The 50,720-nt window shown below is 44.3% G+C and overlaps 1 protein-coding gene across 1 annotated transcript; it reads left to right on the plus strand.

The window, feature by feature from the left end:
- Window positions 1–3,217: 3,217 nt before the first annotated feature.
- Window positions 3,218–35,729, plus strand: LOC120037773 (gamma-aminobutyric acid receptor subunit alpha-5-like; the record flags this gene model as incomplete). Its single annotated transcript, XM_038983737.1, has 4 exons — window positions 3,218–3,354; window positions 4,762–4,829; window positions 5,350–5,570; window positions 35,647–35,729. Coding segments are annotated over 4 exons (509 nt in total), but the record flags the coding sequence as incomplete, so codon positions are not given.
- Between the last annotated feature and the right edge of the window lie 14,991 nt (window positions 35,730–50,720).

Genomic DNA, 50,720 nt, shown 5'->3' on the forward strand with positions numbered 1-50,720 from the left:
CTGTTCCCCCTGCAGCCTGGTACCCAGTCAACTAGTCTGTAACTATACTGTCCTGTTCCCCCCTGCAGCACTGGTACCCAGTCAACTAGTCTGTAACTATACTGTCCTGTTCCCCCTGCAGCCTGGTACCCAGTCAACTAGTCTGTAACTACTGTCCTGTTCCCCCTGCAGCCTGTACCCAGTCACTAGTCTGTACTATACTGTCCTGTTCCCCTGCAGCCTGGTACCCAGTCAACTATCTGTAACCATACTGTCCTGTTCCCCCTGCAGCCTGGTACCCAGTCAACTAGTCTGTAACCATACTGTCCTGTTCCCCCTGCAGCCTGGTACCCAGTCAACTAGTCTGTAACCATACTGTCCTGTTCCCCCTGCAGCCTGGTACCCAGTCAACTAGTCTGTAACCATACTGTCCTGTTCCCCCTGCAGCCTGGTACCCAGTCAACTAGTCTGTAACCATACTGTCCTGTTCCCCCCTGCAGCCTGGTACCCAGTCAACTAGTATGTAACTATACGTCCTGTTCCCCCTGCAGCCTGGTACCCAGTCAACTAGTCTGTAACCATACTGTCCTGTTCCCCCCTGCAGCCTGGTACCCAGTCAACTGTCTGTAACCATACTGTCCTGTTCCCCCGCAGCCTGGTACCCAGTCAACTAGTCTGTAACCATACTGTCCTGTTCCCCCTGCAGCCTGGTACCGGCAGTCAACTAGTCTGTAACCATACTGTCCTGTTCCCCCTGCAGCCTGGTACCCAGTCAACTAGTCTGTAACTATACTGTCCTGTTCCCCCTGCAGCCTGGTACCCAGTCAACTAGTCTGTAACTATACTGTCCTGTTCCCCCTGCAGCCTGGTACCCAGTCACTAGTCTGTAACCATACTGTCCTGTTCCCCCTGCAGCCTGGTACCCAGTCAACTAGTTGTAACCATACTGTCCTGTCCCCCTGCAGCCTGGTACCCAGTCAACTAGTCTGTAACCATACTGTCCTGTTCCCCTGCAGCCTGGTACCCAGTCAACTAGTTCTTACCATACTGTCCTGTCCCCCTGCAGCCTGGTACCCAGTCAACTAGTCTGTAACCATACTGTCCTGTGCCCCCTGCAGCCTGGTACCCAGTCAACTAGTCTGTAACCCATACTGTCCTGTGCCCCTGCACAGCCTGGTACCAGTCAGACTAGTCTGTAACCTATACTGTCCTGTTCCCCCTGCAAGCCTGGTACCCAGTCAAACTAGTCTGTACCTATACTGTCCCGGTTCCCCCTGCAGCCTGGTACCCCGAGTCAAGCTAGTCTGTAACCTATACTGTTCCAGGTTCCCCCTGCAGGCCTGGTACCCAGATCCAACTAGTTCTGTAACTATTACTGTCCCTGTCCCCCCTGCAGCCTGGTACCCAGTCAACTAGTCTGTAACCATACTGTCCTGTTCCCCCCTGCAGCCTTGGTACCCAGGTCAACTAGGTCTGTAACTATACTGTCCTGTTTACCCCTGCAGCATGGTACCCAGTCAAGCTAGTCTGTAACCATACGTCCCTGTTACCCTGCAGCCTGGTACCAGTCAACTAGTGCTGTAACGTGATACTGTCCTGTTCCCCCTGCAGCCTGTTACCAGCAACTAGTCCTGTATAAACATACTGTCCTGTTCCCCCTGCAGGCCTGGTACCCAGTCAACTAGTCTGTAACCATCTGTCCTGTTCCCCCTGCAGCCTGGTACCCAGTCAACTAGTCTGTAACCATAACTGTCCTGTTCCCCCTGCAGCCTGGTACCCAGTCAACTAGTCTGTAACTATACTGTCCTGTTCCCCCTGCAGCCTGGTACCCAGTCAACTAGTCTGTAACCATACTGTCCTGTTCCCCCTGCAGCCTGGTACCCAGTCAACTAGTCTGTAACCATACTGTCCTGTTCCCCCTGCAGCCTGGTACCCAGTCAACTAGTCTGTAACCATACTGTCCTGTTCCCCCTGCAGCCTGGTACCTCAACTAGTCTGTAACATACTGTCCTGTTCCCCCTGCAGCCTGTACCCAGTCAACTAGTCTGTAACCATACTGTCCTGTTCCCCCTGCAGCCTGGTACCCAGTCAACTAGTCTGTAACTATACTGTCCTGTTCCCCCTGCAGCCTGGTACCCCAGTCAACTAGTCTGTAACTATACTGTCCTGTTCCCCCTGCAGCCTGGTACCCAGTCAACTAGTCTGTAACATACTGTCCTGTTCCCCCCTGCAGCCTGGTACCCAGTCCAACTAGTCTGTAACCATACTGTCCTGTTTCCCCTGCAGCCTGGTACCAGTCAACTAGTCTGTAACTATACTGTCCTGTTCCCCCCTGCAGCCTGGTACCCAGTCAACTAGTCTGTAACATATACTGTCCTGTTCCCCTGCAGCCTGGTACCCAGTCAACTAGTCTGTAACTCATACTGTCCTGTTCCCCCTGCAGCCTGGTACCCAGTCACCTAGTCTGTAACCATACTGTCCTGTTCCCCTGCAGGCCTGGTACCCAGTCAACTAGTCTGTAACCATACTGTCCTGTTCCCCCTGCAGCCTGGTACCCAGTCAACTAGTCTGTAACTATACTGTCCTGTTCCCCCTGCAGCCTGGTACCCAGTCAACTAGTCTGTAACATACTGTCCTGTTCCCCCTGCAGCCTGGTACCCAGTCAACTAGTCTGTAACCATACTGTCCTGTTCCCCCTGCAGCCTGGTACCCAGTCAACTAGTCTGTAACTATACTGTCCTGTTCCCCCTGCAGCCTCGGTACCCAGTCAACTAGTCTGTAACCATACTGTCCTGTTCCCCCCCTGCAGCCTGGTTACCCAAGTCAACTAGTCTGTAAACCATACTGTCCTGTTCCCCCCTGCAGCCTGGTAGCCCAGTCAAACTAGTCTGTAAACCAATACTGTCCTGTGCCCCCTGGCAGCCTGGTACCCAGTCAACTAGTCTGAACCATACTGTCCTGTTCCCCCCCTGCAGCCTGGTACCCAGTCAACTAGTCTGTAACCATACTGTCCTGTGCCCCTCTGCAGCCTGGTACCCAGTCAACTAGTCCTGTAACCATACTGTCCTGTTCCCCCCTGCAGCCTGGTACCCAGTCAACTAGTCTGTAACCATACTGTCCTGTGCCCCCTGCAGCCTGGTACCCAGTCAACTAGTCTGTAACCATACTGTCCTGTTCCCCCTGCAGCCTGGTACCCAGTCAACTAGTCTGTAACCATACTGTCCTGTGCCCCCTGCAGCCTTTCCCAGACCCCAGCAGGAACCCCTTCAGAACCCCTAAAAGAGGCGGAGCTAAATGACAACATCACCATCTTTACCCGAATACTGGACAGACTGCTGGACGGCTATGACAACAGGCTACGTCCTGGACTCGGAGGTAGGGACCCATCCAGACCCTCAATGTCTCCCAAACGGCACCCTATTCAAGCCATAAACGGGCCGTATCTGGTCTATAGTAGTGCACTATATAGGGAATCGGGCTCTGGTCTATAGTAGTGCACTATATAGGGAATAGGGGCCATTTAGGACACACACTTAAAACCTTTATCATGTTGCATACAATACATACAGTATGGATATGTAAACTGATTGCATACATACAGTATGGACATGCAAACTGATTGCATACATACCACATGTAAACTGACTCTTTAGAATCATAATTGTTTTATGATATAATGAAGTAGACAGATCTTCCCTCCAGTACATCCTCTGTATCTATTAGTAAGAGACCACAGATCTTCCCTCCAGTACATCCTCTGTATCTATTAGTAAGAGACCATAGATCTTCCCTCCAGTACATCCTCTGTATCTATTAGTAAGAGACCATAGATCTTCCCTCCAGTACATCCTCTGTATCTATTAGTAAGAGACCACAGATCTTCCCTCCAGTACATCCTCTGTATCTATTAGTAAGAGACCATAGATCTTCCCTCCAGTACATCCTCTGTATCTATTAGTAAGAGACCACAGATCTTCCCTCCAGTACATCCTCTGTATCTATTAGTAAGAGACCATAGATCTTCCCTCCAGAAGATCCTCTGTATCTATTAGTAAGAGACCATAGATCTTCCCTCCAGTACATCCTCTGTATCTATTAGTAAGAGACCATAGATCTTCCCTCCAGTACATCCTCTGTATCTATTAGTAAGAGACCATAGATCTTCCCTCCAGTACATCCTCTGTATCTATTAGTAAGAGACCATAGATCTTCCCTCCAGTACATCCTCTGTATCTATTAGTAAGAGACCATAGATCTTCCCTCCAGTACATCCTCTGTATCTATTAGTAAGAGACCATAGATCTTCCCTCCAGAAGATCCTCTGTATCTATTAGTAAGAGACCATAGAGGGGTGATAATGTCTTTGTCAGTCTGCTAGTCCTCTATTATAGAGGGGAATGGGTTTATATTCATAGACTCTGGTAAACACAGGTCTCTGACGAAGAGACTAGTGGGTGACCGACCTAGAGAGAGCGAGAGAGAGAGAGAGAGAGCGAGAGCGAGAGAGAAAGCAATCACTCCTTTCATAAATACCAGGGTCTTTGTTCTCAAAGGACCAAGGCCAACTTTTCAGATCCTCTTACGGAAAATAAATTTAATTATTGAAGGTTCAATGCAGAATTATGTGTCAATCCATGTTGTTTGAATAGAAAAAGAGAAAGGTCAGCGAAATAATCCATGTTGTTTGAATAGAAAAAGAGAAAGGTCAGTGAAATAAGGAACATGTACTCGTGCCTCTCTGAGCAACTCACACCCTCTCTGGATGGGATTTATTTTCTACAGAGAAGGTGACCGAGATCAAGACCAACATATTTGTGACCAGCTTCGGTCCCGTTTCTGATACTGAAATGGTAAGGACTTCTTCTTGATTAATTATCATCCTAATAGAAACAGCAACATCTTCCATATTCCCGTGCTACTTATGTATAATTGTATTATTGAATGAAAGTATTTTTTTTGTAAAAAAAAAAAAAAAGTTAATAAAAATGAAGCAAAACATTTACTTATTTAATCTATTTTTTAAATTACGATTCGTTTTTTAGTTTTTAAAATTACAATTAGTCGATGTTAATGTCTTTGGGCCGGTTTCCCAGCAACAGATTAAGTCTAGGCCAGGACTAAGAAGCAAACTCAAATGGAGAATCTCCAATGAACATGCATTTTAGGATTAGCCTTAATAATCTGTGTCTGAGAAACTGCCCCTTACTGTCATGCTGTACATCCAATGATGCCCTCGTAGCGTTCATATACCAACGGAACCCCTGTCTCCTCTTTGACCTCTGACATATACCAACGGAACCCCTGTCTCCTCTTTGACCTCTGACATATACCAACGGAACCCCTGTCTCCTCTTTGACCTCTGACCTCCAGGAGTACACCATTGATGTGTTCTTCAGACAGAGCTGGAAGGACGAACGTCTGCGTTTCCAAGGCCCCATGAAGATGTTACCGTTAAACAACCTCCTGGCGTCTAACATCTGGACCCCAGACACCTTCTTCCTCAACGGGAAGAAATCTATCGCCCACAACATGACCACGCCCAACAAACTTCTCCGACTGAAAGACGACGGGACACTGCTCTACACGATGAGGTCAGTGAGAGCCTCAACAACAGTGTGTTGTGAGCAAAAACATTGTTGACTTGTTTTTTTTTTTTTTTTTTTTTATCTCCCACTGTTGGTTTCAGGTCAATGCTCTTAAAGACAAACAAAGAGTCTAATGACTGGTACAAACAAACAGTCTAAAGACTGGTACAAACAAACAGTCTACAGACTAAAGACTGGGACAAACAAACAAACAGTCTAAAGACTGGGACAAACAAACAAACAGTCTACAGACTAAAGACTGGTACAGACAAACAAACAGTCTACAGACTAAAGACTGGTACAAACAAACAGTCTACAGACTAAAGACTGGTGCAAACAAACAAACAGTCTACAGACTAAAGACTGGTACAAACAAACAGTCTACAGACTAAAGACTGGTACAAACAAACAAACAGTCTACAGACTAAAGACTGGTACAAACAAACAGTCTACAGACTAAAGACTGGTACAAACAAACAGTCTACAGACTAAAGACTGGTACAAACAAACAAACAAACAGTCTACAGACTAAAGACTGGTACAAACAAACAGTCTACAGACTAAAGACTGGGACAAACAAACAGTCTACAGACTAATGACTGGGACAAACAAACAGTCTACAGACTGGTACAAACAAACAGTCTACAGACTAAAGACTGGTACAAACAAACAAACAGTCTACAGACTAAAGACTGGTACAAACAAACAGTCTACAGACTAAAGACTGGTACAAACAAACAAACAGTCTACAGACTAAAGACTGGTACAAACAAACAGTCTACAGACTAAAGACTGGTACAAACAAACAGTCTACAGACTAAAGAATGGTACAAACAAACAAACAAACAGTCTACAGACTAAAGACTGGTACAAACAAACAGTCTACAGACTAAAGACTGGTACAAACAAACAGTCTACAGACTAAAGACTGGTACAAACAAACAAACAGTCTACAGACTGGTACAAACAAACAAACAAACAGTCTACATACTGGTACAAACAAACAAACAAACAGTCTAAAGACTAAAGACTGGTACAAACAAACAGTCTACAGACTAAAGACTGGGACAAACAAACAGTCTACAGACTAAAGACTGGTACAAACAAACAGTCTACAGACTAAAGACTGGGACAAACAAACAGTCTACAGACTAAAGACTGATACAAACAAACAGTCTACAGACTGGTACAAACAAACAGTCTACAGACTAAAGACTGGTACAAACAAACAAACAGTCTACAGACTAAAGACTGGTACAAACAAACAGTCTACAGACTAAAGACTGGTGCAAACAAACAAACAGTCTACAGACTAAAGACTGGTACAAACAAACAGTCTACAGACTAAAGACTGGTACAAACAAACAAACAGTCTACAGACTAAAGACTGGTACAAACAAACAGTCTACAGACTAAAGACTGGTACAAACAAACAGTCTACAGACTAAAGACTGGTACAAACAAACAAACAAACAGTCTACAGACTAAAGACTGGTACAAACAAACAGTCTACAGACTAAAGACTGGTACAAACAAACAAACAGTCTACAGACTAAAGACTGGTACAAACAAACAAACAGTCTACAGACTAAAGACTGGTACAAACAAACAAACAGTCTACAGACTAAAGACTGGTACAAACAAACAAACAGTCTACAGACTAAAGACTGGTACAAACAAACAAACAGTCTACAGACTAAAGACTGGTACAAACAAACAGTCTACAGACTAAAGACTGGTACAAACAAACAAACAAACAGTCTACAGACTAAAGACTGGTACAAACAAACAAACAAACAGTCTACAGACTAAAGACTGGTACAAACAAACAGTCTACAGACTAAAGACTGGTACAAACAAACAAACAGACTAAAGACTAAAGACTGGTACAAACAAACAGTCTACAGACTAAAGACTGGTACAAACAAACAAACAAACAGTCTACAGACTAAAGACTGGTACAAACAAACAAACAGTCTACAGACTAAAGACTGGTACAAACAAACAGTCTACAGACTAAAGACTGGGACAAACAAACAGTCTACAGACTAATGACTGGGACAAACAAACAGTCTACAGACTAAAGACTGGTACAAACAAACAGTCTACAGACTAAAGACTGGTACAAACAAACAGTCTACAGACGAAAGAATGGTACAAACAAACAAACAGTCTACAGACTAAAGACTGGTACAAACAAACAGTCTACAGACTAAAGACTGGTACAAACAAACAGTCTACAGACTAAAGACTGGTACAAACAAACAAACAGTCTACAGACTGGTACAAACAAACAAACAAACAGTCTACAGACTGGTACAAACAAACAAACAAACAGTATAAAGACTAAAGACTGGTACAAACAAACAGTCTACAGACTAAAGACTGGTACAAACAAACAAACAGTCTACAGACTAAAGACTGGTACAAACAAACAGTCTACAGACTAAAGACTGGTACAAACAAACAGTCTACAGACTAAAGACTGGGACAAACAAACAGTCTACAGACTAAAGACTGATACAAACAAACAGTCTACAGACTGGTACAAACAAACAGTCTACAGACTAAAGACTGGTACAAACAAACAAACAGTCTACAGACTAAAGACTGGTACAAACAAACAGTCTACAGACTAAAGACTGGTACAAACAAACAGTCTACAGACTAAAGACTGGTACAAACAAACAAACAGTCTACAGACTGGTACAAACAAACAAACAAACAGTCTACAGACTGGTACAAACAAACAAACAAACAGTATAAAGGACTAAAGACTGGTACAAACAAACAGTCTACAGACTAAAGACTGGTACAAACAAACAAACAGTCTACAGACTAAAGACTGGTACAAACAAACAGTCTACAGACTAAAGACTGGTACAAACAAACAGTCTACAGACTAAAGACTGGGACAAACAAACAGTCTACAGACTAAAGACTGATACAAACAAACAGTCTACAGACTGGTACAAACAAACAGTCTACAGACTAAAGACTGGTACAAACAAACAAACAGTCTACAGACTAAAGACTGGTACAAACAAACAGTCTACAGACTAAAGACTGGTGCAAACAAACAAACAGTCTACAGACTAAAGACTGGTACAAACAAACAGTCTACAGACTAAAGACTGGTACAAACAAACAAACAGTCTACAGACTAAAGACTGGTACAAACAAACAGTCTACAGACTAAAGACTGGTACAAACAAACAGTCTACAGACTAAAGACTGGTACAAACAAACAAACAAACAGTCTACAGACTAAAGACTGGTACAAACAAACAGTCTACAGACTAAAGACTGGTACAAACAAACAAACAGTCTACAGACTAAAGACTGGTACAAACAAACAAACAGTCTACAGACTGGTACAAACAAACAGTCTACAGACTAAAGACTGGTACAAACAAACAAACAGTCTACAGACTAAAGACTGGTACAAACAAACAGTCTACAGACTAAAGACTGGTACAAACAAACAGTCTACAGACTAAAGACTGGTACAAACAAACAAACAGTCTACAGACTGGTACAAACAAACAAACAAACAGTCTACAGACTGGTACAAACAAACAAACAAACAGTATAAAGACTAAAGACTGGTACAAACAAACAGTCTACAGACTAAAGACTGGTACAAACAAACAAACAGTCTACAGACTAAAGACTGGTACAAACAAACAGTCTACAGACTAAAGACTGGTACAAACAAACAGTCTACAGACTAAAGACTGGGACAAACAAACAGTCTACAGACTAAAGACTGATACAAACAAACAGTCTACAGACTGGTACAAACAAACAGTCTACAGACTAAAGACTGGTACAAACAAACAAACAGTCTACAGACTAAAGACTGGTACAAACAAACAGTCTACAGACTAAAGACTGGTGCAAACAAACAAACAGTCTACAGACTAAAGACTGGTACAAACAAACAGTCTACAGACTAAAGACTGGTACAAACAAACAAACAGTCTACAGACTAAAGACTGGTACAAACAAACAGTCTACAGACTAAAGACTGGTACAAACAAACAGTCTACAGACTAAAGACTGGTACAAACAAACAAACAAACAGTCTACAGACTAAAGACTGGTACAAACAAACAGTCTACAGACTAAAGACTGGTACAAACAAACAAACAAACAGTCTACAGACTAAAGACTGGTACAAACAAACAAACAAACAGTCTACAGACTAAAGACTGGTACAAACAAACAGTCTACAGACTAAAGACTGGTACAAACAAACAAACAGTCTACAGACTAAAGACTGGTACAAACAAACAGTCTACAGACTAAAGACTGGTACAAACAAACAGTCTACAGACTAAAGACTGGTACAAACAAACAAACAGTCTACAGACTAAAGACTGGTACAAACAAACAGTCTACAGACTAAAGACTGGTTACGGGTGCACAGGGTTGTTTCCATGTTTAATTAGAAAACGTGATTCAACAATCATAAAATAACTTCTCATTACAACTCTCATGAACATAGATGTGTGCTCATTCAATGCTAGATCTATATCTGAGTCATGGTGTATGTTTGAGACCCCGCTCACTATGAGATGATCCCTGTATCAACAATAAACAAAACAAACAATACAAATACAAATAATCAACAATAAACATGAGATTTCTGGTCAGTCGACGCTAGGAGGTCAGCACATGCATCTTTGTGCTCCTTCTACTGTAGAACTAAATGTCGTAACGTAGCACTCCGTATCATCGGCATATTCAGCAGCGTTGAAGAAATATATTACCTTCAACAGTGTTATCTTGTGATCAAGCCATCAATGTTATGTGATTATTGGTGTCGTCTAAATGTTAGCTAACGGCTTAGCAATTAGTATGTTTGACATTTCAGTGGAAATACTATCAGCTTTTTGATAAGCGGTTTAGCAAAAACAATGCGTCCCGTATTTTTGGCATACGGTTCCCAGTTATTGGCCACCTTACTATTTTTGTTAAATTACAAGATATATCCGTTTAATTTTGTTTAAAAAAAATGAGACGCCAACCTCGTATCCAAAGTGTTTACTAGATAGATGGCTAGCCTTCCGGTAAAAAAATTGGACTTGCCTGTCAACTTTTCGTTGCGTAGCCCGGTGCACCCTCCTGTGGACTCTTAATAAAGGGTTCTTCACCAACATATTTAGTGTTAATGTCTCCTAATTTGTTTTAAAGATTCATTTTATGTTTTGAGAAGGTAAATAACAGTTTAATATTAAAATAAAAATGAGTATGAATAATTTACATAAAATAAAACTTTGATGTGCATTGACATAAACAATGAAAACACAGAGTTGGCCGGTGGCGCTTTTCTCTTCCTTTTCTGTGCTGCAGTTGAGAGAAAAAAGTTGTGTTAGACAGAGCATGTTTCATGAAAACCATTTTCAGTTTTTTGACATCAATACCTCTGGAGGAATCTGCAGGGAGGTGTGTATATCTTTGGAGGAGGTGGACATGCCCTGAAGGCTGGTGCTCTGGACTGTAGAGAGAAAAAAAAGTTTTAACATTGCAGTTTTATAAAACACAAAACAAACAGTATTTTTTTTGTAATTTAACATGTGTTTACCTGTGGAGGTGGCTGTATTCGAATTGCAGGGGGCAGGGACACCAGACGAGGCTGCTTTGGTGGTGTGACCAGGGGAGACGGAGGAGGCAGTTGGTGCAGAGGAGGCCGCGTTGGTGGTGACAGACAGGGGTGTGGTGTGCATCGTGGTGGTGGTGGACGAAACTAGCCAACGATGGTTTGGAGTAGATGGTGTTTGTAATGGTGGGGTTGACGGGCTGACGATGGTGTGGCCGGCAGAGTAGGCACCTGGCCTTCTTCTGCAGTTGGGGACTCCGACGGTTTCTCCCTCAACCCACTCTCCTCCAAGTGCTTCTCATAAGAAGTGAAGTAGGTGTCCATCGTTGGACGTGTGACACACTCAGCTCTCCCCCTGTCCAGGGTGTCCGGCCTCCTCCTGATCATTTCCCACCACCTCTTCCCCAGTGCTGGGACTGTTTCCCCTGGGTGCCCGAAATCTACAATAGAACCGGAATATAAAATTGTCCATCCTGGATGAACATTTTGTTTTGGCATCACCATACACATCCACGTTTACGTAGCACACATTGAGAACAGTCAGTCCTGCATTCTACATTCATAAACACATATACCTGCGTATTTTGTCGGCGTATTTCATCAGCCTCTCTCTGGTGAAGGGGAACTCATGGCTGGCGCAGTAGATACAGTACTACACCAGAGAATTTGTCAGCGTATTTCATCAGCCTCTCTCTGGTGAAGGGGAACCCATGGCTGACGCAGTACTACACCAGAGAATTTGCATCCTGTGGTGCAAGCAACATGGGTGGTCGACTGCGATAGCCATGGGTCATCCAGCCGCTCAGCCAGTCCTCCAGGGTCTGCCGAAGGACACCATGCACCTTGGTAGAGAAGAAAATAAAACTGTTACTAGCAGATACAATTTACATACACGTGATAATCTCCTAAAAACAAAAGATGCCTGGCGGATAGCCATCCCTGCCCCGCAGTCCTCCGTGGCATGGAACATGTCCACCTGACTAACCTTGGCAGCCTGGTAGATGGCCATCCCTGCCCCGCAGTCCTCCATGGCATGGAACATGTCCACCTGAATAACCTGACTAACCTTGGCAGCCTGGCAGATAGCCATCCCTGCCCCGCAGTCCTCCGTGGCATGGAACATGTCCACCTGAATAACCTGACTAACCTTGGCAGCCTGGAAGATAGCCATCCCTGCCCCGCAGTCCTCCGTGGCATGGAACATGTCCACCTGAATAACCTGACTAACCTTGGCAGCCTGGCAGATAGCCATCCCTGCCCCGCAGTCCTCCATGGCATGGAACATGTCCACCTGACTAACCTTGGCAGCCTGGCAGATAGCCATCCCTGCCCCGCAGTCCTCCGTGGCATGGAACATGTCCACCTGAATAACCTGACTAACCTTGGCAGCCTGGCAGATAGCCATCCCTGCCCCGCAGTCCTCCGTGGCATGGAACATGTCCACCTGAATAACCTGACTAACCTTGGCAGCCTGGCAGATAGCCATCCCTGCCCCGCAGTCCTCCATGGCATGGAACATGTCCACCTGAATAACCTGACTAACCTTGGCAGCCTGGCAGATAGCCATCCCTGCCCCACAGTCCTCCGTGGCATGGAACATGTCCACCTGAATAACCTGACTAACCTTGGCAGCCTGGCAGATAGCCATCCCTGCCCCGCAGTCCTCCATGGCATGGAACATGTCCACCTGAATAACCTGACTAACCTTGGCAGCCTGGCAGATAGCCATCCCTGCCCCGCAGTCCTCCATGGCATGGAACATGTCCACCTGAATAACCTGACTAACCTTGGCAGCCTGGCAGATAGCCATCCCTGCCCCGCAGTCCTCCGTGGCATGGAACATGTCCACCTGAATAACCTGACTAACCTTGGCAGCCTGGCAGATAGCCATCCCTGCCCCGCAGTCCTCCATGGCATGGAACATGTCCACCTGAATAACCTGACTAACCTTGGCAGCCTGGCAGATAGCCATCCCTGCCCCGCAGTCCTCCGTGGCATGGAACATGTTGTCCTCATCAACACTCACACCTGTGTTAACGAGAGAATCACTGACATAATGTCAGCTGGTCCTTTTGTGGCAGGGCTGAAATGCAGTGGAAATGTTTTTTGGGGATTCAGTTCATTTGCCTGGCAAAGAGCGACTTTGCAATTAATTGCAATTCATCTGATCACTCTTCATAACATTTTGGAGTATATGCAAATTGCCATCATACAATCTGAGGCAGCAGACTGTGAAAATTAATATTTGTGTCATTCTCTAAACTTTTGGCCACGACTATATATTTCAGAGGAAAAAAGTTGGATATTAAATTGTGTGGTCTGTATATCTTACGATATACAGCGTGTCCCACAACGTGTGTATACATCTAACTTTTTTGAAAACTCTCAACTTAACTTACATAAACTGCAATAAAACTCAGCTGTCAGCTAGATAGAAGGGTGTCTAGTCGCAAAACTTACCGTTATTTTACGGTCCGTTTAAATGTTGAACTCGAGGTGATTTAGTCCTCCAACCGCTTAAAAGTGTCCGATGTCGGGGGAAAAATAGCTCGGAGTTCTGCTGTCTATTGAATTTTCATGCTCATTCTACTATAGAACTAAATGTCATAGGAGTTCTAATGTCTATTGAATCGTCATGCTCATTCTACTATAGAACTAAATGTCATAGGAGTTCTAATGTCTATTGAATCGTCATGCTCATTCTACTATAGAACTAAATGTCATAGGAGTTCTAATGTCTATTGAATCGTCATGCTCATTCTACTATAGAACTAAATGTCATAGGAGTTCTAATGTCTATTGAATCGTCATGCTCATTCTACTATAGAACTAAATGTCATAGGAGTTCTAATGTCTATTGAATCGTCATGCTCATTCTACTATAGAACTAAATGTCATAGGAGTTCTAATGTCTATTGAATCGTCATGCTCATTCTACTATAGAACTAAATGTCATAGGAGTTCTAATGTCTATTGAATCGTCATGCTCATTCTACTATAGAACTAAATGTCATAGGAGTTCTAATGTCTATTGAATCGTCATGCTCATTCTACTATAGAACTAAATGTCATAGGAGTTCTAATGTCTATTGAATCGTCATGCTCATTCTACTATAGAACTAAATGTCATAGGAGTTCTAATGTCTATTGAATCGTCATGCTCATTCTACTATAGAACTAAATGTCATAGGAGTTCTAATGTCTATTGAATCGTCATGCTCATTCTACTATAGAACTAAATGTCATAGGAGTTCTAATGTCTATTGAATCGTCATGCTCATTCTACTATAGAACTAAATGTTATAGGAGTTCTAATGTCTATTGAATCGTCATGCTCATTCTACTATAGAACTAAATGTCATAGGAGTTCTAATGTCTATTGAATCGTCATGCTCATTCTACTATAGAACTAAATGTCATAGGAGTTCTAATGTCTATTGAATCGTCATGCTCATTCTACTATAGAACTAAATGTTATAGGAGTTCTAATGTCTATTGAATCGTCATGCTCATTCTACTATAGAACTAAATGTCATAGGAGTTCTAATGTCTATTGAATCGTCATGCTCATTCTACTATAGAACTAAATGTTATAGGAGTTCTAATGTCTATTGAATCGTCATGCTCATTCTACTATAGAACTAAATGTTATAGGAGTTCTAATGTCTATTGAATCGTCATGCTCATTCTACTATAGAACTAAATGTCATAGGAGTTCTAATGTCTATTGAATCGTCATGCTCATTCTACTATAGAACTAAATGTCATAGGAGTTCTAATGTCTATTGAATCGTCATGCTCATTCTACTATAGAACTAAATGTCATAGGAGTTCTAATGTCTATTGAATCGTCATGCTCATTCTACTATAGAACTAAATGTCATAGGAGTTCTAATGTCTATTGAATCGTCATGCTCATTCTACTATAGAACTAAATGTTATAGGAGTTCTAATGTCTATTGAATCGTCATGCTCATTCTACTATAGAACTAAATGTCTATAGGAGTTCTAATGTCTATTGAATCGTCATGCTCATTCTACTATAGAACTAAATGTCATAGGAGTTCTAATGTCTATTGAATCGTCATGCTCATTCTACTATAGAACTAAATGTCATAGGAGTTCTAATGTCTATTGAATCGTCATGCTCATTCTACTATAGAACTAAATGTCATAGGAGTTCTAATGTCTATTGAATCGTCATGCTCATTCTACTATAGAACTAAATGTCATAGGAGTTCTAATGTCTATTGAATCGTCATGCTCATTCTACTATAGAACTAAATGTTATAGGAGTTCTAATGTCTATTGAATCGTCATGCTCATTCTACTATAGAACTAAATGTCATAGGAGTTCTAATGTCTATTGAATCGTCATGCTCATTCTACTATAGAACTAAATGTCATAGGAGTTCTAATGTCTATTGAATCGTCATGCTCATTCTACTATAGAACTAAATGTCATAGGAGTTCTAATGTCTATTGAATCGTCATGCTCATTCTACTATAGAACTAAATGTCATAGGAGTTCTAATGTCTATTGAATCGTCATGCTCATTCTAGTATAGAACTAAATGTTATAGGAGTTCTAATGTCTATTGAATCGTCATGCTCATTCTACTATAGAACTAAATGTTATAGGAGTTCTAATGTCTATTGAATCGTCATGCTCATTCTACTATAGAACTAAATGTTATAGGAGTTCTAATGTCTATTGAATCGTCATGCTCATTCTACTATAGAACTAAATGTCATAGGAGTTCTAATGTCTATTGAATCGTCATGCTCATTCTACTATAGAACTAAATGTCATAGGAGTTCTAATGTCTATTGAATCGTCATGCTCATTCTACTATAGAACTAAATGTCATAGGAGTTCTAATGTCTATTGAATCGTCATGCTCATTCTACTATAGAACTAAATGTCATAGGAGTTCTAATGTCTATTGAATCGTCATGCTCATTCTACTATAGAACTAAATGTCATAGGAGTTCTAATGTCTATTGAATCGTCATGCTCATTCTACTATAGAACTAAATGTCATAGGAGTTCTAATGTCTATTGAATCGTCATGCTCATTCTACTATAGAACTAAATGTCATAGGAGTTCTAATGTCTATTGAATCGTCATGCTCATTCTACTATAGAACTAAATGTCATAGTAGTTCTGCTGTCTATTGAATCGTCATGCTCATTCTACTATAGAACTAAATGTCATAGGAGTTCTAATGTCTATTGAATCGTCATGCTCATTCTACTATAGAACTAAATGTCATAGGAGTTCTAATGTCTATTGAATCGTCATGCTCATTCTACTATAGAACTAAATGTCATAGGAGTTCTAATGTCTATTGAATCGTCATGCTCATTCTACTATAGAACTAAATGTTATAGGAGTTCTAATGTCTATTGAATCGTCATGCTCATTCTACTATAGAACTAAATGTCATAGGAGTTCTAATGTCTATTGAATCGTCATGCTCATTCTACTATAGAACTAAATGTTATAGGAGTTCTAATGTCTATTGAATCGTCATGCTCATTCTACTATAGAACTAAATGTCATAGGAGTTCTAATGTCTATTGAATCGTCATGCTCATTCTACTATAGAACTAAATGTTATAGGAGTTCTAATGTCTATTGAATCGTCATGCTCATTCTACTATAGAACTAAATGTCATAGGAGTTCTAATGTCTATTGAATCGTCATGCTCATTCTACTATAGAACTAAATGTTATAGGAGCTCTAATGTCTATTGAATCGTCATGCTCATTCTACTATAGAACTAAATGTCATAGGAGCTCTAATGTCTATTGAATCGTCATGCTCATTCTACTATAGAACTAAATGTTATAGGAGTTCTAATGTCTATTGAATCGTCATGCTCATTCTACTATAGAACTAAATGTCATAGGAGTTCTAATGTCTATTGAATCGTCATGCTCATTCTACTATAGAACTAAATGTCATAGGAGTTCTAATGTCTATTGAGTCGTCATGCTCATTCTACTATAGAACTAAATGTCATAGGAGTTCTAATGTCTATTGAATCGTCATGCTCATTCTACTATAGAACTAAATGTTATAGGAGTTCTAATGTCTATTGAATCGTCATGCTCATTGTACTATAGAACTAAATGTTATAGGAGTTCTAATGTCTATTGTCTTACTGTTTTGTTATATAGGGTTTGTTAACTTGTTATGTAGGCAGTTCCAGTAAATATACGGTACTCTATCTCTACACCATTATTTAGTCATAATACATAGGTGATATTGTCATGTTTGAGACTCAAACATCAAACAGTACATATAGCAGCCCCTGGAGATTTAACTGTGAGACCCTTGCTGTAGCAATACATCCTATAATACTCCCACACACACACACACACACACACACACACACACACACACACACACACACACACACACACACACACACACACACACACACACACACACACACACACACACACACACACACACACACACACACACAGAGACTCCCTTCAGCTCTGACGGTTCCTCTGTCCCATTCCTCTGACGGGTCCTCTGTCCCATTCCCTGACGGTTCCTCCGTCCCATTCCTCTGACGGTTCCTCCGTCCCATTCCTCTGACGGTTCCTCTGTCCCATTCCTCTGACGGTTCCTCTGTCCCATTCCTCTGACGGTTCCTCCGTCCCATTCCTCTGACGGTTCCTCTGTCCCATTCCTCTGACGATTCCTCTGACGGTTCCTACGTCCCATTCCTCTGACGGTTCCTCTGACGGTTCCTCTGACGGTTCCTCTGACGGTTCCTCTGACGGTTCCTCTGTCCCATTCCTCTGACGGTTCCTCCGTCCCATTCCTCTGACGGTTCCTCTGTCCCATTCCTCTGACGGTTCCTCTGTCCCATTCCTCTGACGGTTCCTCTGTCCCATTCCTCTGACGGTTCCTCCGTCCCATTCCTCTGACGGTTCCTCCGTCCCATTCCTCTGACGGTTCCTCTGTCCCATTCCTCTGACGGTTCCTCTGTCCCATTCCTCTGACGGTTCCTCCGTCCCATTCCTCTGACGGTTCCTCTGTCCCATTCCTCTGAAGGTTCCTCTGACGGTTCCTCTGACGGGTCCTCCATCCCATTCCTCTGACGGTTCCTCTGTCCCATTCCTCTGACGGTTCCTCCGTCCCATTCCTCTGACGGTTCCTCTGACGGTTCCTCTGACGGTTCCTCTGACGGGTCCTCCGTCCCATTCCTCTGACGGTTCCTCCGTCCCATTCCTCTGACGGTTCCTCTGTCCCATTCCTCTGACGGTTCCTCCGTCCCATTCCTCTGACGGTTCCTCTGTCCCATTCCTCTGAAGGTTCCTCTGACGGTTCCTCTGACGGTTCCTCTGACGGTTCCTCTGACGGGTCCTCCGTCCCATTCCTCTGACGGTTCCTCTGTCCCATTCCTCTGACGGTTCCTCCGTCCAATTCCTCTGACGGTTCCTCTGTCCCATTCCTCTGAAGGTTCCTCTGACGGTTCCTCTGACGGTTCCTCTGACGGTTCCTCCGTCCCATTCCTCTGACGGTTCCTCCGTCCCATTCCTCTGACGGTTCCTCTGTCCCATTCCTCTGAAGGTTCTTCTGACGGTTCCTCTGACGGTTCCTCTGACGGGTCCTCCGTCCCATTCCTCTGACGGTTCCTCTGTCCCATTCCTCTGACGGTTCCTCCGTCCCATTCCTCTGACGGTTCCTCCGTCCCATTCCTCTGACGGTTCCTCTGTCCCATTCCTCTGAAGGTTCCTCTGACGGTTCCTCTGACGGGTCCTCCGTCCCATTCCTCTGACGGTTCCTCTGTCCCATTCTTCTAACGGTTCCTCCGTCCCATTCCTCTGACGGTTCCTCTGACGGTTCCTCTGACGGTTCCTCTGACGGTTCCTCTGACGGGTCCTCCGTCCCATTCCTCTGACGGTTCCTCTGTCCCATTCCTCTGACGGTTCCTCCGTCCCATTCCTTTGACGGTTCCTCTGTCCCATTCCTCTGACGGTTCCTCCGTCCCATTCCTCTGACGGTTCCTCTGTCCCATTCCTCTGAAGGTTCCTCTGACGGTTCCTCTGACGGGTCCTCCGTCCCATTCCTCTGACGGTTCCTCCGTCCCATTCCTCTGACGGTTCCTCCGTCCCATTCCTCTGACGGTTCCTCTGTCCCATTCCTCTGAAGGTTCCTCTGACGGTTCCTCTGACGGGTCCTCCGTCCCATTCCTCTGACGGTTCCTCCGTCCCATTCCTCTGACGGTTCCTCCGTCCCATTCCTCTGACGGTTCCTCTGTCCCATTCCTCTGACGGTTCCTCTGTCCCGTTCCTCTGACGGGTCCTCTGTCCCATTCCTCTGACGGGTCCTCTGACGGTTCCTCTGACGGTTCCTCTGACGGTTCCTCTGTCCCATTCCTCTGACGGTTCGTCCCATTCCTCTGACGGTTCCTCTGTCCCATTCCTCTGACGGGTCCTCTGACGGTTCCTCTGTCGGGTCCTCTGACGGTTCCTCTGACGGTTCCTCTGCATGTGGGTCAGATGAATTGGAAAGCGGAGAGGCAGAAGTCTTTGTTTATCTTGCCTCATTCCTCTGAGGCACGGTGGTGGAGGAAAACAGGCCAAAGGGATGTGTCCCAAATGGCACCCTATTCCTATATAGTGCACTACTTTTGACGAGGGTTCATAGGGTATAGTGTGTATAGTATATAATGATTCAGATTTTAAAAACATTCAGATTTTTAAAAAAGAAAAAAAAAGTAAAATATATACTTTCAAAAATTCATGAAAACAAAAAATAGCTTTTTTGGTCTTAATTTAGGGTTAGTGTGCAGTTTGGTTAAAGTTATGGTTAAGGTCAGGGTTAGGTTCAGAGCTGCCTCCAGAACTAGATTCATGACGACAAACGCTAACCTGCTATTGTGTTGAGGCTCTGCATACCCTTGCTGCTAATGACCGGAGAATCTTCTGTTAACGTGCCCCTCTTCTTACCCAGACACGGATTGATCTCAGACCAACATCCATTTAAAAACACTTTCTAAACCCAGCCATGGTAAACACTTGACAATGTAATCAGCAAAAAAAAAAAATTGCAGAGAAGGTTGGTTTTGTAATGAGATAATTGAAAGTGGAAGAGCTGAAGGAATGATCTAGACACTACTAAAGGAGACAAAATAGAACATCCTTGACGTGTTTCAAAGCTGATTCAGTAAACAGTCAATTTAGTGATCTGCTAACAGAGCACCAACATTTTGCTGTTGTTGGCTATCACACAGCTTTGCACCCACTGTTGGGGCTCTATTTACAGCCTAGGGGCTCTATTTACAGCATAGGGGCTCTATTCACAGCCTAGGGGCTCTATTTACAGCCTACGGGCTCTATTTACAGCCTAGGGGCTCTATTCACAGCCTAGGGGCTCTATTTACGGCCCAGGGGCTCTATTTACGGCCTAGGGGCTCTATTTACGGCCCAGGAGCTCTATTTACAGCCTAGGAGCTCTATTTACAGCACATGGGCTCTATTTACAGCCTAGGGGCTCTATTTACAGCATATGGGCTCTATTTACAGCCTAGGAGCTCTATTTACAGCACATGGGCTCTATTTACAGCCTAGGGGCTCTATTTACAGCCTAGGAGCTCTATTTACAGCCTAGGGGCTCTATTTACAGCCTAGGAGCTCTATTTACAGCACATGGGCTCTATTTATAGCCTAGGGGCTCTATTTACAGCACATGGGCTCTATTTACAGCCTATGGGCTCTATTTACAGCCTAGGAGCTCTATTTACAGCACATGGGCTCTATTTACAGCCTAGGGGCTCTATTTATGGCCTAGGAGCTCTATTTACAGCCTAGGAGCTCTATTTACAGCACATGGGCTCTATTTACGGCCCAGGGGCTCTATTTACAGCCTAGGAGCTCTATTTACAGCACATGGGCTCTATTTACGGCCCAGGGGCTCTATTTACAGCCTAGGAGCTCTATTTACAGCCCAGGGGCTCTATTTACAGCCCAGGGGCTCTATTTACAGCCCAGGGGCTCTATTTACAGACTAGGGGCTCTATTTACAGCCCAGGGGCTCTATTTACAGACTAGGGGCTCTATTTACAGACTAGGGGCTCTATTTACAGCCTAGGGGCTCCAGTTACAGCATAGGGGCTCTATTTACGGCCTAGGAGCTCTATTTACAGCCTAGGAGCTCTATTTACAGCACATGGGCTCTATTTACGGCCCAGGGGCTCTATTTACGGCCCAGGGGCTCTATTTACAGCCTAGGAGCTCTATTTACAGCACATGGGCTCTATTTACGGCCCAGGGGCTCTATTTACAGCCTAGGAGCTCTATTTACAGCACATGGGCTCTATTTATGGCCCAGGGGCTCTATTTACAGCCTAGGAGCTCTATTTACAGCACATGGGCTCTATTTACGGCCCAGGGGCTCTATTTACAGCCCAGGGGCTCTATTTACAGACTAGGGACTCTATTTACAGCCTAGGGGCTCTATTTACAGCATAGGGGCTCTATTTACAGACTGGGAGCTCTATTCACAGCCTAGGGGCTCTATTCACAGCCTAGGAGCTCTATTTACAGCCCAGGGGCTCTATTTACGGCCCAGGGGCTCTATTCACAGCATAGGGGCTCTATTCACAGCCTAGGAGCTCTATTTACGGCCCAGGGGCTCTATTTACGGCCCAGGGGCTCTATTTACGTCCCAGGGGCTCTATTCACAGCATAGGGGCTCTATTCACAGCCTATGAGCTCTATTTACAGCCTAGGAGCTCTATTTACAGCCTAGGAGCTCTATTTACGTCCCAGGGGCTCTATTTACAGCCTAGGAGCTCTATTCACAGCCTAGGAGCTCTATTTACAGCCTAGGAGCTCTATTTACAGCCTAGGAGCTCTATTTACAGCCTAGGAGCTCTATTTACGGCCTAGGAGCTCTATTTACAGCCTAGGAGCTCTATTTACAGCCTAGGAGCTCTATTTACAGCCTACTACGGCGGCGCAATTACCAAACGCACTTTAGTTTGTAATTTCAGCATGTAAAAACTGACACTGGCGTTTTTCAACCGTGTTTCAGTTTCAGCAATTTACCTGTCTAATATCATCTCCCTCTGGTGGGCTACACAGGAACTACACCACACTGAAGGGGAGGGCTGTCAATAAAACAAGTGCAAAAGGGATTTCATGCAGCGCATGTTGGAAGATTTAAGCAGATCTTAGCGGTACCGCGGTTGTTGTTAATTGGTATGGATTATGTCAGTGGAAGCACAGCCTATCCAGCCGTGACACACGGTGCCCTTACACTCATGGAACAGGAGAGTAGGGTTGCTTTTTTGTGCCGGTCACCCTCGAATTTAGAAACATGAAAACTCAATGTTTTTCTTCATTTGATTAAAAACATATAGCCTCTCTTCAATGAAGGCTGTTTCGTTGTCCTGTCCAATGTGTTCACCAAGGAGCCAGGCCTATCAATAAATAGTTTGATTCGTGATAGTGCTTTGAAAAACATCTTATTAATCACCAAAGCTTTATTAAAAGATAAAGTTTGGAATCAGCAAAACAGTGAGTGGACATCCCCTTTATACTGTATCTATGTATTGTGTAGGTCATCCCCTTTATACTGTATCTATGTATTGTGTAGGTCATCCCCTTTATACTGTATCTATGTATTGTGTAGGTCTACATTATAATAGTCAGGTCCCATTTTGGACAATCGTAAAACTCCTTCATGTACAGTAGGCTACATGTCCATATGTCCATCATTACATATAAAACCCCTCCATGTAGGCTACATGTCCATATGTCCATCATTACATATAAAACCCCTTCATGTAGGCTACATGTCCATATGTCCATCATTACATATAAAACCCCTCCATGTAGGTTACATGTCCATATGTCCATCATTACATATAAAACCCCTTCATGTACAGTAGGCTACATGTCCATATGTCCATCATTACATATAAAACCCCTCCATGTAGGTTACATGTCCATATGTCCATCATTACATATAAAACCCCTCCATGTAGGTTACATGTCCATATGTCCATCATTACATATAAAACCCCTCCATGTAGGTTACATGTCCATATGTCCATCATTACATATAAAACCCCTTCATGTACAGTAGGCTACATGTCCATATGTCCATCATTACATATAAAACTCCTCCATGTAGGTTACATGTCCATATGTCCATCATTACATATAAAACCCCTTCATGTACAGTAGGCTACATGTCCATATGTCCATCATTACATATAAAACCCCTCCATGTAGGTTACATGTCCATATGTCCATCATTACATATAAAACCCCTTCATGTACAGTAGGCTACATGTCCATATGTCCATCATTACATATAAAACCCCTCCATATAGGTTACATGTCCATATGTCCATCATTACATATAAAACCCCTCCATGTAGGTTACATGTCCATATGTCCATCATTACATATAAAACCCCTCCATGTAGGTTACATGTCCATATGTCCATCATTACATATAAAACCCCTCCATGTAGGCTACATGTCCATATGTCCATCATTACATATAAAACCCCTCCATGTAGGCTACATGTCCATATGTCCATCATTACATATAAAACCCCTCCATGTAGGCTACATGTCCATATGTCCATCATTACATATAAAACCCCTCCATGTAGGCTACATGTCCATATGTCCATCATTACATATAAAACCCCTCCATATAGGTTACATGTCCATATGTCCATCATTACATATAAAACCCCTCCATGTAGGTTACATGTCCATATGTCCATCATTACATATAAAACCCCTCCATGTAGGCTACATGTCCATATGTCCATCATTACATATAAAACCCCTCCATGTAGGTTACATGTCCATATGTCCATCATTACATATAAAACCCCTCCATGTAGGCTACATGTCCATATGTCCATCATTACATATAAAACCCCTCCATGTAGGTTACATGTCCATATGTCCATCATTACATATAAAACCCCTTCATGTAGGTTACATGTCCATATGTCCATCATTACATATAAAACCCTTCATGTAGGTTACATGTCCATATGTCCATCATTACATATAAAACCCCTCCATGTAGGTTACATGTCCATATGTCCATCATTACATATAAAACCCCTCCATGTAGGTTACATGTCCATATGTCCATCATTACATATAAAACCCCTCCATGTAGGCTACATGTCCATATGTCCATCATTACATATAAAACCCCTCCATGTAGGCTACATGTCCATATGTCCATCATTACATATAAAACCCCTTCATGTAGGCTACATGTCCATATGTCCATCATTACATATAAAACCCCTTCATGTACAGTAGGCTACATGTCCATATGTCCATCATTACATATAAAACCCCTCCATATAGGTTACATGTCCATATGTCCATCATTACATATAAAACCCCTTCATGTACAGTAGGCTACATGTCCATATGTCCATCATTACATATAAAACCCTCCATGTAGGCTACATGTCCATATGTCCATCATTACATATAAAACCCCTCCATGTAGGCTACATGTCCATATGTCCATCATTACATATAAAACCCCTCCATGTAGGTTACATGTCCATATGTCCATCATTACATATAAAACCCCTCCATGTAGGTTACATGTCCATATGTCCATCATTACATATAAAACCCCTCCATGTAGGTTACATGTCCATATGTCCATCATTACATATAAAACCCCTCCATGTAGGCTACATGTCCATATGTCCATCATTACATATAAAACCCCTCCATGTAGGTTACATGTCCATATGTCCATCATTACATATAAAACCCCTCCATGTAGGCTACATGTCCATATGTCCATCATTACATATAAAACCCCTCCATGTAGGTTACATGTCCATATGTCCATCATTACATATAAAACCCCTCCATGTAGGCTACATGTCCATATGTCCATCATTACATATAAAACCCCTCCATGTAGGTTACATGTCCATCATTACATATAAAACCCCTTCATGTACAGTAGGCTACATGTCCATATGTCCATCATTACATATAAAACCCCTCCATGTAGGTGTAACGGATGTGAAATGGCTAGCTAGTTAGCGGGGTGCGCGCTAATAGCGCTTCAATCGGTTACGACACTCGCTTTGAGACCTTGAAGTAGTGGTTCCCCTTGCTCTGCAAGGGCCGTGGCTTTTGTGGAGCGATGGGTAACGATGCTTCGTGGGTGACTGTTGTTGACGTGTGCAGAGGGTCACTGGTTCACACCCGGGTCGAGGCGAGGGGACGGACTAAATTTAAACTGTTACATAGGCTACATGTCCATATGTCCATCATGAAACCAGAGATGAGATGTTACTGGTGACTCTTGTATTTAGAACTTGTTTTCCGTTTCATATGATTGAAAAGCCTAGATCTAAAGGCTATAACGAAGTCTTTTTTTTTATACTGTGGATTTTATGATATCATGCTTCTGACCCCCAAAGCTATTTATAAATATTATTAGTTAAAAAAAATCTAAGATCTTGTTTTTCATTTAATTTGATAAAAAAACAACTTTGAATGATTCATCGTCCTGTCTTCACGTCCAGTTCGCATGTAATGCAATTTAGGAGCCATCTGCTATTTCTGGAGAAGTGTGAATGTGACATGTAAGATTGTTCCGTTTATAAAACATATACAGTATAGCAGTGAGCGGATGTTCTCTTTTTATATTGGATCTTTGTGCAGCTTCTGTGAGAAGTTTTCGATGTGCGTAAAAATCCTCCATTCTCTGCGTTGCGCCTTACTATCATCTGCCCACGGGAAGCAATTATGGTGGCTAGACATAAGCCTGTTCAAAAACAAGTTGTTGTTGTATTTTTGATTAGAATGAATCGCTCTATTTTAAAGCCTTATTATTAATAGTGAATTTAATCTTATTGACAATGTTTGGCAGGTTCAGTGTATTCAGGAAGTATTCCGATCTCTTGAGTTTTCCCACATTTTGATACGTTACAGCCTTATTCTAAAATATATTAAATTGTTGTTTTTTTCACTCATCAATCTACACACAATACCCCATAATGACAAAGCAAAAATAGATTTTTTGAATTCATTTTTTAAACTGAAATATCACATTTACATAAGTATTCAGACTCTTTACTCAGTACTTTGTTGAAGCACCTTCGGCAGCGATTACAGCCTCGAGTCTTCTTGGGTATGACGCTACAATCTTGGCACACCTGTATTTGGGGAGTTTCTCCCATTGTTCTCTGCAGATCCTCTCAAGCTCTGTCAGGTTGGATGGGGAGCGTTGCTGCACAGCTATTTTCAGGTTTCTCCAGAGATGTTCGATCAGGTTCAAATCTGGGCTCTGGCTGGGCTACTCAAGTACATTCAAAGACTTGTCCCGAAGCCACTCCTGCGTTGTCTTGGCTGTGTGCTGAGCTATCTGGAGCAGGTTTTCATCAAGTATCTCTCTGTACTTTGCTCCATTCATCTTTCCCTCTAAAGATCTTTCCTGACTAGTCTCCCAGTCCCTGCTCCTGAAAAACATCCCCACAGCATGATGCTGCCACCACCGTGCATCACCATAGGGATGGTGCCAGGTTTCCTCCAGATGTGACGCTTGGCATTCAGGCCAAAGAGTTCAATCTTGGTTTCATCAGATCAGATAATCTTGTTTCTCATGGTCTGAGAGTCTTTAGGTGCCTTTTGGCAAACTCCAAGCTGGCTGTCATGTGCCTTTTACTGAGGAGCGGCTTCTGTCTGGCCACTCTACCATAAAGGCCTGATTGGTGGAGTGCTGCAGAGATGGTTGTCCTTCTGGAAGATTCTCCCATCTCCACAGAGGAACTCTGGAGCTCTGTCAGATTGACCATCAGGTTCTTGGTCACCTCCCTGACCAAGGCCCTTCTCCCCCGATGGCTCAGTTTGGCGGCCAGCTCTAGGAAGTATCATGGTGGTTCCAAACTATTTCCATTTAACAATGATGGAGCCAATTATGTTCTCGGGGACCTTCAATACTGCAGAAATGTTTTGGTACCCTTCCCCAGATCTGTGCCTCGACACAATCCTGTCTCGGAGCTCTACGGACAATTCCTTCGACCTCATGGTTTGGTTTTTGCTCTGACATGCACTGTCAACTGTGGGACCTTATATAAACAGGTGAATTTGAATTTACCACAGGTGGACTCCAATCAAGTTGTAGAAACATCAAGGATGATCAATGGAAACAAGATGCACCTGAGCTCAATTTCGAGTCTCATAGCAAAGGGTCTGAATACTTATTTAAATAAGGTATTTAAAAAGAAAATATATATATCTATATATACATTTGCAAACATTTCTAAAACCTATTTTCACTTTGTCATTGTGGGGTAATGTGTTTAGATTGATGAGGAAACACATTCATTTAATCCATTTTAGAATAAGGCTGTAATGTAACAAAATGTGGAAAAAGTCAAGAGGTCTGAATACTTTATGAATGAACTGTACATGGCTCAGACATTGCACTTTACACTAGGCCTAGCCCCTATATCAGTGTGAATGTTTAACAATATATTCCCTTATTGAAGCCATGCTATTGATTAAAACAATGTGGACTGCAAACATGTTCAACATATTTAACAAAGATGAGATAGGCCTACATTTTACTATTTTGTTTCTGCAGGCTATTAACAAACTAGGTTAAATCAAATCAAATCAAATGTATTTATATAGCCCTTCTTACATCAGCTGATATCTCAAAGTGCTGTACAGAAACACAGCCTAAAACCCCAAACAGCAAGCAATGCAGGTGTAGAAGCACGGTGGCTAGGAAAAACTCCCTAGAAAGGCCAGAACCTAGGAAGAAACCTAGAGAGGAACCAGTCTATGGGGCCAGTCCTCTTCTGGCTGTGCCGGGTGGAGATTATAACAGAACATGGCCAAGATGTTCAAATGTTCATAAATGACCAGCAGGGTCAAATAATAATAATCACAGTGGATGTCGAGGGTGCAACAAGTCAGCACCTCAGGAGTAAATGTCAGTTGGCTTTTCATAGCCGATCATTGAGAGTATCTCTACCGCTCCTGCTGTCTCTAGAGAGTTGAAAACAGCAGGTCTGGGACAGGTAGCACGTCCGGTGAACAGGTCAGGGTTCCATAGCCACAGGCAGAACAGTTGTAACTGGAGCAGCAGCACGACCAGGTGGACTGGGGACAGCAAGGAGTCATCATGCCAGGGAGTCCTGAGGCATGGTCCCAGGGCTCAGGTCCTCCGAGAGAGAGAAAGAAAGAAAGAAATAGAGAAAGAGAATTAGAGAGAGCATACTTAAATTCACACAGGACACCGGATAAGACAGGAGAAGTACTCCAGATATAACAAACTGACCCTAGCCCCCCGACGCATAAACTACTCCAGCATAAATACTGGAGTTTGAGACAGGAGGGGTCAGGAGACACTGTGGTCCCATCCGATGATACCTTTGGGCAGGGCCAAACAGGCAGGATATAACCCCACCCACTTTGCCAAAGGTGGCTAGGAAAAACTCCCTAGAAAGGCCAAAACCTAGGAAGAAACCTAGAGAGGAACCAGGCTATGAGGGGTGATGACAATTGATGACAATGAAATACATAAAAGACCGTAAATACACAACTTGAAACAACCACATAATTAGCCATGGAGCACGTTCTGATTGGCCAGTGAGGGGGGTCAAACCTTGACACACCTTCAACTTGTTTATTCATCAAACCCCAGCCCTTTCGCCCCACTTCCAGCTACTGCGCCCATAATTCTGGTTGTGAAAATAGCAAAAATATTTCTGACACATCCCTGAACCTTAGCACCCATTGCGTTAGGTTTGTTAAAATAGAGCCATAAGTTTTGCTTCAGAGACAATCCTAAGAGGGAATCGTTGACATGTTTAATTATTGAAAGACTAATCAGTGAGTTACAATGCCTATTTTCTGAAAACAGCAATATTTCCCTGGTTGGGTATCATGCCATTGTCCATTGTTTTTCCTTACCAGTGTTCTCTGTCTTTTTACATCATAAGACACATTCTTCCAGTTGTAATGTTCCTGTGTAGTCCACTAGAGGGAGGTGTAGTTCCTGTGTAGTCCACTAGAGGGAGGTGTAGTTCCTATGTCGTCCACCAGAGGGAGGTGTAGTTCCTGTGTAGTCCACCAGAGGAAGGTGTAGTTCCTGTGTAGTCCACCAGAGGAAGGTGTAGTTCCTGTGTAGTCCACCAGAGGAAGGTGTAGTTCCTGTGTAGTCCACCAGAGGAAGGTGTAGTTCCTGTGTAGTCCACCAGAGGAAGGTGTAGTTCCTGTGTAGTCCACCAGAGGAAGGTGTAGTTCCTGTGTAGTCCACCAGAGGAAGGTGTAGTTCCTGTGTAGTCCACCAGATGGTGGTGTAGTTCATGTGTAGTCCACTAGATGGTGGTGTAGTTCATGTGTAGTCCACCAGAGGAAGGTGTAGTTCCTGTGTAGTCCACCAGAGGAAGGTGTAGTTCCCGTGTAGACCTCCAGAGGTGTAGTTCCTGTGTAGACCACCAGAGGAAGGTGTAGTTCCTGTGTAGACCTCCAGAGGTGTAGTTCCTGTGTAGCCCACCAGAGGGAGGTGTAGTTCCTGTGTAGTCCACCAGAGGGAGGTGTAGTTCCTGTGTAATCCACTAGAGGAAGGTGTAGTTCCTGTGTAATCCACTAGAGGAAGGTGTAGTTCCTGTGTAGTCCACCAGAGGAAGGTGTAGTTCATGTGTAGTCCACCAGAGGAAGTTGTAGTTCCTGTGTAGTCCACCAGAGGAAGGTGTAGTTCATGTGTAGTCCACTAGAGTGAGGTGTAGTTCATGTATAGTCCACCAGAGGAAGGTGTAGTTCCCGTGTAGACCTCCAGAGGTGTAGTTCCTGTGTAGTCCACCAGAGGGAGGCGTAGTTCATGTGTAGTCCACCAGAGGGAGGTGTAGTTCATGTGTAGTCCACCGGGGGAAGGTGTAGTCCCTATGTAGCCCACCAGAGGGAGGTGTAGTTCATGTGTAGACCTCCAGAGTTGTAGTTCCTGTATAGTCCACCAGAGGGAGGCGTAGTTCATGTGTAGTCCACCAGAGGGAGGTGTAGTTCATGTGTAGTCCACCGGAGGAAGGTGTAGTCCCTATGTAGTCCACCAGAGGAAGGTGTAGTTCCCGTGTAGACCTCCAGAGTTGTAGTTCCTGTATAGTCCACCAGAGGGAGGTGTAGTTCATGTGTAGTCCACCAGAGGAAGGTGTAGTTCCCGTGTAGACCTCCAGAGGTGTAGTTCCTGTGTAGGCCACCAGAGGGAGGTGTAGTTCCTGTGTAGACCTCCAGAGGTGTAGTTCCTGTGTAGCCCACCAGAGGGTGGTGTAGTTCCTGTGTAGTGCACTAGAGTGAGGTGTAGTTCATGTGTAGTCCACCAGAGGAAGGTGTAGTTCCCGTGTAGACCTCCAGAGTTGTAGTTCCTGTATAGTCCACCAGAGGGAGGTGTAGTTCATGTGTAGTCCACCAGAGGAAGGTGTAGTTCCCGTGTAGACCTCCAGAGGTGTAGTTCCTGTGTAGGCCACCAGAGGGAGGTGTAGTTCCCGTGTAGACCTCCAGAGGTGTAGTTCCTGTGTAGCCCACCAGAGGGTGGTGCAGTTCCTGTGTAGTCCACCAGAGGAAGGTGTAGTTCCTGTTTAGACCTCCAGAGGTGTAGTTCCTATGTAGCCCACCAGAGGGAGGTGTAGTTCCTGTGTAATCCACCAGAGGGAGGTGTAGTTCCTGTGTAATCCACTAGAGGAAGGTGTAGTTCCTGTGTAGTCCACTAGAGGAAGGTGTAGTTCCTGTGTAGTCCACCAGAGGGAGGTGTAGTTCCTGTGTAGACCACCAGAGGGAGGTGTAGTTCCTGTGTAGTCCACCAGAGGGAGGTGTAGTTCCTGTGTAGTCCACTAGAGGAAGGTGTAGTTCCTGTGTAGTCCACCAGAGGGAGGTGTAGTTCCTGTGTAGTCCACCAGAGGGAGGTGTAGTTCCTGTGTAGTCCACCAGAGGGAGGTGTAGTTCCTGTGTAGTCCACTAGAGGAAGGTGTAGTTCCTGTGTAGTCCACCAGAGGGAGGTGTAGTTCCTGTGTAGTCCACCAGAGAGAGGTGTAGTTCCTATGTAGTCCACCAGAGGGAGGTGTAGTTCCCGTGTAGACCTCCAGAGGTGTAGTTCCTGTGTAGCCCACCAGAGGGAGGTGTAGTTCCTGTGTAGTCCACCAGAGGGAGGTGTAGTTCCTGTGTAATCCACTAGAGGAAGGTGTAGTTCCTGTGTAGTCCACCAGAGGAAGGTGTAGTTCATGTGTAGTCCACCAGAGGAAGGTGTAGTTCCTGTGTAGTCCACCAGAGGAAGGTGTAGTTCATATGTAGTCCACTAGAGTGAGGTGTAGTTCATGTGTAGTCCACCAGAGGAAGGTGTAGTTCATGTGTAGTCCACTAGAGGGAGGTGTAGTTCATGTGTAGTCCACCAGAGGGAGGTGTAGTTCATGTGTAGTCCACCAGAGGAAGGTGTAGTCCCTATGTAGCCCACCAAAGGGAGGTGTAGTTCCTGTGTTGTCCACCAGAGGGAGGTGTAGTTCCTATGTAGTCCACCAGAGGGAGGTGTAGTCCCTATGTAGCCCACCAGAGGGAGGTGTAGTTCTGTGTAGCCCACCAGAGGGAGGTGTAGTTCTGTGTAGCCCACCAGAGGGAGGTGTAGTTCTGTGTAGCCCACCAGAGGGAGGTGTAGTTCATGTGTAGTCCACTAGAGGGAGGTGTAGTTCATGTGTAGTCCACCAGAGGGAGGTGTAGTTCCTATGTAGTCCACTTGAGGGAGGTGTAGTTCATGTGTAGTCCACCAGAGGGAGGTGTAGTTCCTATGTAGTCCACTAGAGGGAGGTGTAGGACAATAGATTGAGGAGGTGTGGCTAGTCTGGCTAACACCTAGATTCTGTAAAGAATGTTTTGATGTGTATTGATAATGAAGGGCACTGTGCATTTACTGGTTGTTTCTCCTCTATGCCTTTCTCACTCAAACACCCACACGCACAGCCACACCCCCTGAGCACCCGCCCCCTCCGTGCTGTTGTCACTCAAACACCCACACGCACAGCCACACACCCCCTGAGCACCCGCCCCCTCCGTGCTGTTGTCACTCAAACACCCACACGCACAGCCACACACACCCTGAGCACCCGCCCCCTCCGTGCTGTTGTCACTCAAACACCCACACGCACAGCCACACACCCCCTGAGCACCCGCCCCCTCCGTGCTGTTGTCACTCAAACACCCACACGCACAGCCACACACCCCCTGAGCACCCGCCCCCTCCGTGCTGTTGTCACTCAAACACCCACACGCACAGCCACACACCCCCTGAGCACCCGCCCCCTCCGTGCTGTTGTCACTCAAACACCCACACGCACAGCCACACACACCCTGAGCACCCGCCCCCTCCGTGCTGTTGTCACTCAAACACCCACACGCACAGCCACACACCCCCTGAGCACCCGCCCCCTCCGTGCTGTTCTCACTCAAACACCCACACGCACAGCCACACACCCCCTGAGCTCCCGCCCCCTCCGTGCTGTTCTCACTCAAACACCCACACGCACAGCCACACACCCCCTGAGCACCCGCCCCCTCCGTGCAGCCACACACCCCCTGAGCTCCCGCCCCCTCCGTGCTGTTCTCACTCAAACACCCACACGCACAGCCACACACCCCCTGAGCACCCGCCCCCTCCGTGCAGCCACACACCCCCTGAGCACCCGCCCCCTCCGTGCAGCCACACACCCCCTGAGCACCCGCCCCCTCCGTGCAGCCACACACCCCCTGAGCACCCGCCCCCTCCGTGCAGCCACACACCCCCTGAGCACCCGCCCCCTCCGTGCAGCCACACCCCCTGAGCACCCGCCCCCTCCGTGCAGCCACACCCCCTGAGCACCCGCCCCCTCCGTGCAGCCACACCCCCTGAGCACCCGCCCCCTCCGTGCAGCCACACCCCCCCTGATTACCCGCCCCCTCCGTGCAGCCACACCCCCTGAGCACCCGCCCCCTCCGTGCAGCCACACCCCCTGAGCACCCGCCCCCTCCGTGCAGCCACACCCCCTGAGCACCCGCCCCCTCCGTGCAGCCACACCCCCTGAGCACCCGCCCCCTTCCGTTACAACTGTTGTTGTTGTTGTTTTTGGAAAATTCAAGAGGTCTCAACCCCAGAAGGAAAAACAATTACGTCTGAAAGAACCAATCAATGCGTCGGCTCAATATCTGAGCAAATACTTCATTTACCAGGTATGTGTTCTTTCCTCTACTGCACATTTCCTGTGGGGATTCTTACTCCTATGTTTTACAAAAGGAACTTAGAGTATAACCACAAATGATCAATTTCCGATTACATTTTAAGATTTATTGGAACAAAATGTTCATATATGGTCATGAGGAACATTGTTGTATTTGATTGGACCAAATTATGACCAGAGACATACCTGTATATATACCAGCTGATGTAGGAGCTGGTCTCATTGAACCGCTTTAGGAAAGCCAGGTGATGATGAACTATCGCCAGTAGATGGCAGTCTAGGATCACAGTTTTCAGATGGGATACTGTTACTCTGTTTTGATACAGCGGGAAATACACATCCCTCCAGGAATGCTGTTCCCATGAGTTCACATGGCATTCCAACTCAAATCCACCTCTGATTTTTGAGAGAGCAAATGACAGAGACAGACATGGATAAAGAGGGAGAGAGAAAAGAGAGAAGAGCGTGAGAGTGTACAGGGCCCCATTAAGTCTGTATTTTAGCTAAAAAAATAAAATAAAATAAAAAATCTGTTTTTCCCATTTGTTTTCATGTTTTTGCTCTCAAAATCACACTTAAAAAAAAATAGAAACCAACTAATATGGGATGTTGTAAGTCCCATGTTGTAAAATCCACAACAACACTTAAACTACATCAGGAGACCACTTGTGGAGTCTTTATAGGGTTAAAGGGCCTTAAACTACAAAAACTTATCAGGCAATCTCTTTGTTACCTCTAAATATTCTTATTAACAGAAGACGCAAGAAGTCTCCATGACAACCCTCCCTCTCCCTAATGTTCCTCCAACTGTAAATGTTTTGACCTCTTGGTCTAGCAAATAATGCAGGGTTTTGTTCCTGTGTCTATATAATCCTGTGTCTATATAATATCACACATTGTGATCTAAATGGATAAATGTTATCATAAAAAATGTAATAGTGATGATGACGACGATGATGATGATGATGATGATGATGAAGATGTATTGTAAAATAATCATGATGTTGTTTTGTAACTTCTCCAGGATAACCATGTCAAAGCATAAATTACTCTTCTGGTTTTGTAGTAACACTGTAATTCCTCTAGTAATACCGTGCTCTGACATAGTAATGGATTCATTGGTGTAATGGAGTTGAGCAACTGATGATAATGAGGATTAACTAAAACTTCTTAGGGGGCAGTGTTCGGAAGTTTGGGTGACTGAGGTGCCCAAAGTAAATTGCCTGTTAATCAGGCCCAGAAGCTAGGATATGCATATAATATAAATAATGTCTGTGAGTATAACAGAACTGATTTGACAGGCGAAACCCCAAGTACAATCTATCCAGGATTTTTTTGTTGTTGAGGTCGTTGGATTTTCCAATGCTTTTCTATGGAGAAGCCAAATTATTAGGACCCAGATTGCAGTTCCTATGGCTTCCACTAGATGTCAACAGTCTTTAGAAATTGTTCAATGTTTTTTTTGTTGAAAAATGAGTAGTCGTATTCTTTCTAAGTGTCACTCAGGTGGACTTTAGTCTTTTGGTGCGTGTGAATGAGAGCGCGCTCCTCGTTGTTTTTCTCCGTAATTGGAAACAGGTTATTCCGTCTTAAATTTTATCGATTATTTACATTTTAGGGTACCTGAGGTTGGATTAGGAACGTTGTTTGAAATGTTTGGACCAAGTTTACAGGTAATTTATTAGATCCTTTGTAGGCATGTTGGGCGAGTTGGAACCAATGTATTTCTGACTCAAATGCGCCAAACAAACGGACAATTCTGGGATATAAAGAAGGACTTTATCGAACAAAACAACCATTCATTGTGTGACTGAGACCTTTGGGATTGCGGAAAGATGAAGATCTTCAAAGGTAAGCGTTTTATTTTAGCGCTATTTCTGACTTTCGTGATGCATCTGTTTGGTTGGAAAATGTTTTTCATGGTTTTGTATGCGTGGCGCTGTCCTCAGATAATCGCATGGTATGCTTTCGCCGTAAAGCCTTTTTGAAATCTGACAAAGCGGCTGGATTAACAAGAAGTTAATCTTTAAACCGATGTGTAACACTTGTATTTTTTATGAATGTTTATTATGACTATTTCTGTTTATTGAATTTGGCGCTCTGCAATTTCACCGGATGTTGTCGTGGTGGGTCGCTAGCGGAAAGCCTGTACCAGAAAGGTTAATAATTGTAATGAATCACGATCACAATATAATTTCTAATCTCTGATGTCTCTCCAGGTTAACCATCTCAGCAGAATGCCCCATGCAGTTAGAGGACTTCCCCATGGATGCCCACGCCTGTCCTCTTAAGTTTGGAAGCTGTAAGTTAATAAGACTCTTCAGTAAACACATCTGGCATTACGGATCTGCTATTATCACACACACACACACCACACCACACCACACCACACCACACCACACCACACCACACACGTGATGCTTCTCCTGTGAGTCTGTACCTCTGTCCCAATGCTGTGAAGGCCAGGTTCTGTGGAGGGTCATTAGTAAAAACAAAACAATAATGGTCCAAGCCAGCTGCCCTGCGGTACGCTACAGAGGCTTCCATTAAAGAAAACGCTTTGTTTTCTATTAGAAAGGTAACTCTCATGCCTCACGGGTGGAACAGTGGTCTAAGGCATCGCAGTGGTAGCTGTGCCACCAGAGACTCTGGGTTCGAGCCCAGGCTCTGTCGCAGCCGGACGCACAATTGGCCTAGCGTCGTCCAGGTTAGGGAGGGTTTGGCCGGTAGGAATATCCTTGTCTCATCGCGCACTAGCGACTCCTGTGGTGGGCCGGGCGCAGTGCACGCTGACCAGGTCGCTAGGTGCACGGTGTTTCCTCCGACACATTGGTGCGGCTGGCTTCCAGGTTGGATGCGCGCTGTGTTAAGAAGCAGTGCGGCTTGGTTGGGTTGAGTTTCGGAGGACTTATGGCTCTCGACCTTCGTCTCTCCCGAGCCCGTACGGGAGTTGTAGTGATGAGACAAGATGGTAAATACTAACAAATGTGATACCACGAAATTGGAGAGAAAAAGGGGTGAAAAATTCAACAACAAAAAAAAGAAAAAAAAGAAAGCGAACTCTCAATAAACCATCTGTGTTCTGTTAGATAGGTAACTCTCACTCCATGATGAGGCAGAGGTTGGAAATCAATAACACCTATTTTATTTCAGCAATAGGTTTTGATCAATGACATCAAAAGCTGCATGGAAGTCTAACAGAACAGCTCCCACAATCTTCTTACTATCAATTTCTTTCAGCCAATCATCAGTCATTTGTGTCAGTGTTGAGTGCCCTTCCCTATAAGCGAAGAAAGTCTGTTGTTAATATGTTTTCTGTAAAACATATTAATGTTTTCTGTAAAAAAACACAATTTTTTCCAAAAGTTTATTTTAACACCGGTAACAGGCTGATTGGTCGGCTGTTTGAACCACTATTTTTGGACAACAGAATGACCTTTGTCACCCTCCAGGCCTGAGGGCACACTCCATCTTCTAGGCTTAAAGATGTTTACCACAGGAGTCACAATGTATTCTGCTACCAACCGCAGCAATTTGCAATCCAGGTTGTCGGGAACCAGGTGGTTTGTCCTTATTTATATATATTTAAAAAATGACCTCTTCCACATCCACTTGGTGGAACAGAAAACTACAGCACTTGTCTTTCATGAGTTGGTCTGTTGTACATGAATATGAAGGCTCAGCGTTTGTTGTTTGCATGACATGTCTACGTTTTCTAATCTTGTCAATTTAAAGTGGTTGGGAATATCAAAGGGTTTTGTTACGAACGAGCCATCTGCCTCAATGAAGGATGGAGCTGAATTATCTTTTCTGCCCAAAACATAATTTAATGTACTCCAAAGATTTTACTATCATTCTTTATATCATTGATCTTTGCTTCATAATACAGTTTCTTCATCTTTTTCTTCAGTTTAGTCACATGATTTCTCAATTTACAGTATGTTGGCAAGTCTACTGTGTTGTCAGACTTATTTGCTATTCCCTTTGCCTCATCCCTCTCAGTCATACAGTCTTCCAATTCATCATCTATCCATGGGGGATTTGGCAGTTCTAAATCCATGGGGGATTTGGCAGTTCTAAATCCATGGGGGATTTGGCAGTTCTAAATCCATGGGGGATTTGGCAGTTCTAAATCCATGGGGGATTTGGCAGTTCTAACAGTGAGTTTCTTAGTGGGGGCATTCCTATCCGTAACTGGAAGAATAGGCTTTAGGTGAGGCAGATGAACCTCTAGCTGTTATACTCCTACAGCATCTAACATGAGAACCTCTCTCAGCCTAACAGGAATACAGTACATGACAACACCTCCTCCATTTGCATGTCTATCTTTCCTATATATTCTATAACCATGTATAGCTACTACTATATCATCAAAAGGAAAGTGTGTTTCAGAGATGGGTAGAATATGAAGGTTTTCCGATGTTATTAAACCTTGTTTCTCAGGCTACATATGTTAATATGGGCTATTTTAAGTTATTTTCTTGGTTTTGTGCTATTCTGCGAGGCTGATCACAGGTAGACATGTCAGGGACATTTACATTTGAGTCAATGGTACTGAGTGGGCTGTCCACAGTGGGCTTCTTCCTAAGGCAGCCAGTTTCAGTACAAACAGTGGAATTCAATTATATGTGCATATGATTATTGCAGACAACACCCTCGGAGCTAACAGTGAAAGGAACATAAATTAGGTTACTTACAGCAGACAACACCCTCAGAGCTAACAGTTAAAGGAACATAAATTAGGTTACTTATTATTGACTATACCCTCAGAGCTAACAGTTAAAGGAACATAAATGGGGTTACTTATTATTGACTATACCCTCAGAGCTAATAGTTAAAGGAACATAAATGAGGTTACTTATAGCAGACAACACCCTCAGAGCTAACAGTTAAAGGAACATAAATGAGGTTACTTATTGCAGACAACACCCTCAGAGCTAACAGTTAAAGGAACATAAATGAGGTTACTTATTGCAGACAACACCCTCAGAGCTAACAGTTACAGGAACATAGATTAGGTTACTTATTGCAGACAACACCCTCAGAGCTAACAGTTACAGGAACATAGATTAGGTTACTTATTGCAGACAACACCCTCAGAGCTAACAGTTACAGGAACATAGATTAGGTTACTTATTGCAGACAACACCCTCAGAGCTAACAGTTAAAGGAACATAAATGGGGTTACTTATAGCAGACAACACCCTCAGAGCTAACAGTTACAGGAACATAGATTAGGTTACTTATTATTGACTATACCCTCAGAGCTAACAGTTACAGGAACATAGATTAGGTTACTTATTGCAGACAACACCCTCAGAGCTAACAGTTACAGGAACATAGATTAGGTTACTTATTGCAGACAACACCCTCAGAGCTAACAGTTACAGGAACATAGATTAGGTTACTTATTGCAGACAACACCCTCAGAGCTAACAGTTAAAGGAACATAGATGGGGTTACTTACATTCCCTGCACTTCTATTTCTCTGGGATGTAATACTGTTACAACCTTGGACAACATTTCCCCCAACGAACCACTGGCCAAATCCCCTCACAGTGATCTCAAACTGTGTTTTTAATACACAATTAAATTAAACACAGACTAGCTACCCCGTGCTAATCAGGAAACTCTCAGGTATGTTGTGGTGCACTGCCATTAATTAAAACTGCTTCACGAGAAGCTGGTAAAATTATGTTTGTAGTGTGGTTAGCCACTGGATGGCTCTGAATGCACTGTCAGCATGCAGTCAACCACTTTTGGCGCTAACTAGTGCTCTCAAATTGTGTCCTGATGTTTACAGCAGATGGGGGTTGCATAATAAAGTGGCAAACTTAGCTAGCTAACATACATTTCGAGAAAGAAAGTTGTCTTAAGTGGCTAGCTAGCATTAGCAACATTTGGTGGTCAATGAGACTGAGAGCTAGCTAACCAGCTAGGCTAGCGAACGATGTAACAAACGTATAATTTCAGATTCAAAAAATACTCCATCAACAGACTCGGCATTTCAGGAATCACAGTAGCAAAGTACCCCTGATGCACTGTTCAATTATTTAACAATTTAAAAAAAAATTACACTGGCTTTCATGTGTTTCAAATGTGAGCTTGTTCAAGAAATTCTAGTCTTGTCTTCAGAAAGTCATATACACTGTTGGTCACCAGTCTTATGAATGATCTCTCATGCAGCTAACAGATATGATGATGTTGGACTGGTGGCATGTAGAGATGAATGTAGTTGAGTTCGTTTGGAGTTCCCGGTCCTTCTAGCATCGACTAGGGCTGTGCCTCAAATGGCTTATTCTCTATTTAGTGCACTACTCTGTGCATAGTGAATAGAATGCTATTTGAGTTTGGTGGTTGAGCTTGGTCTGGAGGTGACCGTGGTGATGTGTTTGTGTGTCTGTCTGTCAAATGTTATTTGTCACATGCGCCGACTTACTTGCGAGCCCTTAAACCAACAATGCAGTTCAAGAAATAGAGTTAAGAAAATATTTACTAAATAAACTAAAGTCAAATATAAAAAGTAACACAATAAAATGACATAACAATAACGAGGCTATATACAAGGGGGTACCCGGAACCGAGTCAATGTGCGGGGGTACAGGTTAGTCGAGGTAATTTGTACACGTAGGTTGGGGTAAAGTGACTATGCATAGATAATTAACAGCGAGTAACAGCAGTGTACAAAACAAATGGAGGTGGGGTCAATGTAATAGTCCGGTGGCCATTTGATTAATTATTCAGCAGTCTGATGGCTTGGGGGTAGAAGCTGTTGAGGAGCTTTTTGGTCCTAGACTCGGCACTCCGGTACCGCTTGACCTGCGGTAGAAGAAAAAACAGTCTATGACTTGGGTGACTGGAGTCACTGACAATTTTATGGGCTTTCTTCTGACACCGCCTATTATATAGGTCCTGGATTGCAGGAAGCTTGGCCCCAGTGATGTACTGGGCCGTACACACTATCCTCTGTAGCGACTTACGGTCAGATGTTGAACAGTTGCCATACCAGGTGGTGACTGGTCAGGATGCTCTCGATGGTGCAGCTGTAGAACTTTCTTTGGATATGGGGACCCATGCCAAATCTTTTCTCCTGAGGGGGAAAAGGTTTTGTCATGTCCTCTTCACGACTGTCTTGGTGTGTTTGGACCATGATAGTTTGTTGATGAGGTGGACGCCAACGAACTTGAAACTCTCGACCCGCTCCACTACAGCTCCGTCGATGATGAGGGCTTGTTCGGCCCGCCTGTAACGTCCTGACCAGAGTTCTTATGTGTTTTGCTTGTTTAGTGTTGGTCAGGACGTGAGCTGGGTGGGAATTCTATGTTGTGTGTCTAGTTTGTCTGTTTCTGTGTTCAGCCTAATATGGTTCTCAATCAGAGGCAGCTGTCAATCGTTGTCCCTGATTGAGAATCATATATAGGTGGCTTGTTTTGTGTTGGGGATTGTGGGTGGTTGTCTTCTGTCTTTGTGTTCTGCACCAGATAGGACTGTTTTCGGTTTTCACATTTATTGTTTTGTTGTTTGTAGTGTTCTCATATTCTTTATTAAATTATGTTGAACACTAGCCGCGCTGCATTTTGGTCCTCTCCTTCATCCCAGGAAGAAAGCCGTTACACCGCCTTTTCATGTAGTCCACAATCAGCTCCTTTGTCTTGTTCACATTGAGGGAGAGGCTGTTGTCCTGGCACAACACTGCCAGGTCTCTGACCTTCTAGGCTGTCTCGTCGTTGTTGGTGATCAGATTAAATATTCATATTTTCTTAACTCTTGAACTGGACTGTTGGTAAAGGGCTTGTAAGTAAGCATTTCACGGTAAGGTCTTCACTTGTTGTATTCAGCATTTCACGTTAAGGTCTTCACTTGTTGTATTCGGCGCATGTGACAAATAACATTTGATATGTCATGTGACTTTGTAAAGCAACCAATCACTTGCTCCAGGCGTTCTCTCTGCTCTCTGTAAGCCAGTTAGTCCTACAGTGCTTTGCAAAAGTATTCACCCCCTTGGTGTTTTTCCTATTTTGTTGCATTACAACCTGTAATTTTAGTAGATTTTTTAATTTGGATTTCATGTAACGGACATACATAAAATAGTCCAAATTGGTGAAGTGAAATGAAAGAAAAAAAACAATGGAAAAGTGGTGCGTGCATATGTATTCACCCCCTTTGCTATGAAGCCAATAAATAAGATCTGGTGCAACCAATTACCTTCAGAAGTCACATAATTAGTTAAATAAAGTCCACCTCTGTGCAATCTAAGTGTCACATGATCTCAGTATATATACACCTGTTCTGAAAGGCCCCAGAGTCTGCAACACCACCAAGCAAACAGCACCATGAAGACCAAGGAGCTCTCCAAACAGGTCAGGGACAAAGTTGTGGAAAAGTACAGATCAGGGTTGAGTTATAAAAAAATATCAGAAACTTTGAACATCCCACGGAGCACCATTAAATCCATTGTTAAAAAATTGAAAGAATATGGCACCACAACAAACCTGCCAAAACTCACGGACCAGGAAACAAAAGTCGAAGAGGCAACAAAGAGATCAAAGATAACACTGAAAAAGCTGCAAAGCTCCACAGTGGAGATTGGAATATCTGTCCATAGGACCACTTTAAGCCGTACACTCCACAGAGCTGGGCTTTACGGAAGAGTGGCCAGAAGAAAGTTGTTCCTTAAAGAACAAAATAAGCAAACACATTTGGTGTTTGCCAAAAGGCATGTGGGAGACTCCCCAAACATATGAAAGAAGGTACTCTGGTCAGGTGAGACTAAAATTGAGCTTTTTGGCCATCAAGGAAAATGCTATGTCTAGGGCAAACCCAACACCTCTCATCACTCCGAGAACAACATCCCCACAGTGAAGCATGGTGGTGGCAGCATCATGCTGTGGGGATGTTTTTCATCGGCAGGGACTGGGAAACTGGTCAGAATTTAAGGAATGATGGATGGCGCTAAATACAGGGAAATTCTTGAGGGAAACCTGTGTCAGTCTTCCAGAGATTTGAGACTGGGACGGAGGCTCACCTTCCAGCAGGACAATGACCCTAAGCAAACTGCTAAAGCAACACTCGAGTGGTTCAAGGGGAAACATTTAAATGTCTTGGAATGGCCTACTCAAAGCCCAGACCTCAATCACATTGAGAATCTGTGGTATGACTTAAAGATTTCTTTACACCAGCGGAACCCATCCAACTTGAAGGAGCTGGTGCAGTTTTGCCTTGAAGAATGTGCAAAAATCCCAGTGGTTAGATGTGCCAAGCTTATGGAGACATACCCCAAGAGACTTGCAGCTGTAATTGCTGCAAAAGGTGGCTCAACAAAGTATTGACTTTGGGGAGTGAATAATTATGCACGCTCAAGTATTCATTTTTTTGGTCTTATTTCTTGTTTCTTTCACAATAATAATCTTCAAAGTGGTAGGCATGTTGTGTAAATCAAATGATGTAAACCCCCCCCCCCCCCCCCCCCCAAAAAAAAAATCAATTTTAATTCCAGGTTGTAAAGCAACAAAATAGGAAAAATGCCAAAGGGGATGAATACTTTCGGAAGCCTCTGTACAGCCCAGTAAGTGCTGCTGTAAGTTCAGTGCTGTACAGACTTGAACAATCTGCCTCCCAAATGGCACACTATCCCCTATATTGTGCCCTATGGGCCCTGGTCAAAATTCATGCACTATAAAGGGAATAGAGTGCCATTTGGGACATAAACCAAGACTATACAGGGGTATCCTGTCTTGTCAAGGGAGAAATGGGGTCCGTAGGGCTGTCAGATGAGACTAGCGCTTAGCTAGAGGCTGTCAGAAGAGACTCGCTTGGCTAAAGACTGGCTGAAGAAACTGGCTTGGCTAAAGGCAGTCAGAAGAGACTAGCACGTGGCTAGAGGCTGTCATAAGAGACTAGTGCTTGGCCTGAGGCTGTCAGAAGAGACTAGCACGTAGCTAGAGGCTGTCAGAAGAGCCTAGCGCTTGGCTAGAAGTTGTCAGAAGAGACTAGCGCTTGGCTAGAGGCTGTCAGAAGAGGCTAGCGCTTGGCTAAGGGCTGTCAGAAGAGACTAGCGCTTGGCTAGAGGCTGTCAGAGGAGACTAGCGCTTGGCTAGAGGCTGTCAGAGGAGACAGGCGCTTGGCTAGAGGCTGTCAGAAGAGGCTAGCGCTTGGCTAAGGGCTGTCAGAGGAGACTAGCACTTGGCTTGAGGCTGTCAGAAGAGACTAGCGCTTGGCTAGAGGCTGTCAGAGGAGACTAGCGCTTGGCTAGAGGCTGTCAGAAGAGACTAGCGCTTGGCTAGAGGCTGTCAGAAGAGACAGGCGCTTGGCTAGAGGCTGTCAGAAGAGGCTAGCGCTTGGCTAAGGGCTGTCAGAGGAGACTAGCACTTGGCTTGAGGCTGTCAGAAGAGACTAGCGCTTGGCTAGAGGCTGTCAGAGGAGACTAGCGCTTGGCTAGAGGCTGTCAGAGGAGACTAGCGCTTGGCTAGAGGCTGTCAGAAGAGACTAGCGCTTGGCCAAATAAGTTTTATTTGTCAAACTAAAAGTAGAGGTGTGACTAATGAATAAATTAATTTACTGCAGCCTCCAGTGATCTGTCCCCTGGTTTTAACTTTGTATTCAGCCCACAATCCCTTTGTAGTTCTAGCTACAACTGTAATTTATTGTGATTAATTGATTGATTTAATTTATTAGATAATTAAAAGGCTGGAGACAACAGAGAGAGAGAGAGAGAGGATCATCGGCTTCATTATGTCTCGATCTGGTCTCTCAAGATGTGACTTAAATGGCACCCTATTCCCTATGCCCCCCATCAAAGGTAACGCGCTAAATAGGGAATAGAGTGCCATTTGGTACTTAGCCTCCGTCTCCGACTCCATTAACCCTTAGTTATTCCCTGTAACCTAATGAGCAGCTAATGAACATGACCCAGCTAATGAACATGACCCAGCTAATGAACATGACCCACCTAATGAACATGACCCAGCTAATGAACATGACACAGCTATTGAACATGACCCAGCTAATGAACAAGACCTACCTATTGAACATGACCCAGCTAATGAACATGACACAGGTAATGAACATGGCCCAGCTCAGCACTGCAGCTCAATGCTTCAATGTGAAGGTCTCTCTGAGCTGTCTTAACCTCCTCCTCTAACTGGTGTAGAGACAGTGTTAATCACCACCACCTCCTCTAACTGGTGTAGAGACAGTGTTAACCACCACCTCCTCCTCTAACTGGTGTAGAGACAGTGTTAATCACCTCCTCCTCTAACTGGTGTAGAGACAGTGTTAAACACCACATCCTCTAACTGGTGTAGAGACAGTGTTAACCACCTCCTCCTCTAACTGGTGTAGAGACAGTCTTAATCACCACCTCCTCTAACTGGTGTAGAGACAGTGTTAATCACCACCTCCTCCTCTAACTGGTGTAGAGACAGTGTTAATCACCACCTCCTCCTCTAACTGGTGTAGAGACAGTGTTAATCACCACCACCTCCTCTAACTGGTGTAGAGACAGTGTTAATCACCACCTCCTCTAACTGGTGTAGAGACAGTGTTAATCACCACCTCCTCCTCTAACTGGTGTAGAGACAGTGTTAATCACCACCTCCTCTAACTGGTGTAGAGACAGTGTTAAACACCACATCCTCTAACTGGTGTAGAGACAGTGTTAACCACCTCCTCCTCTAACTGGTGTAGAGACAGTGTTAACCACCACCTCCTCTAACTGGTGTAGAGACAGTGTTAATCACCACCTCCTCCTCTAACTGGTGTAGAGACAGTGTTAATCACCACCTCCTCCTCTAACTGGTGTAGAGACAGTGTTAATCACCACCTCCTCCTCTAACTGGTGTAGAGACAGTGTTAATCACCACCTCCTCCTCTAACTGGTGTAGAGACAGTGTTAATCACCACCTCCTCCTCTAACTGGTGTAGAGACAGTGTTAACCACCACCTCCTCTAACTGGTGTAGAGACAGTGTTAATCACCTCCTCCTCCTCTAACTGGTGTAGAGACAGTGTTAATCACCACCTCCTCTAACTGGTGTAGAGACAGTGTTAACCACCTCCTCCTCCTCTAACTGGTGTAGAGACAGTGTTAATCACCTCCTCCTCTAACTGGTGTAGAGACAGTGTTAATCACCACCTCCTCCTCTAACTGGTGTAGAGACAGTGTTAATCACCACCACCTCCTCTAACTGGTGTAGAAACAGTGTTAACCACCACCTCCTCCTCTAACTGGTGTAGAGACAGTGTTAATCACCACCTCCTCCTCTAACTGGTGTAGAGACAGTGTTAATCACCACCTCCTCCTCTAACTGGTGTAGAGACAGTGTTAATCACCACCTCCTCCTCTAACTGGTGTAGAGACAGTGTTAATCACCACCACCTCCTCTAACTGGTGTAGAGACAGTGTTAATCACCACCTCCTCTAACTGGTGTAGAGACAGTGTTAATCACCACCTCCTCCTCTAACTGGTGTAGAGACAGTGTTAATCACCACCTCCTCTAACTGGTGTAGAGACAGTGTTAATCACCACCTCCTCTAACTGGTGTAGAGACAGTGTTAATCACCTCCTCCTCTAACTGGTGTAGAGACAGTGTTAACCACCACCTCCTCCTCTAACTGGTGTAGAGACAGTGTTAATCACCACCTCCTCCTCTAACTGGTGTAGAGACAGTGTTAATCACCACCTCCTCCTCTAACTGGTGTAGAGACAGTGTTAACCATCACCACCTCCTCTAACTGGTGTAGAGACAGTGTTAATCACCACCTCCTCCTCTAACTGGTGTAGAGACAGTGTTAACCATCACCACCTCCTCTAACTGGTGTAGAGACAGTGTTAATCACCACCTCCTCCTCTAACTGGTGTAGAGACAGTGTTAATCACCACCTCCTCCTCTAACTGGTGTAGAGACAGTGTTAATCACCACCTCCTCCTCTAACTGGTGTAGAGACAGTGTTAACCATCACCACCTCCTCTAACTGGTGTAGAGACAGTGTTAATCACCACCTCCTCCTCTAACTGGTGTAGAGACAGTGTTAATCACCACCTCCTCCTCTAACTGGTGTAGAGACAGTGTTAATCACCACCACCTCCTCTAACTGGTGTAGAGACAGTGTTAATCACCACCTCCTCCTCTAACTGGTGTAGAGACAGTGTTAATCACCACCTCCTCCTCTAACTGGTGTAGAGACAGTGTTAATCACCACCTCCTCCTCTAACTGGTATAGAGACGGTGTTAATCACCTCCTCCTCTAACTGGTGTAGAGACAGTGTTAATCACCACCTCCTCCTCTAACTGGTGTAGAGACAGTGTTAATCACCACCTCCTCTAACTGGTGTAGAGACAGTGTTAACCACCTCCTCCTCTAACTGGTGTAGAGACAGTGTTAATCACCTCCTCCTCTAACTGGTGTAGAGACAGTGTTAATCACCACCTCCTCCTCTAACTGGTGTAGAGACAGTGTTAACCACCACCTCCTCCTCTAACTGGTGTAGAGACAGTGTTAATCACCACCTCCTCCTCTAACTGGTGTAGAGACAGTGTTAATCACCACCTCCTCCTCTAACTGGTGTAGAGACAGTGTTAACCACCACCTCCTCCTCTAACTGGTGTAGAGACAGTGTTAATCACCACCTCCTCCTCTAACTGGTGTAGAGACAGTGTTAATCACCACCACCTCCTCTAACTGGTGTAGAAACAGTGTTAACCACCACCTCCTCCTCTAACTGGTGTAGAGACAGTGTTAATCACCACCTCCTCCTCTAACTGGTGTAGAGACAGTGTTAATCACCTCCTCCTCTAACTGGTGTAGAGACAGTGTTAATCACCACCTCCTCCTCTAACTGGTGTAGAGACAGTGTTAACCACCACCTCCTCCTCTAACTGGTGTAGAGACAGTGTTAATCACCACCTCCTCCTCTAACTGGTGTAGAGACAGTGTTAATCACCACCTCCTCCTCTAACTGGTGTAGAGACAGTGTTAATCACCACCACCTCCTCTAACTGGTGTAGAGACAGTGTTAACCACCACCTCCTCCTCTAACTGGTGTAGAGACAGTGTTAATCACCACCTCCTCCTCTAACTGGTGTAGAGACAGTGTTAATCACCACCTCCTCCTCTAACTGGTATAGAGACGGTGTTAATCACCTCCTCCTCTAACTGGTGTAGAGACAGTGTTAATCACCACCTCCTCCTCTAACTGGTGTAGAGACAGTGTTAATCACCACCTCCTCCTCTAACTGGTGTAGAGACAGTGTTAATCACCACCTCCTCTAACTGGTGTAGAGACAGTGTTAACCACCTCCTCCTCTAACTGGTGTAGAGACAGTGTTAATCACCTCCTCCTCTAACTGGTGTAGAGACAGTGTTAATCACCACCTCCTCCTCTAACTGGTGTAGAGACAGTGTTAACCACCACCTCCTCCTCTAACTGGTGTAGAGACAGTGTTAATCACCACCTCCTCCTCTAACTGGTGTAGAGACAGTGTTAATCACCACCTCCTCCTCTAACTGGTGTAGAGACAGTGTTAACCACCACCTCCTCCTCTAACTGGTGTAGAGACAGTGTTAATCACCACCTCCTCCTCTAACTGGTGTAGAGACAGTGTTAATCACCACCACCTCCTCTAACTGGTGTAGAAACAGTGTTAACCACCACCTCCTCCTCTAACTGGTGTAGAGACAGTGTTAATCACCACCTCCTCCTCTAACTGGTATAGAGACAGTGTTAATCACCTCCTCCTCTAACTGGTGTAGAGACAGTGTTAATCACCACCTCCTCCTCTAACTGGTGTAGAGACAGTGTTAACCACCACCTCCTCCTCTAACTGGTGTAGAGACAGTGTTAACCACCACCTCCTCCTCTAACTGGTGTAGAGACAGTGTTAATCACCACCTCCTCCTCTAACTAGTGTAGAGACAGTGTTAACCACCTCCTCCTCTAACTGGTGTAGAGACAGTGTTAATCACCTCCTCCTCTAACTGGTGTAGAGACAGTGTTAACCACCTCCTCCTCTAACTGGTGTAGAGACAGTGTTAACCACCTCCTCCTCTAACTGGTGTAGAGACAGTGTTAATCACCTCCTCCTCTAACTGGTGTAGAGACAGTGTTAATCACCACCTCCTCTAACTGGTGTAGAGACAGTGTTAACCACCTCCTCCTCTAACTGGTGTAGAGACAGTGTTAATCACCACCAAAGCACGTGAACATGCGATCAGCACATATACCCTAGTTTCAGAGTAATAACATCTGCAGGCAGCAATGAACCTGTGTTTGTGTGAGTGTGTGTTAGTGTGTGTGTGTGTGTGTGTGTGTGTGTGTGTGTGTGTGTGTGTGTGTGTGTGTGTGTGTGTGTGTGTGTGTGTGTGTGTGTGTGTGTGTGTGTGTGTGTGTGTGTGTGTGTGTACTGGACAAAGGCTTCAGCTCTTGAGGTGGAAAACATGTAACATTTACATACTGGTTAATTATCAGACATGCTCTCATCCAGATAAATGACCAAAACGCTGAAGAATCTACATTCTACGAAATACAGAGATCACAAAAAAGTCTTTATGAATTAGTTTCGGGTAACTCTGATGACTTCCTTTTCATTCAGGGGGATGCTTCCCGAATGGCACCCTATTCCCAGATTCTGGTCAAAAGTAGTGCACTATGTAGGGAATAGTGTGCTGTTTGGAGCACAGAGAGAAAGAGCAGCAGCAGAATATTACATGGGCAAGAATTGATAATCTAATCCCTGATAAGAGGTTCTAATCCATTTTAAGAGGGTTAGGTTGGTTTCTAATCTTTGTTAAGAAGAATGGGATGGTTTCTAATCCCTGTTAAAAGGGATACGTTGATTTCTAATCCCTGTTAAAAGGAATAGGTTGATTTCTAATCCCTGTTAAAAGGGATAGGTTGATTTCTAATCCCTGTTAGGAGGGATAGGTTGGTTTCATATCTGTGACGGCTGTTGAATGAAGTGGACCAAGGTGCACCGTGGTCAGCGTACATCTTCTTCTTTATTAGAAATGACGCCGACAAAACAATATAAACAATACAGAACAAACCGTGAAGCTTAAGGCTATGTGCCACAAACAAAGTCAACTTCCCACCAAAACAGGTGGGAAAAAGGGCTACCTAAGTATGGTTCTCAATCAGAGACAACGATCGGTATTCATCTACAACAGGAGACAGGACACGTGGCGGGTATCCTGTTTCCTGTCTTCTGTTGTAGATAGGTATCCTGTTTCCTGTCTTCTGTTGTAGATAGGTATCCTGTTTCCTGTCTTCTGTTGTAGATAGGTATCCTGTTTCCTGTCTTCTGTTGTAGATGCGTATCCTGTTTCCTGTCTCCTGTTGTCGATGCGTATCCTGTTTCCTGTCTCCTGTTGTAGATGCGTATCCTGTTTCCTGTCTCCTGTTGTAGATGCGTATCCTGTTTCCTGTCTCCTGTTGTAGATGCGTATCCTGTTTCCTGTCTTCTGTTGTAGATGCGTATCCTGTTTCCTGTCTCCTGTTGTAGATGCGTATCCTGTTTCCTGTCTCCTGTTGTAGATGCGTATCCTGTTTCCTGTCTCCTGTTGTAGATGCGTATCCTGTTTCCTGTCTCCTGTTGTAGATGCGTATCCTGTTTCCTGTCTCCTGTTGTAGAAGCGTATCCTGTTTCCTGTCTCCTGTTGTCGATGCGTATCCTGTTTCCTGTCTCCTGTTGTAGATGCGTATCCTGTTTCCTGTCTCCTGTTGTAGATGCGTATCCTGTTTCCTGTCTAAAGTTGTAGATGCGTATCCTGTTTCCTGTCTCCTTTTGTAGATGCATATCCTGTTTCCTGTCTCCTGTTGTAGATGCGTATCCTGTTTCCTGTCTCCTGTTGTAGATGCGTATCCTGTTTCCTGTCTTCTGTTGTAGATGCGTATCCTGTTTCCTGTCTCCTTTTGTAGATAGGTATCCTGTTTCCTGTCTTCTGTTGTAGATGCGTATCCTGTTTCCTGTCTCCTGTTGTCGATGCGTATCCTGTTTCCTGTCTCCTGTTGTAGATGCGTATCCTGTTTCCTGTCTCCTGTTGTAGATGCGTATCCTGTTTCCTGTCTCCTGTTGTCGATGCGTATCCTGTTTCCTGTCTTCTGTTGTAGATGCGTATCCTGTCTCCTGTTGTAGATGCGTATCCTGTTTCCTGTCTCCTGTTGTAGATGCGTATCCTGTTTCCTGTCTCCTGTTGTAGATGCGTATCCTGTTTCCTGTCTCCTGTTGTAGATGCGTATCCTGTTTCCTGTCTCCTGTTGTAGATGCGTATCCTGTTTCCTGTCTCCTGTTGTAGA

Source organism: Salvelinus namaycush, unplaced genomic scaffold (assembly GCF_016432855.1).
Source record: "Salvelinus namaycush isolate Seneca unplaced genomic scaffold, SaNama_1.0 Scaffold1866, whole genome shotgun sequence".
Taxonomy (NCBI): Eukaryota; Metazoa; Chordata; class Actinopteri; order Salmoniformes; family Salmonidae; genus Salvelinus; species Salvelinus namaycush.